Source organism: Dryobates pubescens, unplaced genomic scaffold (genome assembly GCF_014839835.1).
Source record: "Dryobates pubescens isolate bDryPub1 unplaced genomic scaffold, bDryPub1.pri scaffold_56_arrow_ctg1, whole genome shotgun sequence".
In the NCBI taxonomy this organism is placed as follows: Eukaryota; Metazoa; Chordata; class Aves; order Piciformes; family Picidae; genus Dryobates; species Dryobates pubescens.
Window position 1 is genome coordinate 106,777 of NW_026530778.1, and position 67,881 is coordinate 174,657.

General features: G+C 49.9%; 4 protein-coding genes across 4 annotated transcripts; 1 reads left to right on the forward strand and 3 right to left on the reverse strand.

The window, feature by feature from the left end:
• Positions 1 to 8,319: 8,319 nt before the first annotated feature.
• Positions 8,320 to 12,024, reverse strand: LOC128899755 (olfactory receptor 14J1-like; the record flags this gene model as incomplete). The annotated part of the gene is made up of 2 exons (XM_054179438.1): positions 8,320 to 8,337; positions 11,563 to 12,024. Coding segments are annotated over 2 exons (480 nt in total), but the record flags the coding sequence as incomplete, so codon positions are not given.
• Positions 12,025 to 26,338: 14,314 nt separating this feature from the next.
• On the reverse strand, positions 26,339 to 27,280 carry LOC128899767 (olfactory receptor 14A16-like). Its single transcript, XM_054179449.1, has one exon. It carries the CDS (start codon positions 27,269 to 27,271, stop codon positions 26,339 to 26,341), a length of 933 nt encoding a protein of 310 aa, XP_054035424.1. The 5' UTR covers positions 27,272 to 27,280.
• A 12,743-nt stretch (positions 27,281 to 40,023) lies between these two features.
• On the reverse strand, positions 40,024 to 40,865 carry LOC128899769 (olfactory receptor 14A16-like; the record flags this gene model as incomplete). Its single annotated transcript, XM_054179451.1, has 1 exon — positions 40,024 to 40,865. A coding segment is annotated over one exon (834 nt), but the record flags the coding sequence as incomplete, so codon positions are not given.
• Positions 40,866 to 59,169: 18,304 nt separating this feature from the next.
• LOC128899768 (olfactory receptor 14J1-like) lies at positions 59,170 to 60,087 on the forward strand (the record flags this gene model as incomplete). Its single annotated transcript, XM_054179450.1, has 1 exon — positions 59,170 to 60,087. A coding segment is annotated over exon 1 (918 nt), but the record flags the coding sequence as incomplete, so codon positions are not given.
• Positions 60,088 to 67,881: the final 7,794 nt, after the last annotated feature.

Consider the following 67,881-nt stretch of genomic DNA (forward strand, 5'->3'; position numbering starts at 1 on the left):
CAGAAAAGTTCCATCCTCTGAAACCACCCTTCAGCCATGTGCACACTGCTGTGGCAGTGCCCTGAGCCTCCATTCAGCAGGCTGAAGCAGCCCAGGTCCCTCAGCTTCTCCACAGAGATGTCAAACCCCATCCTGGCAGATCTCCAATGTAGTCTACCCAGTTCCTTCCTTCTCCATCGACTGCAGAGCTCCACACCCAGACACCAAGCATCCAGATGTGGCCATAGCAGTGCCGAGTCTGGGGGAGGACAACTGCTGTTCCTGGTTGGGCACACTGCTGCCACAGCCCAGCTGCAGTTGTCCTTCTTCCCTGTGTGCAGGGTTTGCTCCATCCCAGGGCATTGGGAATGTTTCCTCCCAGACTCTGTGGTATCTTTCTTACTTCGCATGTGAGGTGGTTTGGACCTGGCTAGGGGCTTAATGCCCACCAAAGCCACTCTATTACTGCCCTTCTTAGATGGACAGGGGAAAGGGGAAAGATAACAAAAGGCAGTGTAAGATAGAAGCAGTTTAACACTAAGGGTAGGCACAAGCAATAGACCACACAAGGGGAATCAGAGAGAGGAGTGAATCTCTACTGCCAAGCAGCACAGGGGGTTTGGTCTCAGGCAGCAGGGCTCTGGTCAGAGTGCTTCTTCTGGAGGACAAACTCATGGATCAATCTCCTTCCCACTTCACTCTTACAGCTGAGCTGACCACACATGGCATGGAGCACTCCTTTGACCACATTGGTTCAGCTGTCCTGGCTGTGTTCCCTCCCAAGATCTTGGCCTCCCCCCCCCACCCCAGGATACTCTTGGGGCAGGGAAATGTTGGAAAAGCACAGCCTGAGAGCTCAGCTGAGCAGCAGCCAAAACTCTGCTGTGTTACCAACACCCAGCCACAGCCCTGCAAAGCACAGCACTAGCAGGATGCTCAGAGGAGAATTAACTCCAGCTCAGCCCAAACCCAATACAATCTCCACCCCTTATTCCTACTCCAAAACCCCAGTGGCTGACCTCAGGTTTCACCTGATGTCTTCTGCCAGAGTCTCCAAGTGCTCCATGCTCCCTGGCTGCACTGTAGAGGATATTTTGCACCAGTGGTGCCATTCAGATAGGCCCAAGTGCCACTGCACAGCTCCCTCCTGTTTGATCTGCTCAAAGCCTTGTTGCTCACTGCCTCACTCACAATGATTCTGCTTTCAGGTCACTCGATAGAGAGGGCTCACAAGCTGACTGCAGCCTGGGACATGCATTCTGCAGAGCCCCACAAGGCCTAGGACAGACTGTGTCTCCTTCTTGTTGGATGGTGGAGACATGGTTGCTATCCTGCTGACCATGTCCATAGGTACATGACAGCATCCAGCCTGCCATTTTCTTGCCAGGAACTGAATTTCCTCTGCAGTTCCTTTGACCTTGCTTTTCCTCATGGCAAATTCAGCCTTCAGAGTATCTGAATAATTTTTTCTCCCTTCTCCAACACTTCTTCTGCCCTGTGGCCCCACACAATGATGTCATGGATATTCTGGAGATGTTCAGGGGCATCAGCCTTCCCAGTGCAGTCTGGATTAGTCCATGACAAATGGTGGAGCTCTGCTTCCACCGCTGGGGCAGTCAATTGCAGGTGCATTGCACACTCCTCCAGGTAACAGCAAATTGTGGCCTGCACTCTTCTGACAATGGAATTGAGAAGGCAGTATTGGCAATGTCAGTCATAGAGAACCTCTTGGCTGCCTTTGACTCCAGCTCATCCTGGATCTCCAGCATGTCTGGCACAGCAGCACTCAGTGGTGGTGTCACCTCATTCAGGCCTCAATAGTCCACTGTTAATCTCCACCCTCTGTCAGGTTTCTGTACTGCCCAGCTGGGACTGTTGAAAGTGCTGGTCACTCCCTGGATCTCCAGCTGGTGAATCAGTTCATGAATGGGATCCAGGCAGTCTTGGTTTGTGTGATATTGCTGCCTGTGCACAGTCCTGGTAGCAGCTGGCAGCTGTTGTGCTTCAACCTGCAGCAGTCCCACAAGGAAGGGATTCTCTGCAAGGCCAGGCAGGGCAGACAGCTCTCTGATCTTCTCTGTATTCACCATGGCCACACCAAAAGCCCATCAAGAGCCCTTTGGGCCCTTGAAGTAGCCTCTCTTGAGGTGATCTGTACCAAGAATGCAAGGGGCCTCTGGGGCGGGCACAATGGGATGTTTTTCCCAATTATTCCCTCTTTAGGCTCATATTAGCTTCTAGTACAGACAGCTGCTGGCAGCCTTCTGTCACTCCAGAAATCCAGATGGATCCAGTGCCTTTGTGCCCTGATGGCATCAATGTGCACTGTGCCCCTGTGTCTGCCAACATGCCTTTTGTTTCTGTGGCTTTGATGTGCCAGGCCATCAAACCCACACAGTGCAGCACACTCTGCCATCCCTTTCCTCCTCCGGGCCAAAGGCAGGGACCCTCTACTCCTTGTCTGCGTCAGAGTATTCACTGTCTGATCCTGGTGGGGCCTGGACAGGGGTCCCCTCCTCAGGATCAAGGGAGGTGACCTCAGTTCTTCTCTGCCTGGAAGATCCTTGATTACCCTCTTGGCTCTCTACAGCAGCGACCTTTGCTGCCTGCTTAGATGATCCCTTCCTAACCACCATCTTCCCTCTCAGTTCATGTACTCGAGTCTCCAGTTCAGAAGTGGCTTCACCATCCCACTTCCTCATGTCCTCCCCCTGGCCACGCAGAAAAAAAGAGTACTCCATGTGGTGTGCATCTGGGGCTCCCTTTCACTCCAACTTGGGCAGGAGGGGGTGGATTTCTTGGAGTACACCTGGTAAATGAGGCACTGGCTCGTGGGAATGAGTTGATACAGAGGTTATCCTCCAAATTCTGGAGCCAGGCTGACACTGTCTCCACAGACTGTGTGTCCTCATCCAAATAGTACATCAATGCTAGGCTGTTTGAATATCATGCTGGAGCACCTTGGATCACTTTCCTCCACATGGCCTGTGGACATCCTCTGGGTCTGTGGAGACACTTGGATCATCTAAATCACTATAGATAACTTCCAACACTACTAAGTATTGGATTCCTTCATCTGCAGTGTTTCACTTCCCTGGAGAACTCATAAGGGCCTCCTTGCATGGGTACCTGGCCCTCACACTTAGCAGGAGTCATCTCCAGAGGCTGCATATGCCTGTCTCTTTTGCAATGCCTTTCTCAATACCTCTGTTTCTAGCAATGGGTCCCAATTGTTTGGCCTCTTTCCCTTCCAGCAGTTGGCTGTCAGCCCCATTATCCCAGCACCAGAGCAGCCAAGCAGCAATCCGCTCTCCTGGCTGGTGACTATGATCCTTGCCTATGTCTCTCAGTTCTGCTGAGGTTAAGGACCAAGTAGTCTCTGCTTGTTTGATCTCACTCACTCCGTCTGATTTCCCACTTGATGGACCAGCCTCTTGATCATAATCTTCCTCATCCCTTACCAATTGAGCTGGCTGTGGCTCCATTCAGCACCACTCTCTGGGCTCAGCCCTCCAGCCAGTTCCTAACCCAGCTCAGAGAGCTGCTGTCCAAGCCACGAGCTGACAGCTTAGCCAGCAGTTTACTGTCGGGGACGGCGTCAAAGGCCTTGCTGAAGTCCAGGTAGACCACATCCACAGGCCTCCCCACGTCCACCAGACAGGTCACCTGATCACCGAAGGAGATCAGGTTGGAGAGGCAGGACCTGCCCTTCCTAACTCCATGCTGGCTGGACCTGAGCCCTTGGCCATCCTTCAGGTGCAGTTATTGCTGCCAGGATAATCTGTTCCATCACTTTCCCTGGCACTGAGGTCAGGCTGCCAGGCCTGGAGCTTCCAGGTTCCTCCATCCAACCCTTCTTGTGGATGGTGTGGAGAAGGCCCAGATACTGAATCTTGCCCCAGCATGTGGGCGAGCTCCCCCTCCCTCAGGAGGAAGACAAAAGCCAGGCTAGCACGCTGCTGGTGCATGCTGTGCTTGTGCATTCCCCAAATATGGAAGAATTCTAGCTTCATGCTTTCCCATAGGCTGAAGCCAGTTGTTTATGAGAATGCCCATTGGTCAAACCTAGTCTCGAGGGATTCTATAAGTATTACCCCAGTGAGTAAACAAGTGCCTTCCTCCTCCATTTCTGTCTCTGTGCTAGCTCGAGAGTTAAGTCCGAGCCGCTGCCTCTGCAATTGAGTTTATTGTTTATCTTCTGTTACATACATGCACGCATATCAAGGCATCTGCATGTGAGAAGCAACTGGAGGAATTATTTCCACAAGAGGAAGGACACCGCGCTGAGCTGAGGAGCCAGCGTTGCCACAGCCAGTCCCACTGACCGGGAGAGGACCCCCCCCCCCCCCCCCGTCACTACTGCATGGACTGGATCAACCCCCGAGGGTAAGATCTGCCTAATTATCGGGGAGAAGGGACTTGACCGTGCCAGGTCCCCAAGCAATTGCTTAACCCCACCATAGTGGAGAGAAGAGCGCCACGTGCCGCTCCAAACCCTGTTAACTCCAGGGATTACTCAGCAGCATTCGTGCTTACACTGCACTGAACTCCCCCCTGGACCGCTTCGGGTATCCTGCTGTTGCTTTGAGCCCAGCAGACAAGAAGCGAGAGAATTTGCCGAGCCGGGCCCGCCCCGCCGATATTCCTCGTTCCCGGGGCCGCCCCTGCAGATCTGCGTACCGCCGCGTCCCCCAGGCAAGTCCGCCAGCGATCGCCGTCCTGCCGTGTGGTGCGGATCAACTCTGAGGACCAGCTCGTCTCCGGACCAGCCCTACCAGCCCGTCCTCTCGTGCAAGCCAGCTCTGCGAGACCCCAGTCTCGAACCGGCGGCACACAGGACAGAGCTCCATCTGAGCTCGACCCAAAGCCGCGCACGGTCCCGGGAACCTGCCGCGCCGGGCCGACCCCAAGTCGGGCCCGCCCCTTTCATGCGAGCTGACTCCCGGGGCCGCCTCTACAGATCCACGTGCCGCTGCGTCCCCCGGGCACGCCTGCCGGCGGCCGTCGTCCCACCCTGTGGTACGGGTCGACTCTGAGGGCCAGCCCATCTCCGGACAAGCCCTGCCAGCTCGCCCTTTCCTGCGAGCCAACTCCGCAAGGGCCAAGCCTCGAACCGGCCCCGAACAGAACTGAGCTTTGCCATCAACTCGACCAGAAGCCGTCACATCCTGTCGAGTCGCCATCTAGTGGCCAAGCGGCGGAACTGCAACCTTCTTGCATATAAATATAGAAATAGCTTGTAATTAGCTCAAATAAATTCTAATCATAATACTAAGCCAGTTATGGGATATATTTCATGAACGTGCACTAGAACATGTATATAAGTTGGTGATTCATCGGTTATTGACAATTTTATAATAATAATAAAAAATTAATTTTCATAAATCGTAAGTCCTAAGTAATAAAGCAATAACCTCCCTCTTCACCACAAATGACCTTTCTGATGATGAGAAGAAATATGCTTTGTTCACAGACGGTTCCTGTTGTCTCGTTGGGAACAAGCAAAGGTGGAAGTCTGCAGTGTGGAGTCCAACACACCGAGTTGCAGAGGCGAAGGATGGAGAAGGAGAATCCAGTCAGTTTGCAGAGGTAAAAGCTGTCCAGCTAGCTCTCGACGTAGCTGAACGTGAGAGATGGCCAAAGCTTTATCTCTACACTGACTCATGGATGGTAGCCAATGCTCTATGGGGTTGGCTGAAGAACTGGAAAAAGAATGGCTGGCAGAGGAAAGGAAAACCCATCTGGGCAGCCGAACTGTGGCAAGACATTGCCGATCGAGTTGAGAGAATTCCAGTGAAGGTGAGACACATTGATGCTCACATTCCTAAGAGCAAAGCTACTGAGGAACAGCAGCAGAACCATCAGGCAGATCTAGCTGCAAGAGTTTCTCAAGTAGACAAGGACTCTGATCTTGATCTTGACTGGAAGCATCGAGGTGAGATATTCTTAGCTCGGTGGGCTCATGATTCGTCAGGACATCAAGGCAGAGATGCAACATACCAGTGGGCTTGTGACAGATCCATAGACATTTCTATGGATGCCATCACCCAAGTCATCCATGACTGTGACATTTGTGCTGCTATTAAGCAGGCAAAGCGAATTAAGCCCTTGTGGTATGGTGACAGATGGTCCAAGTACAGATATGGTGAAGCCTGGCAGATTGACTACATCACTCTACCACGTTCTCGTTCGGGTAAGCAATACGTGCTTACTATGGTAGAGGCGAACACTGGATGGCTGGAAACTTATGCAGTTCCACATGCAACTGCACGCAACACCATTCTCGGTCTGGAGAGACAGATCCTGTGGAGACACGGAACTCCAGAGAGGATTGAGTCAGACAATGGAACTCACTTCAAGAACAACCTTGTAAAGAGCTGGGCAAAAGAGCACGGTTTTGAGTGGATTTTCCACATTCCTTACTATGCACCAGCTGCAGGGAAGATTGAACGCTACAACGGTTTGTTGAAGACCACTCTCAAAGCCATGGGAGGTGGATCTTTAAAAAACTGGGAGAAACATTTAGCACAAGCAACCTGGCTGGTGAATAGTAGAGGTTCAGTGAACCGAGCTGGACCGGCACATTCAGATCTGATACAAAAAGTAGAAGGTGATAGAGTTCCTGTTGTTAGAGAAAAGAACCTGTTAGGTAAAACTGTTTGGGTATTTTTGCCCTCAGGAGAGGCTAAACCTGTCCGAGGGGTGGTTTCAGCAGAAGGTCCTGGTCACACTTATTGGGTAATGCAAGAGAATGGTGAGATCCAGTGTATTCCACAAAGAGATTTAACTTTAGCTGAAAGAGTTTAATTTCAGACTGTTGTACAGCTACAACGCGTCCAAAGGAAGAATCCCTGAGGGATCTACAGTGCGCGAACCCTGAGAACCCTGAGAGCCCTGAGTCAACTGAGAGTCCCTGTTTCCCTGTTTCCCTTTTCTTCGCTTCGTCTGCGGAGAGACAAACTGTTTTCCATTTTCTTGATTTTTGATTTTCTTGGACTTCTGAATCATCTACATCTGAGTATAGCCAGAATGGACTATGAACTTGACTTACAAACTGTAAATATTGTTCTGGATTGGATGGACAGTACGAACAGCCAATGAAATTGTTTAGAAAGGGGTGGACTGTGGTCGTTTGAGGCTGTGCCTTTAAGGACAAACAGTGCTGAGACACTGGCTAAATGTTTTCGGTACTAGAACCAAAACATTCTGATATTCTAAACGAATTTCATTGGTGGATGGATAAAATGCAACTTTAGATTGTGGAGCAGTTGGAATTTTTTTTTTTCCTCAGTTCAGTTTCATTTGGTAGTTGGGGGAGTGTGGGTATCAGCCTGTTCTCCCTGCCTGCTCTCTCTGTGAACTGCTGGAGATGGCCTTCAGATAAGCAAAAACTAATCCTGCATGGGCTTTTGAAGCTTACTAACAACTCTTTTCTTAGTAACTTGCCTTTCTCTCTCTCTAACCCCTTTTTGGGGAAAAAGGGAGGTAGGGGGGGAGAGAGGGGGTTCCAAGGAGGGGATCCCTCCCTCAGGGAGGGATTTTTGTTGTGTTATTTCTCTTTGCTGTGTATTTCTGTGTATATATTGTAAATACCTGTATATATTGTGTTATATGTAACCTGCTTTCCATATATGCTTGTAAATATATAGCTTGCTCTTCGATTGGGCTAGTTGTGGTTTCTTACTCTGTGGAGGAGGGAGAGCTAAGCCCTTTCTCAACCTACCACAAGCTGTACCCCTCCCGTGAGCCCAAGCAGCCCCGGCGGTCCTGGCAGCACCGACCACGGTGGCGGTCCCTATCACAGTGGCCCCCCCCATGCCGGTGGCCTTGGCAGCCATGCCCATGGTGGCAGCCCCGGCAGCAGCCATGGCAGCAGCCCTCACAATCCCAGTGGTACCCCCCCAGTAGTGCCCCTCCCCCCAGTGGCTAGAGCTGCACAACCCTCCCTGCCTCTTAGATCCCAGACATTATCAGTAGACAATATCACTGCGATGGAGGATACACTCGAATTCCATAGGGATGATAATGTAAGGGATCGGGAGTTGGGAGGACAGGGAACTGTTCTGCTGCACTGGTGGAAAGGGATTGTGAGAGATGCAGCAATAGATGGAGAATCTGTAAATTTTTTCTGGATGTGAATTTCCTGTGGTATTAGAAAGTCAACAACGAATATGGCAATCTCTGGATTGGAAAATGTTAAAAGAAGCTAAACAAGCCATAGCTACCTGTGGGTTAAAGTCAGGATACACAACTGCTGTAAGTGATCATTTCTTAACCCCATATGACATGTATGGTGACAAATACTCTATTAACACTACATCAGAGCTTGCAATTTCTAGGCTACAAGTGGTTAAGGCCCTAGTGCAGAAAAAATTGCAATTAGGGCATACCTTGCTAGCCAGCACCCTTCCTGCGCCCTCCCCACCTCTCTCCCTTTTCTGGTATGACTCTAGTCTACCAAAGCTCTGCTCTGATGTAAAGCAACAGTGCTAATTTCATCATTCCTGATTGTAATGTCTCTCAGAGATTTGTTATTTAGAGTTTTGCTAAGTTTTCCTACTAAGCATAATGAATAGTAAGTATTTGGTGTTTACAGGTACTCAGTACATAGTAGTTATAGTAAGGTATGCCTACTTAGTAATGAGTTCACATTGTAAGGTATTAATTTTAAAAGTATTCCTTAGCTAATTAATTTAAAAAGTATTCCTTAGCTAATATAACATCTTTCTATTTCCTTCTTTGACATTGACTAGAAAATATAAAAAATAAAAATACAAAAACATTTTTAAAAGTAAAAAAATTTGTAAAATAAAAACAATACAAAAAAGAAAAATAACTAAAACAGAAGAAAAAAAAATTAAGACATCAATATAATAATAATAAAAATTAAATTCAAATAAACATTAAAAAAAAATTAAAAATTGAAGTTATAGCTCAAAATACATATAATGAAAAAGAAATTAAAAAATACATGAAAAAGGTATAAAACCCCCCAAAACACACACACAAAAATTAAATAATTTTTTAAAATAATGTAAAATAACATTAAAAATTAAAAAATAAAAAGAAAATTAAAAATAAAAAATATAATAAAAAGAAAATAATATTTTAAAATTAAAATAATAAAATTAAATTATAAAAATAATAAAAAAAAGAAATTCAAAATAAAATACATTTTTTTAATTAAATAAAAAAACAAAAATAAAGAAAACTAAAATGAAAAATTAATTTTAAAAAAGAAAAATAATTGAAAAATAAACAAAAATTTAAAAATAATTAAAAAAATAATAAAAATTAAATTATATTAAAATAAAAATAAAAAATAACACAAATAAAATTATTTATTACAAATAGTTTAAATATATTTTTAAAAATTAAATTAAAAAGTAAAAAATTAAATTTAAAAAATATTTTAAAATGAAATACATAATTTAAAATAAAATTAAAAAATTTATAATAGATTAGAAAAAAGTGAAATAAAATAACAAAAAGATGAAAAAAATAAATTAAAGAAATTAGATTTAAAAATACAAAAAAAATTTTAAAATATATTAAATAATTACCAAAATAATTAAAATAAAAAATAAAAATAAAATCACAAAGTAAAAATAAAAACATAAAAATATTAATTCAAAGATATATATTAAAAAAACCAAGCAAAATAAAAATAAAAAATATGTCTATTTTATAGCGAAGGGTTTTAGTGATCCCAGCAAGAAATAACTACCCCATGTCAACTGCAATCACTGCAGTAAATAACAGCAGAAGAATCAAGACTATGAAAGAACAGCATTGCCCATGCAGTCAAACATCAATCACAGTAACTGTTATGATAATCTCAGATCAAAAGCATCAATCAGAAGAATGTACCAAAAAAACCCATCTGAATTGGGACTGACTGTTGTCATTGTTTGATTGTTGTGTGATTAGAGAAAATGTTCCTATGGATTTGTGTGTTATCTCACCAGTTTGCCATAATTTTACATAGTTAAAAGGAAAGTCAAAATTAATTATAGCACAACATACATTTTCATTTTAGGTAAAAAACAAACAAACAAAAAACACAAACAAAAAGAAACAAAAAAAGGGGGAATTTAGGTATGTCACATAAAAAAAGAATGGTTAAAGCATATTGTGTTCTGAAATTGTCATTTTCTATGCACCTTTCCTCAGCAAAAACAAAGCATCAAAAGATCAGTACCATTAGGATGAGCAAAAATGCATTATTATTGTCATAATAATAAGACTGTGCTGGGAGATGGCAATGGGATCCCATGTGGACCAGGATCAGGCCACAGCTGCACTGGGATCAGGATATCCACTTTGTGCTGTGCTGGGTGCAGCTGGGACAGCGAAGGGGTCCAAGGGATGCACTTTGTAGGGGCACAGGAAACTGTATGGGAGATGGCAAAGTGATGCACTTTGTCCTGGGATAAGACCTCATCTGAACTGGGAGGGGTTCAGGAGATGCAGTTTGTACTGAGATGTGACCAGGTCTGTACTAGGAAGGGGTTAAAAGGATCCCAAATTGTGGTGTGCAGGGCCCAGAATGTCCTAGACTGTGGTCAGGGAAAGCAGCTTGTACTGGGACAGCTCCCAGGCTGTACTGGGATGCATGTGGGGATCCAGATTTTATTGGGACAAGGCCTAGATTATGCTGGGAGAGCATGAGGGTGTGCAGTTTGTACTGGGATGGATACATTCAGTACTGGGAAGGGAGCCAGGGGATCCACTCTGTGCTGGGATGGAACCCAGGCTGCAGTGCTAGAGGACAGTAGGATCCAGTTTGTACTGGGATGAGGCCACATTGGTACTGGGAGGGGTTAAAGGAACCATGTTTGGACTGAGTCTATACTGGAAGGGAGTCAGGGTATCCAGGTTGAACTCTGAGTAGGTGCAGTCTGTAATGGGAGGGGGTTGGGGTGTGAAGGCATGAGGAGACCTCCTGTTCTGATGGCAGTGCTGCTCTGGAGCACAGCTCTGGCCCACAAGCAGCCCTGGACTCTCCCTGCCTGCAGTGCCAGCACTGCCACACAGCAGCACAGTGCCCAAGCTGCCAGAGCACTCAGGCCTTGCCCCAGCACAGAGGCTCAGCAGGAGAGGGTGGAAGGGAAGAAAGAGCAGCTGAGGACAGCCCAAGCTCTGGGTCTCCCTGGCACTGCTGCTGTGCTGGGACTCTGCCCCTCCACCTCTGCACACAGGCACTGCCCTGCAGCTCCACAGAAGCCTTGGAGGAAGAACTTCGACAAGTAACTCAGGAGGAAGGAAATCAGTACTTTATTGTTGAACACCCAGGGAGCACAGCTCCTCATGTCTGCAGCCTCTGGGTCACAGCAGACAGGACAACACTGAACTAGAAATGGTCTGAAGAAAGACATTTGTGTGGGAACAACATTCTCACAAGGGGAACAGCCCCAGCAGAAGCCAGAACTCCAGCAGCCAGGCTGGACCTGCACTGAGAGACATCAGAACTGCTCTGAGGGAGAAGAGAGTTTATTGCTTCACAAGGCATCCAGGGATCAGCTTGCTCAGGGCAGCCTTGAGCTCCTGGTTCCTCAGGCTGTAGATGAGAGGGTTCACTGCTGGAGGCACCACTGAGTACAGAACTGACACCACCAGGTCCAGGGATGGGGAGGAGATGGAGGAGGGCTTCAGGTGGGCAAACATTATGGTGCTGAGAAAGAGGGAGACCACAGCCAGGTGAGGGAGGCAGGTGGCAAAGGCTTTTTGGCGTCCCTGCTGAGAGGAGATCCTCAGCACTGCCCTGAAGATCTGCACATAGGACACCACAATCAACACAAAACAGACACATGACAAGAATGCAGTGACCACAAGAAGCCAAAGTTCCCTGAGGTAGGATGTGGAGCAGGAGAGCTTAAGGATCTGGGGGATTTCACAGAAGAACTGGTCCAGAGCATTGCCCTGGCAGAGGGGCAGGGAAAATGTATTGGCTGTGTGCAGCAGAGCATTGAGAAAGCCACAGCCCCAGGCAGCTGCTGCCAGGTGGAGACAAACTCTGCTGCCCAGGAGGGTCTCATAGTGCAGGGGTCTGCAGATGGCAACATAGCGATCGTAGGACATGGTGGTGAGGAGATAAAACTCTGCTCCAAGGAAGAAGAGAAAAGAAAACACTTGAGCAACACACCCTGCATAGGAGATGTCCCTCATGTCCCTGAAGGAACTGGTCATTGATCTGGGGACTGTGGTGGAAATGCAGCCAAGGTCAAGGAGAGAGAGGTTGAGGAGGAAGAAGTACATGGGGGTGTGGAGGTGATGGTCCCAGGCTATGGTGGTGATGATGAGGCCATTGCCCAGAAGGGCAGCCAGGTAGATGGCCAGGAAGAGGCAGAAGTGCAGGAGCTGCAGCTGCCTTGTGCCTGGGAATGGCAGGAGGAGGAAGTGGGTGATGGAGCTGCTGTTGGCCATCTGCTGCCTCTGGCCATGGAGACCTGTCCAAGGAGGGAAAGACAGTGACAAGTTAAGGCACACTTCTCTCAGCCTCTCAGCTCAATCCCATCACTACCAACCCATGGCAGAGTTCATCACAGCTTCAAATGCAGCAGGGACCCAGAATTGCCATGAAGATTCCTCTGATGTCAGAGCAGAAAGTGACCAACAGCCCAATCCCAGGGAACAAGAGTCCCATTGTGGTGGGTAGAAATTTCCCCCAGCATTAGCTTTGCCAGAGCAGCTCAGTTCGAAGCAAATGAAGCTGTATTGACAAGCAAGAGCTACACTCTGCAATGGAATGCAATGAACAGGTACAAAGCATCCAGGAGTGACAATATTAGACAGGTATTTACAATTAGCACACAATAAAAAATCCCCCTGGTCAGAAACCAGGGAAGCTCTTCCACTGCCCCTAACCCCTACATCCCTGTTCCAAGCGAGAAAGAAGCAGTGGAGGGAGAAAAAAAACAGTGGGTTAGACTTAGCCAAGGGCAGCCAAAGCAGCTGATCTCTCCCCAGCTAAGCAAAACAGCTGAGATCAGGAGAGAAGAGAGAGAATTGTTATGGTACAGCTCCTCTGATTCCAGATATTTATCCAATGAATTTGTTTAGAATAATCTTTCCTTTTCCTTTTCACACCCAAGAGTGATCTATTTATTTTGTTTCTACTTTTCTGCTCAAAATCTCTAACTAAATTTTAAAGGCATAGCCTAAAACCACCACAGCCATGGAGAGGTGGAGAAACAGGGAGCAGGCCTGCAGTGCTGCAGAGACAGTGAAGGGAAGAGAGAAAGGCAGAGGGGCTGGGGGTGAAGCCTTCTCCTTCCCCAGCTCTGCTCTCTGCTGCTCACAGGATGGAGCTGAAGGTCGTTGGTCCTCCTTCTGTGTGCACACTCCAGGAGCCTTCAGCTGAGCATCAGCAGCCGAGATGGAGATGCCTGCAGGAGCTACAGCTGCAGTGTCCTGCACCCACAGCCTCACTGTGTCAGTGACTGCAGTGACTTCTTCTTCAGTGAGCTCCCATCATCCTCCCAGTCCTGTCCACCTTGAAGCACTCTCTGCCTTTCTCATCTCCCTGAGATCCTCTGGCAGTGTCCTGAGCCCTGCTGTGCTGTGCAGAGGAGGTGATCCTGGCCAGAGCTGTCTCCTGCAGCAGTGCCTGCTTGCCAGCAGCTCCTTCCAGGAGTCCGGCCCAATAGGGCAGCAGAAGACCAGCCCAAGGTCTTTTAATAACTCCTCTGGTACCTTTTGGATCCTATAAACCTCAGAGACTGAGAAGCTGATGAAACCTCTCCAGAAGTCAAAATGAGACTCACACTCTGAAGTTTTTCTACTCTTAATGGGTCCCAGTGAAGCATACTGGGAAAGGGTCCCCAGGGTCTGGTTAGAGCAGAAGGAGACAGTGGATGCAAGGGAAGCATCACTGGAGGCACTGAAGCATCTCCAGGCTGTGGGGAGGGCAGAGAACTGAGGCAGTGCTGACAGGTCAGGACAAGCAGCTCAAGGTGGCTCTGCTGCTGAGGAAACCTGGAGGGGTTTCATTGATCCAAAGGGCCAAGCCCTGAGCCCCAGCCCCTGGCAAGGCAGATCCAGTCCCTCACCTGTGTCTCTGGGCTCTGCTGGGGGCAGTGGGGAGTGAAGATGGGCTGTGACTAGGGTAGGACCTTGGCAGGTTTTCCTGTGATTTGCTTGCAAAGAGACAACTCCTGCTGAAAAGGAATGAAATGTTTCTTTAAAAATACTTTGTGCAATAAAAACCTCTCCAATTAGCTGCAGAAACCTTGGCAAGAATTAGAGGTTCAGCAGTATTTAATGAGCCCCATGGAGTATTTGGGGCTGATTACATCATCCTTAGGGACTGCCAGGAGACTCTGCCAAGGTACTGCCAAGAAGCCTCTCAACAAGTCCAAGGCAGAAGCAAACTCCAAAGTACCTTGAAGCACTGATTGGCCTCACTGAGGCTTGTTACTGACAAAGGCTCCCCAGGGACTCATTAGAGCAGCTTGTTAGAGGCCAGGATTGCAGGGAGACAAAGGCAAAGTAGAGGGGAGAAAAACTTGCCTTTGGTCTAGGAAGCAGAAAGGCCAAGCCCTGACCACTGCTCTTGGACTAGAAGAACCTCAAAGCCTCAAAGCCAAGATTCTCCTCACAGGCCTTGGTGGCAGAGGCAACTGCCAGAGCCAAGGAGACAAAGACCTTGGTCCTGTTGGGCCTCTCAGCCTTGCCAGAGCCCTTGGCCATCCACACTGCAGCCTCTCCTCCACTGTCCCATACCTGCAGCTCTTTCTGTTCAGGCTGCTGACACCAATCTTGCTTCTCCATCCTGCTCTCCCCCTGCCATTTCCATCCCTTCCCTGAGCTGTCTCAGCTCTCCTTGCCATTTCCTGACACCTCTGGATGGCCTCATGCATAGCAGCTCTGCCCTTTGAGGGACATTTCTTTGGCCTGATCTCCACTCTGAATTTTCCAAGATGCACTGAATGGAGGTTTTGATCTCTTCCCACTCCCCAGAAGAGCTCCATCCTCTCCGAAACCACCATTCAGCCATGTGCACACTGCTCTGGCAGTGCTCTGAGCCTCCATTCAGCAGGCTGAAGCAGCCCAGGTCCCTCAGCCTCTCCACAGATATGTCAACCCCCATGCTGGAAGATCTCCTCTGCAGTCTCTGCAGTTCCTCTCCATTGCTTCAGACTGGACATTCCCAAAGCCAGACACCAAGCATCTTGATGTGGCCTCCTGGGTGGAGGACAAATCCTGTGTCTGGGTGGCCACACTCCTCTTGCCTCAGCCCAGCTGCTCTTGGCCTTCTGCACTGAGCAGGGTTTGCTCCAGTCCATGATATTTGGAACAGGGAAAAGAACCTCAGTGAAATATTGCTCAGTATTGCTCTATGAAATGCAGACAGGCCTTAGGCCTGGTCCTTGAAATGCTAGCTTAGGAAAAGACAGAGGCTTAGGGCCTGCTCTTGAAGGTGACATTTGCCCCAGCTCTTCCCAGAGATCTCCTTGCTCTCCCCTGTTCTGCTCCCTGAAGCAGACCAGCACTCACACATGCCCTGCACTCTAACAGCCATGCAAACAAAGGGGAACAAGCTCAGGGTTATTGCTCCAACCAACTTCTTGAGACTGAAGCCCAAGGCAGGAATCCACAACCATAGCCAGGCCAAGAGCTCTGAGCAGCCCCAGGTGGTGTCTTCCTTTTACTCTTCATGCAGAATCTGCTTGGTTCCCATATCTCACTGATCCTAGAATGGGCTGGGCTGGAAGGCACCTCCAAAGGTTATCTTATTCAACCTTCCCAGGGACAGCCTCAACTAGATCAGGTTGCCCAGAGCCTTGTCAAGCTCCATCTTGAATATCTCCAGGGATGGGACCCCAACCCCCTCCCTGGGCAACCTGTTCCAGTGTTCCACTACCCTCATGGTGCAGAACTTGTGCTGGTTCCTACTTCTTGCATAGTCCTGCTTTGTTCCCATCTCTCACCCATGTCTATGGATGTCCTTCCTCTCTGATCCATGGAAATACAGCAGCTTGTGTTCAGTGCTGTGCCCACTCCTCCTTCTGAAGCAAAGACCATGCCTGGAGCCATTCCCTCCTCAGCAGCTATTTCTGTAACCTGTTTCCCTCCTCCCTGGGAAGCTGATCCTGCACCTGCAGTCCTATTGCAGAGGACTGGGAGAGCAGAGATCGTCACCATGGCCATTCTGCTTCACTTTCTCCTGAGCAAGGCATAAACCCTCAGGCAAAGCTTTGCCAAGCAGAGGCCCTTTCCTATGCAGTCCCTGATCCACCAGGGCAACTATGATATAGTCGCCATCTCGGAAACTTGGTGGGACAACAGGCACGATTGGAGTGCTGTACTGGGGGGTTACAGGCTCTTTAGGAGGGATAGGAAAGGGAGAAGAGGAGGAGGGGTGGCTTTGTATATTAGGGAGTCACTTTCTGCCACACAACTTGAGGTGGAATATGAGGGAATTGAGAGCCTGTGGGTTAAAATCAGAGGGCAGCCCAACAAATCTGACATCCTTGTTGGAGTCTGTTACAGACCACCCAACCAGGATGAGGAGGCTGATGAATTGTTCTATAAACAACTGGAGGCTGTCTCAAAATCATCAGATCTTGTCCTTGTGGGGACTTCAACCTGCCAGATATCTGCTGGGACCTTAATTCAGCAGAGAGGAGGCAGCCCAGAAGATTCCTGGAGCGAATAGGGGACTGCTTCCTAACGCAGCTGTTAAGTGAGCCTGCCAGGGGACAGGCTCTGCTTGACTTGCTGCTCTCCAATAGGGAAGGGCTGGTGGGAGATGTGACCATGGGAGGCTGCCTAGGGTGCAGTGACCACGAGATAGTGAAGTTTTCAATCTGCAGGGAGATAGGGAGGAGCACCAACAGAACCTTCACCTTGGACTGCTGGAGGGCAAACTTCAGGCTCTTTAAGAAACTTATTTGTAAAGTTCCCTGGGTAGCAGCCCTCATGAACCGAGGGGTCCAGGAGGGTTGGAGCTGCTTCAAACAGGAGCTCTTGAAGGCACAGGAACTGGCGGTCCCCATGTGCCGAAAGATGAGCCGGCGGGGAAGGCGACCGGCCTGGATGGACAAGCAGCTCCTGGAGGATTTAAGGGGAAAAAAGAGGCTGTATCACCTTTGGAAGGAGGGGAAGGCTTCTCCAGGTATGTTCAAGGAAGTGGTTACATTATGTAGGAATAAAATGAGAGAGGCAAAGGCCCAGTTGGAACTGAAACTGAACACCTCTGTCAAAGACAATAAAAAGCATTTTTACAAATATATCAACGCTAAAAAGAAGGGCAAGAAGAACCTCCACTCCTTACTGGACCTGGAGGGGAACACAGTGACTGAAGATGAAGAAAAGGCTGAGGTCCTGAACACCTTCTTTGCCTCAATGTTTAACAGCAAGGTAGGAGTCCAGGATGACTGGCCTCCTGAGCTGGGCAATAGGGTCGGGGAGCAGTGTGATGCCTCAGAAATCCATGAGGAATTAGTTCAGGACCTGTTGAGCCACTTGGACACCCACAAGTCCATGGGACTGGATGGGATCCATCCTAGGGTGCTGAGAGAGCTGGCAGATGAGCTGCCAAGCTGCTCTCCATCATTTTCCTCCAGTCCTGGCTCACTGGAGAGGTCCCAGATGACTGAAACTGGCCAATGTGGTCCCCATCCACAAGAAGGGACAGATGGAGAAACCTGGAAACTCCAGGCCAGTCAGCCTGACCTCAGTGCCAGGGAAAGTGATGGAACAGATTATCCTGGCGGCAATAACTGCGCACCTGAAGGATAGTCAAGGGCTCAGGTCCAGCCAACATGGATTTAGGAAGGGCAGGTCCTGCCTCTCCAACCTGATCTCCTTCTATGATCAGGTGACCCGTCTGGTGGATGTGGGGAGGCCTGTGGATGTAGTCTACCTGGACTTCAGCAAAGCCTTTGACACCGTCCCCCACAGTAAACTGCTGGCTAAGCTGTCAGCTCGTGGTTTGGACCGCAACACTCTGTGCTGGGTTAGGAACTGGCTGGAGGGCCAAGCCCAGAGAGTGGTGGTGAATGGTGCCACATCTGGCTGGCAGCCAGTCACCAGTGGCGTCCCCCAGGGATCAGTGCTGGGCCTCATCCTCTTTAACATCTTCATTGATGATCTGGATGAGGGGGTTGAGTCAGTCATCAGCAAGTTTGCAGATGACACCAAGTTGGGAGCAGATGTTGCTCAGTTAGAGGGTGGAAAGGCTCTGCAGAGGGACCTCGACCGACTGGACAGATGGGCAGAGTCCAATGGGATGGCATTTAACAAGTCCAAGTGCCGGGTGCTGCACTTTGGCCACGGCAACCCCATGCAGAGCTACAGGCTGGGGTCAGAGTGGCTGGAGAGCTGCCAAACAGAGAGGGACCTGGGGGTGCTGATTGACAGCCGCCTAAACATGAGCCAGCAGTGTGCCCAGGTGGCCAAGAGGGCCAATGGCATCCTGGCCTGTATTAGGAATAGTGTGGCCAGCAGGAGCAGGGAGGTCATTGTGCCCCTGTACTCTGCATTGGTTAGGCCACACCTTGAGTCCTGTGTCCAGTTCTGGGCCCCTCAGTTTAAGAAGGACATTGAGAGACTTGAAGGTGTCCAGAGAAGGGCAACAAGGCTGGTGAGAGGCCTTGAGCACAAGCCCTATGAGGAGAGGCTGAGGGAGCTGGGATTGTTTAGCCTGGAGAAGAGAAGGCTCAGGGGTTACCTCATTGCCCTTTACAACTACCTGAAAGGTGGTTGTAGCCAGGAAGGGGTTGGTCTCTTCTCCGAGGCAACCAGCACCAGAACAAGGGGACACAGTCTCAAGCTGTGCCAGGGGAGGTTTAGACTCAAGGTGAGGAGAAAGTTCTTCACTGAGCAGGTTGTTCATCATTGGAATGGGCTGCCCAGGGAGGTGGTGGAGTCACCGTCCCTGGAGATGTTCAAGAGGAGATTGGACGTGGCACTTGGTGCCATGGTCTAGAAGGCATGAGGTCTGTGGTGACAGGTTGGACTCGATGATCCTTGGGGTCTCTTCCAACCTTAGTTATACTGTGATACTGTGTGATACTTTGGGAGACTAGAGTCTTACCCGAAAAGGGGCGGGGGGTGTGAGTGTGGTGGGAGGGGTGTGAGGATGGCTAGCAAGGTGTGCCCTAATTGTAATTGTTTCATCAGTGGGGTCTTAACAACTTGCAGCCTATCTTCTCTGAGCGACCACTGCTTCACCCATACTGGATTATCTGTTTTCCATTTTACTGTGAGGGTTGGTTGCTGACCAGTAGCCTCTACAGAAAAGGAACAGTAATGAGTTTTGCTCCTAGCTAACTTAATGCATCTCAGCCCAATAGAGCAACTGGAATGGTTAACACGTATGGTCTTATAGTGATTGATTTACCTCATTAAAAGCTAATTACACTGGTTCTTTGCTGACCCAGGTTGTTTGTATACCTTCTAAACCTATGACTCCAGAGTTTGCCATCAGCAATGGCTAGTGACCATTCCATTTATGTCAAGGTATAATAGTGACATCAGCTCCAGTATCCACAATCATTGAAAGTTGTATAGTTTATCCACAAGGGTGTCTGATAGTTACAATCTCTTCTGGTTTTCCCTTTTGGATTTCTAGGGCAAATAAGATATTAGGCATATAGGTGGAACCAAAGCCTCCTTGTCCTCGAAGCCTGTTAGAAGCCTTAGGCACTCTGGACTCAAATGGCATTAGCTCAGCAATTTTAGTCCCAACAGGAGTGCTAACAGGAGGGGTAATGGTATAGAGCATAACTTTATAACCCAGTCATGATCAGAATCTATTAAACTGGGAGCTATAAAGATGCCCTGTCTAGAGGTAGGCGATCTGCCAATTAACAGAGCACAGGGTAGAAGACCGTGCTGATCAGACTCAACAACAACATTTGTCACTCAAGAGTGACATCCACTGCAGTTGTGTATCCTGACTTTAACCCATAGGTAGCTATGGCTTGTTTAGCTTCTTTTAACATTTTCTAGTCCAGAGATTGCCATATTCTTTGTTGAACTTCTAATACCACAGGAGATGCATGTACAGGAAAATCTACAGATTCTCCATCTATTACAGTATCACAGTATAACTAAGGTTGGAAGAGACCCCAATGATCATCAAGTCCAACCTATCTCGACAGACCTCATGACTAGACCATGGCACCAAGTACCATGTCCAATCTCCCTTTGAACACCTCCAGGGACGGCGACTCCACCACCTCCCAGGGCAGCACATTCCAATGATGAATGACTCGCTCAGTGAAGAACCTTCTCCTCACATCGAGTCTAAACCTCCCCTGGTGTCCCCTTGTTCTGGTGCTGGTTGCCTGGGAGAAGAGACCAACCCCCTCCTGTCTACAATTACCTTTCAGGTAGTTGTAGAGGGCAATGAGGTCACCCCTCATCCTTCTCTTCTCCAGGCTAAACAATCCCAGCTCCCTCAGCCTTTCCTCATAGGGCTTATGCTCTATTACTGCATTTCTCACAATACCTTTCCACAAACTCAGCGCAGCAGTTCCCTGTCCCTCTGTGGTGAAGGCACATTATGCCCAGATACTGAATCTTGTCCCAGCATGTGGGCAAGCTTCCCCTCCTTCAGGAGGAAGACAAAAGTCAAGGCATTAGCCAGGCTAGCATGAATCTAGTGCATGCGGTGCTCGTGCTAATACCAAATATGGGAGAATTCTAGCTTCATGCTTTCCCATAGGCTGAAGCCAGTTGTTTATGAGAGTGCCCATTGGTCAAACCCAGCCTCGAGGGATTCTATAAGTATTACCCCAGTTAGTAAACAAGTTACCTCCTCTTCCATTCCGTCTCTGTGCTTGCTCGAGAGTGTAAGTCCGAGCCGCAGCCTCTGCAATTGTGAAAAGCCATTGGGAGATCATTTCCACAGAGGAAGGACACCACACTGAGCTAAGGAGCCAGCATCGCCATAGCCAGTCATATCGACCAGGAGAGACCCCCGTCGCCACCGTATGGACTGAACCAACCCCCGAGGGTAAGATCTGCCCAGTTGCCGGGGAGAAAGGACTTGACCAAGTCTGGTAGTCCGCGCAGTTGCTTAACCCCACCGTAGTGGGAGAGAAGAGCTCTGAGCCCTGTTAAAATCCAGGGACTACTTAAATATCGTTCATGCTTAAACTCCACTGAACCAGGGACCGCTGTCCCTTTAAGCTCAGTAAACGAGAGGAGCCGCCGCTTGTCGCAGCCGCATTCCTGTCTCCGAGGCTGTATTCCTCAGTCCTGGGAACCTGCCGTAGCAGGGTCAATCCCTGCCGGGCCCACCCCACCTGCTGTCCCTTTAAGCCCAGCGAACGAGAAGCCATCGCTAACGTACCGGCAACCGTCGGCCCCGCCCTTTTGTGCGAGCCGACTCCCGGGGGCCGCCTCTGCAGATTTGCCTGCCGCCGCGTTCCCCGAGCACGCCTGCCGGCAACCATTGCCCCACCCTGCCGTGCGAGTCGACTCTGGGAATCGATCCCATCCTAGGACCAGCCCTACCAGCCCCATGAGCTGGCTCAGCAAGAGCCGAGCCCGTGGCTCAGCCCCAAACAGGACCGCTGCCAGTCGTCTGGAGAGAATTTGCCGAGTCCTGTGAAGAGAACCTTGATTATTAGTTAAGCCCAGGTTCCATTTCCTCTCCACTGCCGCGGAGAGAGGAGCTGCCCGAGTCCCGCCAAGTCGCCATCTAGTGGCCAAGCAGCAGGACCTGCACCCTTCTTGTATATAAATACAGAAATAATTTGTAATTAGTTCAATTAAGTTCTAATCATAATACTAACCCATTTATGGGATCTATTTCATGAACGTGCACTACAACATGTATGTAAGTTGGTGATTCATCGGTTATTAATAATTTTATAATATTAATAAAAATAATATTTTCATAATTCATATTTCATAAATTAATAACCTCTTCACCACATCCTCCTTTAGTTCAAGCCATCACCCCTTGTCCTGTCACAAGAGGTCCTGCTTAAAATCTCTCCCTAGCTTTGTGATTGGCCTCTTTAAGCACTGAAAGGCCACCAGAAGATCTCCCTAGAGCCTTCTCCTCTCCAGGCTGAACAAGCCTGGCCTCATAGTAGAATGCTTCCAGCCCTTCCAGCATTTCTGTGGCCTTCTTAGGCCCCTGCTCCAACAGATCCATGTCTTTCCCACATCAAAACAGCTGAGCATGGGTGGCCTCATCACACATGAGTCAAGACCTCCAAGGCCCCAGACAACTGGACTCCTGAACTGGAGGAAAGAGACAGGAAACTGTGGTTAACTCCCCACTGAAGTGGCTCAGAGCAGTGAGCAGTAGGTCAGGGTTGGGAGGATTGCCAGGTGCTTACCCACCGACACTCCCCTAGATCAGTCTGACAGAGCCTCCCTCCTTTGGCTCCTCCAGTGCCTGGGGGGCTGATGCTAGCCATCAGACTGTCACTGCCTGCTTGATACAGAAGCATTTTTGTGCTTCCATTGACCACATTTTGTGCAGGGAGCAGTAGGATAGCTCAGACACAGGCTGGATTAAAGGAAGGACTGACATTCATTGCCTCTCTAGTCAAGGGCAGGACTGGGTTGGTCACTGTGTTTGCCACCAAGAAGAACTTCTTGCTCTGCTGTTGGCTGCAACCCAATAGGCATTGAGTGGTGGTAATATTTACTATGCCAGACCTTGCTATGAGATGGTTCAGGCTGGCTGCCAGTTGTTATGGCCTGTAATGGCTTTTGTCACAGTCATTAAAGCCATCCCTTGTACACAGTGTTATCAACAGGTCAGAACTGGGAGGAACAGACACTGTAGCTTCATCTATCACACCCACATTGACTCAGGCTGCTGTCAGAACCCTAAGGAGTGTACTGAACCAGGGCAGACCTATTGGATGGTCCAAACTCTGGGCATAGAAGGCATCAATAGAAGCCAGGCCTGCCCAAAAGGGGAACCCTGGATCTGCTGCAGTAAGCTAGGCCAGTGGGGTCTTAGTGACAATGGAGGGCTTCAGAGTCAGGCCAAAGAACAACTGGCACAGAATATGATCAAAGCCTTAAAGGCATTCGTGTCTAAACCATGACCTGGAAGTGAGGTGAGCACACTGCAGAGAGAGCTCAAGGAAAAGTTACCAAAGGAACTGGGACTCCCTTTTGTAGGCAAGAATTGATTTGTAGATCTAGCTGAGAAAGTGGCAGAGAATTTAAATGTAAATTCTCCTGGGTGGCCAGCACCAGAACAAGAGGACACAGTCTCAAGCTGTGCCAGGGGAGGTTTAGGCTGGAGGTTAGGAAGAAGTTCTTTGTAGAAAGAGTGGCTGAGCATTGAAATGGGCTGCCCAGGGAGGTGGTGGAGTCAAAGGTCTCTTCCAACCTGGTCTATTCTATTCTATTCTATTCTACTCTACTCTACTCTATTCTATTCTAATTGCTGTGTCTGTGCAGGTCTCCTGATGAGTGGAGAATGGCCATGCGAAGGAACCAGCTTAGATCCTTACAAAAGAAACAAATGGAATCACTCAATGATTCCAGGTAAAAATGGAAGACCTCAGGAATGGGCACTGCCATCAAACACTATGGGAGCAGAATGCCCAGAGCAAAAGGGGAGCTCTTTTGATAAATGGGTTGGAGAAACCCCCTGCAGACAGACATTAAGATACAATGGTACCCACTCTGCTTGGTAGCCTGAAGACCCTTTATGGGACTGGTCTAGGGAGAAGGCTAAAAATTATATGAACACCACTGACAATGACATATTCAATGGTTCAGGGACAAATCTATCTCAGGGAATATCAAGTACCTCAAAATTCTGGCAAAATATAGATATTGCATCTAACAATTGGTGGAAAGCCCCAGATGGATTATTTTGGCTTTGTGGACAAACAGCTTATCCAGAACTACCAGCACACTGCAGGGGGAGTTGCACATGAGGGATCATCCAGCTGGGATTTTTCTTGCTACCTCCTCAGTAAAGCAATGAATTGGGGATCCCCAGTTTTGAAGAGTTGGAGGGAGAGAAAAGATCTTTCAAAGCTGGAGGTGCTCAGGTGTGGGGTGATGATGAGTGGCTGCCCCAAAGAAGAAGAGAGACCTATGGACCTGCCACCTGGGCTCCAGATGGTAGTTGGGGACAAGGAACTCCAATCTATGCTGAACAGAATTTGATTACAGGCTGTGGTGGAACTCAACAGCAATGAGACTGCCTTGGGGGCCGAAGGGGAGGGGAGGGGAGAGGAGAGGAGAGGAGAGGAGAGGAGAGGAGAGGAGAGGAGAGGAGAGGAGAGGAGAGGAGAGGAGAGGAGAGGAGAGGAGAGGAGAGGAGAGGAGAGGAGAGGAGAGGAGAGGAGAGGAGAGGAGAGGAGAGGAGAGGAGAGGAGAGGGGAGGGGAGGGGAGGGGAGGGGAGGGGAGGGGAGGAGAGGAAGAGAATGGAATGGAATGGAATAGACCAGGTTGGAAGAGACCTTCAAGATCATCGTGTCCAACCTATCATCCAACACCACCTAATCAATTAAACCATGCAACCAAATACCCTGTCAAGTCTCTCCTAAACACCTCCAATGATGGTAACTCCACCACCTCCCCGGGCAGCCCATTCCAATGGGCAATCACTCTCTCTCTGTAGAATTTCTTCCTAACATCCAGCCTAAACCTCCCCTAGTGCAGCTTCAGACTGTGTCCCCTTGTTCTGGTGCTGGTTGCCTGGGAGAAGAGATCAACCTCTGCCTGTCTACAACCTCCCTTCAGGGAGTTGTAGAGAGCAATAAGGTCTCCTCTGAGCCTCCTCTTCTCCAGGCTAAGCAACCCCAGCTCCCTCAGCCTCTCTTCACAGGGCTGTGTTCCAAACCCTTCACCAACTTCATTGCCCTTCTCTGGACACATTCCAGCAAGTCAACCTCCTTCCTAAACTGAGGGGCCCAGAACTGGACACAGGACTGAAGGTGTGGCCTAACCAGTGCAGTGTACAGGGGCAGAATGACCTCCCTGCTCCTGCTGGCCACACGGTTCCTGATGCAGGCCAGGATGCCATTGGCCCTCTTGGCTACCTGGGCACACTGCAGGCTCATGTTCAGCCTACCATCGACCAGTACCCCCAGGTCCCTCTCTACCTGGCCGCTCTCCAGCCACTCTGACCCCAGCCTGTAGCACTGCATGGGGTTGTTGTGGCCAGTGTGCAGAACCCGGCACTTGGATGTATTCAGTCTCCTGCCCTTGGACTCTGCCCATCTGTCCAGCCTGTCGAGGTCCCTGTGCAGAGCCTCTCTACCCTCCAGCAGATCAACTCCTGCCCCCAGCTTGGTGTCGTCAGCAAATTTACTGATGATGGACTCAATGTCCTCGTCCAGATCATCAATAAAGATGTTAAAGAGCATGGGGCCCAGCACTGGTCCTTGGGGCACACCACTAGTGACTGGCTGCCAGCTGGATGTGGCACCGTTCACCACCACTCTCTGGGCTCAGCCTCCAGCCAGTTCCTAACCCAGCTCAGAGTGCTGTTGTCCAAGCCATGGGCTGATAGCTTGGCCAGGAGTTTGCTGTGGGGGACAGTGTCAAAGGCGTTGCTGGTGTCCAGGTAGACTATATCCACAGGTACTATTAGCCAAACACCAAACTCAAGTGTGAGAGGCAATGCACCAAAATGGACTCTCCAGACTGTCTATTAGCTGAGGAAGGAGGTGGATGTGGAAAGTTTAATACATCTGATTGGTGCCTAAAGGTTGAGGACAATGGGGAAGCAGCAATAAATACAGCCACCAACAGCAGGGAAATAGCTCCTGGACCAGTCCAAACCTGGCAAGGACTGGAATGGGACACATTGTCTTGGTTGCCTGGTGGCCATGGGTCAAATGAGAGTCATTCTTCTCTCTTTGTGCAACAGCAGCTCTAATCTTTCTGCCATGTCTGATACCCTGCTTTGTATGGCTTATCCATCCTGCAGCCAGGCAGGTGCAGGTTGTAGCCATATCAAGTGAGCCAGAAAAGGCTACAAAAAAGAGCAGTATGATGTATCTGCAAATAAGACCAACATTAGAAATGAGCCAAGAGGAAAGGATTAAGTTAATGGGGAATGAATTTTGTGAAGACAACTATTACATAAAGAAGAGGAGGGATTGGTGGGATCAAAAGGAGGGAGTGTCTTTACAAAGGAAGAATTGGCTAAGAGGCAGTTAGAAGAGAAAGGGAGGAACCAGGCAGTTCACCTTCTCTATGTGCATGCAAATCTCAAAGGGGCCTCTGCTAAGTCCCTTCCCTTGAACCTTGCTGTAAATCAGTAGGGGTCTGTCCAAAGACAGCAGACACTGAACACAGCCTGAACTGCTGAACTTTTAGGCCAGAGCACAACAGCAGTAGCCAAAAGAGAGAAACCAGACTGTGAGTGACATCAGATCTGCTCTGCAGGAGAAGACAAAGAGTTTATTGCTGCTGAAACCAGCCAGGGATCAGTTGGCTCAGGGCATCCTTGAGCTCCTGGTTCCTCAGGCTGTAGATGAGAGGGTTCACTGCTGGAGGCACCACTGAATACAGAACTGCAAGCACCAGATCCAGGGATGGGGAGGAGATAGAAGAGGGCTTCACGTAGGCAGGGATTACAGTGCTGACAAAGAGGGAGACCACAGCCAGGTGAGGCAGGCAGGTGGCAAAGGCTTTGTGGCGTCCCTGCTGAGAGGGGATCCTCAGCACTGCCCTGAAGATCTGCACATAGGACACCACAATCAACACAAAACAGACAAAGACTAAACAGACACTGGCCACAAGAAGCCAAAGTTCCCTGAGGTAGGATGTGGAGCAGGAGAGCTTGAGGATCTGGGGGACTTCACAGAAGAACTGGTCCACAGCATTGCCCTGGCAGAGGGGCAGGGAAAATGTATTGGCTGTGTGCAGCAGAGCATAGAGAAAGCCACAGGTCCAGGCAGCTGCTGCCAGGTGGAGACAAACTCTGCTGCCCAGGAGGGTCTCATAGTGCAGGGGTCTGCAGATGGCAACGTAGCGATCGTAGGACATGGTGGTGAGGAGAAAATACTCTGTAGCAATTAGGAATATATAAAAGAAGACCTGGAGAACACATCCTGTGTAGGAGATGGCCCTGGTGTCCCTCAGGGAATTGTCCATGGATTTGGGGACTGTGGTGGAGATGGCACCCAGGTCAAGGAGGGCAAGGTTGAGGAGGAAGAAGTACATGGGGGTGTGGAGGTGGTGGTCCCAGGCTATGGTGCTGATGATGAGGCCATTGCCCAGCAGGGCAGCCAGGTAGATGGCCAGGAAGAGGCTGAAGTGCAGGAGCTGCAGCTGCCTTGTGCCTGGGAGTGGCAGGAGGAGGAAGTGGGTGATGGAGCTGCTGTTGGACATTTGTGTCCTTTGTGCACAGTGCAGAAGCCAAAAGGCAAAGGCAGTCACAAGTCAATGGAGCACAACCAAAGCCATTTCTCAGCCCCGGATACAGAGACTGAAGTTTTCTTTTTGAGGAGACCTCCCTCCAGCTCTGTTGCTGGACTCTTGTGCTGACTGAGCCTACAGAGAAGAGCAGAGACTCTTCCTGCTTCCTGCTGCTGAGTCAGTCCTTCTCTGCAGCAGGGCAGTGCTGGAGGCAGCAGCAAGCTCTGCTGTCCACTTTCAGATGGAGGAGTCCCAAAGCAGAAAGACTTCTCAGCATCTGCCAGTGCTAAGGAGAGAGGGTAGAAAAAGGCAGTTCCTGAATGTTTTGGGCTTTTGTACTCCAGCTGCCCACATCTCACCCCCAGAGTGTTCATGGCTGTCACAAGTTCTCACACACAGCATTTCTGCCGCCCTCAGGGGGAGCAGAGAGAGCAGAAGCCTGCAAGGCAGGAGACTGCCTGTGGCTCAGAGCAGAGTGAGGGGAGCTGCTCTGGCCCTGCTGCTACTTCCCCACTTCTCTGGGCTTGTGCCCTGCTGAGCTGGAGGTGATCACACTCCCATGTGCCCCTGAAAAGCCACCAGACCCTGCTGAGAGCAGAGGGATCCCTCACAGACCACTCAGTGTCTCAGCCTCTCTGAAGGTCTCAGCACCACACTTGCAGCCCAGCACACTCAGGGCGCATTGCAACACCCAATGGCATTTCCTCTCCTGTGGCAGCTCTGCCTCTGCTGCAGCTCTGGCTGCAGAGGAGGTGCTTTACACCTTGGAGCCCATGGCCCTGAGGCTTTTCTCTGGGGAAGAGGAGTCCAAGGGCCTTGCTCAGAAGCAGGTTCTGCCCTGGAGGGGATCAGATGGAGATGTCTGAATGCTCCCTCCCACAACATTGCTGGGTTCAGTTTCTTCTCCTTCCCTGATCAGATCCCTGCTGCCTGGAGGTTGTCACCCTGGCAGGAGTGTGCTGTGTGATGGATTTGCCCTGTTCACAGAGCCTAGTCCAGCTCCTCTGCACTCACCTACAGAAACCTGCCTGTTTGCAGGGCACTGGCTGGGAGCATCCTGATGAGTCCAGACAGGGTGCTGCTGGTGCTGTCCACAGGCAGAGGAGTGGCTGAAGGCTCTTTAGGAGGCTCCCAGCGGACCTCCTGACCACTCCAAGATACACCTCCCCAGTTTCAAGGACTTGTTCCAACTTGAATGGTCCTTTGCTACCTCTCACTCCCCACTTTCCCTTGTCCTCAGAATAGGAAACTGCAAACACAGACTCAGGAACTCTTCTCTCTTTAGAGCAGACCCTGCTTGGACCTTGTCCTTGAAGCATCCCTTTGGAAGTTCCCTGGTGCTGAGCTGCAGCTGTGAGCAGCCCTGACCCACAGAATAGCCTCTCCAGAGCAGAAGGACCCTGCCCCACCCTGCCCTGCTCTGCACTGCCAGGGGTGGCTCCATCCACCCACAGTTTCTCCCCACAGCCAGCATCAGCTGTGGCTGTGCCAGCTTCAGAAGATTCCTCTTGGAACTGCACCTGAACCGCCCTGCACCCACAGCCTCACAGTGTCAGTGACTGCAGTGACTTCTCCTCCAGTGAGCTCTCAGCATCCTCCCAGTCCTGGCCACCTCGAAGCTCTCTCTGCCCCCTCATCTCTCTGAGATCCTCGGGCAGTATCCTCAGCCCTGCTGTGCTGTGCAGAGGAGCTGCTCCTGGCCAGAGATGTCTCTGCAGCTCTGCCTGCTTGCCAGTAGCAACCTTCCAGCCCAGGAGCCTGGCCTGGCTCAGCACAACAGAACAGCCCAAGGCATTTAAAGGAGCCCTCTGGTGGCTTTGGTGCCAAGTCCATGAACCGCAGGGACTGAGAGGAAGCTGATGAAACCTCTCCAGAAGTCAAAGTCAGATTCAAACTCTGAAGTTTCTTCTACTCTTAATGGGTCCCAGTGAACCATACTGGGAAAGGGTCCCCAAGGTCTGGTTAGAGCAGAAGGAGACAGTGGATGCAAGGGAAGCATCACTGGAGGCACTGAAGCATCTCCAGGCTGTGGGGAGAGCAGAGAACTGAGGCAGTGCTGACAGGTCAGGACAAGCAGCTAAAGGTGGCTCTGCTGCTGAAGAAACCTGGAGGGGTTTCATTGATCCAAAGGGCCAAGCCCTGACCCCCAGCCCCTGGCAAGGCAGATCCTGTCCCTCACCTGTGGCTCTGCTGGGGGCAGTGGCGAGTGAGGATGAGCAGTGAGCAGGGTAGGACCTTGTCAGGTTTTGCTATGATTTGCTGGTGAAAAGTAATGAACTGTACCTTTAAAAGTACTTTTTATCAGATGCTTTGTGCAATAAAACCCTCTCCAATTAGCTGCAGAAACCTTGGCAACAATTAGATGTTCAGCAGTATTTAATGAGCCCCATGGGGTATTTTGGGGCTGATTACATCATCCTTGGGTACTGCCAGGAGACTCTGCCAAGGTACTGCCAAGAAGCCTTTCAAGAAGTCCAAGTCAGAAGCAAACTCCAAAGTACCTTGAAGCACTGATTGGCCTCACTGAGGCTTGTTACTGACAAAGGCCCCCCAGGGACTCGTTAGAGCAGCTTGTTAGAGGCCAGGATTGCAGGGAGACAAAGGCAAAGTAGAGGGGATAAAAACTTGCCTTTAGTCTAGGAAGCAGAAAGGCCAAGCCCTGACCACTGCCCTTGGACTAGAAGAACCCCTAGAAGAAGCTTGAAAGAAATCTTTCTCCTCCCAGGCCTTGGTGGTAGAGGCAACTGCCAGAGCCAAGGGGACAAAGACCTTGTTCCTATTGGGCCTCAGCCTTGCCAGAGCCCTTGGCCCTCCCTACTGCAGCCTGTCCTACACTGTCCCACGCCTGCAGCTCTTTCCCTTCAGGCTGCTGACACCAATCTTGCTTCCCCCGCCAGATTTCCCCCTGCCATTTCCATCCCTTCCCTGAGCTGTCTCAGCTCTCCCTGCCACTTCCTGACACCTCTGGATGGCCTCATGCATAGCAGCTCTGCCCTTTGAGGGATATTTCTTTGGCCTCATCTCCACTCTGAATCTTCCAAGCTGCTCTTTGTGGAGGTTTTGGTCTCTTCCCACTCCCCAGAAGAGCTCTATTCTCTCTGAAATCAGCCTTCAGCCATGTGCACACTGCTATGGCAGTGCCCTGAGCCTCTGTGGTGGTGAAAGGAAGTTCAGTTCTCTCCCGCACACAAAGAGACCATGGCTAACTCAGTCAGATAAGCAAAATAGATAAGCTATATTTACAAGCAGGATGAATTGCAGATGAATATATACACAATATACAGTATTTACTATATATACAGAAATATACAGCAAAGAATGTAACACAGAAAAAAAACTTTCCCTCCTCCAGCCAGGAGGGTCTCCCTCTCCCCCTACCTCCCTTTTGTCCAAAAAAAGGGTTAGAAAGAGAGAAAGGTCATTATTAAGGAGGAAATTCTGTTAGCTCAAAGCCTATGCAAGAATTAGTTTCTTATCTGGTTAGTTGAAGATCAGCACCTGCCAGCACAGACCGAACACAGCTGTTGCTCAGAGAGACTGAAACAGACAGACTGAACTGAATGAGATTCAAACTGAACTAAAACTAAAAATTTAAAGTTGCATTCTACCAATCTACCAATGAAATTCTTTTAGGTTGATCTTTTTTTTTCATTCTTCCACCAAAACATTCAGCCAGAGTGTTCCAGGAACTGTCCCTTTCTTGAAGGCACAGCCTCAAATGGTCACAGTCCACCCCTTCTAAACAATCTCATTGGCTGTTCGTACTGTCCATCCAATCCAAAACAATATTTACAGTTCGGAAGAAAAGTTCGTAGTCCGTTCTGGCTATCCTCAGCTGTAGATGATTCAGAAGTCCAAGAAAATCAGGAAACAAGAAAAGAGAAAACAGTTTGTCTCTTCACAGATGAAGCAAAGAGAAGGGATCAGGGACTCTCAGTTGACTCAGGGCTCTCAGAGTTCTCAGGGTTCGTGCACTGTAGATTCCTCAGGGATTCTTCCTTTGGACGTGATGTATCTGTACAACAGTCTGAAATTAAACTCTCTCAGCTAAAGTTAAATTTCTTTGTGGAATACACTGAATTTCACCATTCTCTTGATTTACCCAATAAGTGTGACCAGGACCTTCTGCTGAAACCACCTCTCGGACAGGTTTAGCCTCTCCTGAGGGCGAAAATACCCAAACAGTTTTACCTAACAGGTTCTTTTCTCTAACAACAGGAACTCTATCACCTTCTACTTTCTGTAGCAGATCTGAACGTGCTGGTCCAGCTCGGTTCACTGAACCTCTATTATTCACCAGCCAGGTTGCTTGAGCTAAATGTTTCTCCCAGTTTTTCACAGATCCACCTCCCATGGCTTTGAGAGTGGTCTTCAGCAAACCGTTGTAGCGTTCAATCTTCCCTGCAGCTGGTACATAGTAAGTGTGATTGTTTGAGGCTGTGCCTTTAAGGAAGGGGCACACTGGCTAAATGCTTATAAAATATTTTGGTATCCTAAATGAATTTCATTGGCTGGTCTAGGGGGGAGGTGAGATTGGACCCAGCATGGCTGGGACTTTCTCTCAGTCTTCCTTCCTTCGCTGTCCCTTTCAGCTGGACTGCTTCTGGGCCTCTGGCCAACTAAGAGGTAAGAACTAACTCTCCTGTACCAGGCCTCTGGTTTTTTTCCCCTGTCCTGCTAACCGCCATGTCTCCTTTTCTACCTCTTTGGGGGGAGAAGGGAGGTAGGGGGGTGAAGGGGGCACAGGTGGAAGCCCCTCTGTGGGTGGTCTGGTTTCTGGTTGAGTTCATTTGCTGTATATTCCTGTATATATTGTAAAATCCCTGTATTTGTGGTGTTACATGTAATCTGCTTCCTATACATGCTTGTAAATACATAGTCTGCTTTTTTTCTAATTACTGAGTTAGCCACGGTTTCTTTCTCAGTGGGGGAGGGAAAGCAGAGCCTTTCCTTTCAACCCACCACATTCCTTTTTTTTTGGCTCACCGATGTGGGGCCTGGTAATTAAGTTGATTTATTGCTCGTCTCAGCCGGAGAAACGAAATGAAGGTGCTGTGGGTTTTAGAATGTTTTGTTGCCCATTCAGAATCTGATTCGTCAGTTGGAGAGTCAGAAAGTCATCAGCAAAACTCATTCACCTTTCAACAGTCCAGTGTGGCCTGTGCAAAAGCCGAATGGAGACTGGCGTCTGACAGTGGACTACCGAGCCCTGAATGAAGTAACTCCGCCTATGAGTGCAGCAGTACCAGACATGATGGAACTCCAGTATGAGCTGGAATCCAAAGAGGCCAAATGGTATGCTACCATAGACATTGCTAATGCCTTCTCTATTCCCATAGCAGAGGAATGCAGGCCTCAGTTTGCTTTCACCTGGAGAGGAATCCAGTACACTTTCAACAGACTGCCAATGGATCCACAGCTGGATCCACAGCTCAAGCATCTGTCATGCAGTGATCCATGATGCTCTGGAGGAAGGTGGTGCTCCAGAACACATCCAGTTCATCAATGAGTCTTCGAGAAAGGTAACAAAATCATGGATATTCTTCTGAATGCTGGTTTTGCCATCAAGAGAGACAAGGTGAAAGGTCCTACCACAGAGATCCAGTTTCTGGGAGTGCAGTGGCAGGATGGACGCAGACACATTCCAGTGGATGTGGTAAATAGAGTCTCTACCATGGCAAATCCCACCAAGCAAGAAACTCTACGTTTCTTGGGGATAGTGGGATTTTGGAGACTGCACATTCCTGGATGCAGTCAGATTGTGAAACCTCTGTATGATGTGACTCGAAAGAGAAACAGTTTCCACTGGGGACCTGAACAACAAGCAGCCTTTGACCAGATAAAGCAAGAAGTGGTACAAGCAGTGGGTCTGGGACCTGTGCGAGATGGTCCAGACATTAAGAACATTTTGTACATGGCTGCAGGTGACAATGGTCCAACCTGGTGCTTGTGGCAAAAAGCTCCAGGTGAGACACATGGACGACCTCTTGGTTTCTGGAGTCGAGGTTACAGAGGTTCAGAGGCTAATTATACTCCAACAGAAAAAGAGATTCTAGCTGCCTATGAAGGAGTAAAAGCAGCTTCTGAAGTAATTGGAACTGAATCACAACTTTTCTTATTTCCTGATTTTCTTGGACTTCTGAACCATCTACATCTGAGTATAGCCGGAATGGACTATGAACTTTACTTATGAACTGTAAATATTGTTCTAGATTGGATGGACAGTACGAACAGCCAATGAAATTGTTTAGAAGGGTGGACTGTGACCATTTGAGGCTGTGCCTTTAAGAAAGGGACAGTGCTGGGACACTCTGGCTGAATATTTTTGTAAATATTGATACTCTAAACAAATTTCATTGGTAGATTGGTAGAATGTAACTTTAAGTTTTAGTGCAGCTGGAAGTTTCCTCAGTTCAGTTCCTCTTCGCTCTCCCTTTCCAGCCTGTCTGCTTCTGGGCATCTGGCCAGAAGGGCCACAGATAACAGATAAGCATTAATCCAGCACTAATATTTCTTGCTACTAAAATTCTTCTTTTCTAATAATTGCCTCTCTGTGGTGGTTTGAAAGGAAAGGCTCTGCTTTCCCTCCCCCACTGAGAAAGAGACCACGGCTAAACCCAGTCGGAGAAATGAGATTATATTTTACAAGGAAACAGATTATATGTAACACAACAAATACAGGTATTGTACAATATATACAAGAATATACAGGGCCTGAACTCAACCAGAAACCAGACCCCCCACAGAGGGGGCTTCCCCCTGTGCCCCCTTCACCCCCCTACCTCCCTTCTCCCCCAAAAGAGGTAGAAAAGAGATGTGGACAGTTAACAGGGCAGGAAAGGAAGAAAGGCCTGGCACAGGAGTTCGTATCTTATCTTAGTTGGCCAGAATACCAGAAGCAGATCCAGCCGAGAGGGACAGCGAAGAAAGGAAGACTGAGAGAAAGTTCCCAGCTTCCCTGTGTCCAATCTCACCTCCCACCTCAACTTGGCTAATGAAATTCATTTAGAATACCAAAATATTTTATAAACACTTAGCCAGTGTGCCCCTTCCTTAAAGGCACAGCGTCAAATGGCCACACTCTCTAACCCTCTTTGGGAAAAAAGGGAGGCAGGGGGGAGAGAGAGGGAGTACAGCGGGGAACCCCCTCTGTCCAGAGGTTTTGTTCCTGTTATCCTTCTTGCCTGTATATTTCTGTATATATTGTAAATTCTGTATATTTTTGTACATAAATTCCCTGGGTCTCAAATAGCTTTGTAAATACAGCATTCCCTTTTGCTTCACTGGCTGAGTTAGCTGTGGGTTTTCCTTACTTCTTCTTAGTGGGGGAGGGAAAGCTGGACCTTCTCTCTCAACCCACCACAGCTGTCAGTTCGTGGCTTGGACCGCAACACTCTGTGCTGGGTTAGGAACTGGCTGGAGGGCCAAGCCCAGAGAGTGGTGGTGAATGGTGCCACAGCCAGCTGGCAGGCAGGCACTAGTGGTGTCCCCCAGGGATCAGGGCTGGGCCCCATCCTCTTTAATATCTTCATTGATGATATGGGTGAGGGGGTTGAGTTAGTCATCAGCAAATTTGCCTATGACACCAAGTTGGGAGCAGATGTTGATCAGTTAGAGGGCAGAAGGGCTCTGCAGAGGAACCTCTACCGTCTGGACAGATGGGCAGAGTCCAACAGGATGGCATTTAAAAAGTCCAAGTGCCAGGTGCTGCACTTTGGCCTTGGCAACCCCATGCAGAGCAACAGGCTGGGGTCAGCATGGCTGAGAGCTGCCAAACAGAGAGGGACCTGGGGGTGCTGATTGACAGCAGCCTAAACATGAGCCAGCAGTGTGCCCAGGTGGCCAAGAGGGCCAATGGCATCCTGGCCTGTATTAGGAATAGTATGGCCAGCAGGAGCAGGGAAGTCATTGTGCCCTTGTACTCTGCATTGGTTACGCCACACCTTGAGTACTGTGTCCAGTTCTGGGCCCCTCAGTTTAAGAAGGACATCGAGACACTTGAATGTGTCCAGAGAAGGGCAACAAGACTGGGGAGAGGCCTTGAGCACAAGCCCTATGAGGAGAGGCTGAGGGAGCGGGATTGTTTAGCCTGGAGAAGAGGAGGCTAAGGGGAGACCTCATTGCTCTCTACAACTACCTGGTGGTTGTATCCAGGAAGGGGTTGGTCTCTTCTCCCAGGCAAGCAGCACCAGAACAAGAGGACACAGTCTCAAGCTGTGCCAGGGGAAGTTTAGGCTGGAGGTGAGGAGAAAGCTCTTCACCTAGAGAGTCATTTGTCATTGGAATGGGCTGCCCAGGGAGGTGGTGGAGTCCCCATCCCTGGAGGTGTTCAAGAGGGGATTGGATGTGGCACTTGGTGATATGGTCTAGTCATGAGGTCTGTGATGACAGGTTGGACTTGATCTTTGAGGTCTCTTCCAACCTTAGTGATACTGGGATACGGTAGGTTTCCAGCCACCCTGTACTTGCCTCCACCAAGGTCAGTAGGTGCTGTTTGCCACTGTGAGACTGAGGCAGGGTGATGTAGTTGATCTGCCAGGCCTCTCTGTACTTCTATTTCTACCATCTCCCCCCATCCCACAGAGGCTTCATGCACTTGGCCTACTTGATGGCAGCACAGATGTCACACTCAGGGATAACCTGTGAGATGGCCTCCAGAGAGATCTCCACTGATCTGCCCCCAGCCCACCAGGATGTGGCATCTCTCCCTTGGTGGCCAGAAGTGTCCTGGGCCCAGTGAGCTAAGAACAGCTCACCCTTGTGTTCCCAGTCCAAGTCTATTCGGGAGATTTTAGCAGCCAGATCTGCTTGGTGCTTGTGCTTGTGCTCCTCTGTGACTCTGCTCTTGGGGATGTGTGCATCCGTGTGTTGCACCTTTATTGGCAGCCTGTCCGGCGGGCAGCAATGTCTTGCCGCAGCTGAGCAGCCCAAACAGGCTTCCCTTTCCTCTGCCACCTGTTCCTCCTCCATTCTTTCAGCCACCCCCACAAGGCATTGGCTACTATCCAGGAGTCAGTAGAGAGGTACAGCACAGGCCAGCTCTCTCATTCTGCTATATCCATGGCCAGCTGGACAGTTTTTCCCTGTGCTTGATGACTGGATCGACCTTTTCTATCCCTTGCTTCCGCCACTTGCTTTGTTGGGCTTCAGACAGCTGCCTTCCATCTCCACTTGCTGCCTACAAGTCGGCAGGACCCATCTGTAAATAGAGCACAGCCCTTCTCATTATCAGGGAGATCATTGTATGCGGGAGCCTCCTCAGCATGGCTCACTGTCTGCTCTAGTGGCATTCCCAAGTCAGCACCCTCTGGCCAGTTGCTGATCACTTCCATCATGCCAGGGTGTTTGAAACTTCCCATCCGAGCTCGCTGAGTTATCAGGGCCATCCACTTCCTGCAGGTGGCATCTGTGGCATGATATGGGGTTGAGCCTCTCCCTTTGAACATCCAGGTCAGGGCTGGAAGCCTTGGAGCTAGAAATAGAGGTGATTCAGTCCCAATGACCTCACAGGCAGCCTGCATTTCCTTCTCTGTTGCGCTGTAGTTGGCCTTGGAACCTTTGTAGCCCTTCCTCCAGAAACCTAGGGGCCTGCCCCTGGTTTCACCAGGAGCCTTCTGCCACAAGCTCCACGTAGGACCATTCTCACCGGCCGCAGTGTACAGCACATTCTTGATCTCTGGTCCAGTTCCAACAGGTCCCAGAGCCATAGCCTGGACCATGTCTCATTTGATCTGCTTTAATGCTACCTGCTGCTCAAGTCCCCACACTAAATCATTTTTCTTCCTTGTTACATGGAAGAGAGGTTTCACAATTTGGCTGTACCTGGGAATGTGCATTTTCCAGAAGCCCACAAGCCCCAAAAAAGACTGTGTCTCTTTCTTATTCGTGGGTTGCACCATAGTGGCTACCCTGTTCACCACCTCCTGAGGGATGTGGCAATGGCCATCTTGCCATCTAACACCCAGAAACTGGATCTCCTTGGCAGGCCCTTTCACCTTGCTTGTCTTTATGGCAAAGCCAGCTTCCAACAGGATATCAGTTATCCTTTTACCCTTCTGGTAAACTTCCTCTGCTGTCTCACCCCATACAATGATGTCATCAATGAACTGCAGATGCTCAGGGGCTCCTCCTTTCTCTAAGGCAGTCTGGATCACCTCATGGCAGATGGTTGAGCTATGGACCCAGCCCTGAGGCAACCCATTCCATTGGTACTATACTCCCCTCCAGGTGAAAGCAAAGTGTGGCCTGCATTCTTCTGCAATTGGAATGGAGCAAAAGGCATTAGCAATGTCACTTGTGGCATACCACTTGGCCACCTTCGATTCCAGCTCATACTGCAGCTCCAGCATGTCCAGCACGGCAGCGCTGATCGGAGGAGTCACTTCAGTCAGGCCACGGTAGTCTACAGACAGTCTTAATGCTGCTGTTCATCTATGAAAAACTTGTTTCAGATGTGGGCAGCTGGGACATTAGAAGAAAACTTGTCCACAAAAAGATAATGGGTATGGGAACCTGTTCCTCTCTGGCCCCTATGCATGGTATAGTAAGAATGAAACCTCACTAAACATGGCTGCTTTGGGTTTAATAACCCAAGACCACCTCCTCCCCAAGAAGTAATTCAGGAAACAGGGAGCAGAGTGCTGTGGGAGCATGCACACAGACACAAGTGCCTCCCCACAGCATCTTTCAGGCCTATGGGGTCACTTGCGAGCAAGAGCCAGGGGCAGCGCTGGAGTGGATGTCACCACAGACATTTCACTCACCATAACACATGAAAAGGTGCATAAAGGCACATGGACCTGTGGGACATGGGCTAAAGGCCTTACACTTAGGAAGATCTAGCACTACCTTACAAGGACTTTTTGTGCTCCCAGGGGTGATAGATTCTGATTGCCAAGGACAAATCTCTGCCATGTTGTGGACACCGTCCCCTCCAGTACCTATCCCTGCAGGGAGTCAAATAGTACAGTCAGGGCCTTTTACTGCACAGGTCCTGGCAGCTGAAGCCCAGGAAAGGGGAATGTGAGGTTTCAGTTCCACAGGGAAGCCTGAAGGCTTTTGAGCACTGACTATTTTGACTGCTCAGCCAACGATGACGTGTATGCTCAGAGCAGAGAGTGAACAGCCTAAAGAGGTGACAGTTAAGGGGTGATTGATACAGGTGAGGATGTTACAATCATATCCTCCATGCATTGGCCTTCGTCCTGGCTGACAATGTCCACAGCAGCTGCTGTGCCAGGAGTTGGGGACACAACCAGTCCACAAAGAGTGCTTCCTGTCCAGGTGGTAAGCCCTGAGGGGCAAGTGGCTACTGTTCATCCTCACATAGCTGCAGTGCCTTTGAATCCATGGGGTCAAGACATCTTAAGTATGTGGAGGGTGAATATCACTACCAACGCCCAGGATTTTTAGTAGGGGCCACTATAATTAAGGGCACATGTAGGCCTACTATCCCATTATGGTGGCTAACATTGACCCTTGTGTGGATGGATCAGTGGCCTCTACCCAACGAAAAACACAGAGCCATCAAAGACCTGCTAAAGGAACTGCTGCAGCAAATCCATTTCGAATCATCTCAGAGCCCATGGAATACCCTGGTCTTGTAATTAAGAAGAAAATCAGGGACGTGGAGGCTGCTTCAGGACTTCAGACAAGTGAATAATGTACTGGAAAGTATAGGTTCTTCACAGCCTGGAATGCCCTCACCAGCAATGATGCCTGAGAAATGGAATATCTGTATTATTGATTTGAAAGCTTGTTTCTTTATCATCCCACTGAATCCTGATGATGCTCCAAAATTTGCCTTCACAGTCCCTGTGACTAATAATAGTGAACCCAGTCAGAGGTATCAGTGGACTGTGTTGCCTCAAGGCATGAAAAACAGCCCCACAATTTGTCAATGGTATGTAGCACAGGCATTATCACATGTCAGAGCACAATATCACACCATGTAGTGCTACCACTATATGGATGCTGTGTGAATTGTTACACAGACAGAGGATATGTTGAGTGCAGTTGTGCCTAATGTGACAGAAGTGTTGAGGAAATATGGGTTAGAAATAGCCCCAGAGAAGGTGCAGCACCAAGCACCTTGCAAATAATTGGGACTAAAAAACTTAGATGAAGCAATGCAGCCACAAATGATACAAATACAGCAATCTGTGACCAGCCTTAATGATTTGCAGAAATTACTGGGAACCATAAGCTGGGTAAGCTAGGTCTTAGCACAACCCTGCTAGCTCCCTTATTTGACTTAGTGAAAGGAGACCTTGACCTTTTGTCTCCTCGATGCTTGACTGCAAAAGCACAACCTGCACTGAAGCAAGTGGAGCTCTCCATTGCCATGGGAACAAGCCCATCGGGTAGCAGAAGCAGCACCTGTCAGCATTTATGTGCTTTTCTCCCAAGGTCATCCTCTAGCTCTCATAGCACAATGGAATGGACACAGGACACATCCTTTGCATTTTCTGGAAGGGGTCTTTTTATCATTTTGCCCAAAGAAAACAGTGAGTAGTCAAATTGAACACACAGGGAGCACAGCTCCTCATGTCTGCAGCCTCTGGGTCACAGCAGACAGGACAACACTGAACCAGAAAGGGTCTGAAGAAAGACATTTGTGTGGGAACAGCATTCTCACAAGGGGAACAGCCCCAGCAGCAGCCAGAACTCCAGCAGCCAGGCTGGGCCTGCACTGAGTGACATCAAAACTGCTCTGCAGGAGAAGACAAAGAGTTTATTGCTTCTGAAAGCATCCAGGGATCAGTTGGCTCAGGGCAACCTTCAGCTCCTGGTTCCTCAGGCTGTAGATGAGAGGGTTCACTGCTGGAGGCACCACTGAGTACAGAACAGACACCACCAGGTCCAGGGATGGGGAGGAGATGGAGGAGGGCTTCAGGTAGGCAAAGATTACAGTGCTGACAAACAGGGAGACCACAGCCAGGTGAGGGAGGCAGGTGGCAAAGGCTTTGTGGCGTCCCTGCTGAGAGGGGATCCTCAGCACTGCCCTGAAGATCTGCACATAGGACACCACAATCAACACAAAACAGACAAACACTAAACAGGAACCGACCAAAATTACCCAAAGTTCTCTGAGGTAGGATGTGGAGCAGGAGAGCTTGAGAATCTGGGGGATTTCACAGAAGAACTGGTCCACAGCATTGCCCTGGCAAAAGGCCAGTGAAAATGTATTGGCTGTGTGCAGCAGAGCATAGAGACAGCCACAGACCCAGACAGCTGCTGCCAGGTGGAGACAAACTCTGCTGCCCAGGAGGGTCTCATAGTGCAGGGGTCTGCAGATGGCAACATAGCGATCGTAGGACATGGTGGTGAGGAGAAAATACTCTGCTGAAAGCAAAAAGACTGAGAGAAAGACCTGAATAATACATCCTGCATAGGAGATGTCCCTGGTGTCCCTCAGGAAATTGTCCATTGATTTGGGCACAGTGGTGGAGATGGCACCCAGGTCAAGGAGGGCAAGGTTGAGGAGGAAGAAGTACATGGGGGTGTGGAGGTGGTGGTCCCAGGCTATGGTGGTGATGATGAGGCCATTGCCCAGCAGGGCAGCCAGGTAGATGGCCAGGAAGAGGCAGAAGTGCAGGAGCTGCAGCTGCCTTGTGCCTGGGAATGGCAGGAGGAGGAAGTGGGTGATGGAGCTGCTGTTGGCCATCTGCTGCTTCTGGCCATGAGGCACGTCAGTAGAGAAGGAGACAGGGACAAGTGAGAGGAGACTTCTCTCAGCCCAATCAAAACCACTCCCCACAGACCCTCCCCTGTCACACAGACACCTGCTGCTCTTTATTCTCAGGGACCTTCCTTCAGCTCCAAGGCTGGAGCACTGCTTGGTCCTGGCTTAGGGTAAAAGGCAAGAGTGGGAGAGCTCCCCTTGGACTCTCTGTCGCCCTGCTCTGCACCTCAGCTGGAGGGTGACCATGCTCCCATGTCACCCTGAGCAGCCACCAGACATTGCTCAGAGCAGAGGGATCCACCACACACCACTCAGTGTCTCAGGGTCTCAGCATCCCACCTCTAGTCCAGGAGACACTTGGCTCAGTGTCCCCTGGAAGGCAGCACAGCCTGGATGGACACCTCAAGGACACAGCCAAGGCATGACCATGACAGCTCCTGCAGTCAGCTCACTGCCAGCCTCACAGCCTGCACTCCCCAGAGCTTCCCAGGCTGGAGGACATCTGGGACACCTCATTGCTGTGGCTCCACCTGCACAGGAGATCTCCCAGTGTCTGTGCCTGACTCTGCAGCTGAGGCTTCCATGCCCAGAGAGCCATCAGCAACACAAAGAGCATCTGAGACAGGCAAGGAGAGGGACAGACAGACACTCAGGAAGGGCCTCAGTTGAGGAGTGTAGGCACTTGGTGAGGTTCCCAGTAAAGCTCTGTGTGATGGTTTAAGAGGCTCAGCCCCTGCTCTAAAGGCACAACTGAGTTTTCCTCCTCACCAGCCAGGCCAGAGACAGTGGAAGCAAAGATTCAGGAGACCAGAGCCTGGGTCAGGACCCCCTGGCCTGAACATAGTCATGAAAAGTCCCCCTGAAAATGTACTTGAATTGAGCTGGAGCTGAGAGCAGCCCTGAGCCACACAGTAGAATCTCCACAGAAGGAACCTACCCTGCACTGACCTGCCTTGCCCTGTCAAGGGTGGCTCCTTCCAACCACAGCTTCTCCCCAAAGCATCATGAAGAACTCCCTGGGCTGCTTGAGAGCTGAACCTGACAGGCAGCAGAGTCCCTGCCCCAGCACACAGCCCCAGATTTAGGAGATGCCTCCAGGAACTGCAGCTGCACTGCCCTGCAACCATAGACTCACCCTGTCAGCAACTGCAGTGACTTCTCCTCCAGTGAGCTCTCAGCATCCTCCCAGTCCTGGCCACCTTGAAGCTCTTTTTGCCTTCCTCATCTCCCTGAGATCCCCTGGCAGTTCCCTCAGCCCTGCTGTGTGGTGCAGAGGAGCTGCTCCCGGACAGGCCTCCATCATGCCAAGGAGCCTGGCCCAGCTCAGCAGCTCAGGACCAGCCCAAAGAATTTAAAGGAGCCCTCTGGTGGCTTTGGTGCCAAGTCCATGAACCTCAGAGACTGAGAAGCTGATGAAACCTCTCCAGAAGTCAAAGTCAGATTCAAACTCTGAAGTTTCTTATACTGTTAATGGGTCCCAGTGAACCATACTGGGAAAGAGTCCCCAGGGTCTGGTTAGAGCAGAAGGAGACAGTGGATGCAAGGGAAGCATCACTGGAGGCACTGAAGCATCTCCAGACTGTGGTGAGAGCAGAGAAGTGAGGCAGTGCTGACAGGTCAGGACAAGCAGCTCAAGGTGGCTCTGCTGCTGAGGAAACCTGGAGGGGTTTCATTGATGCAAAGGGCCAAGCCCTGACCCCCAGCCCCTGGCAAGGCAGATCCTGTCCCTCACCTGTGGCTCTGGGCTCTGCTGGGGGCAGTGGGGAGTGAGGGTGAGCAGTGACCAGGGTAGGACCTTTTGACAGGTCTTGCTGTGGTTTGCTGCTGAAAAGGAATGAACTGTACCTTTAAAAGTAGTTACATAGAATATACATAGAATACATAGAATAAACCAGGTTGGAAGAGACCTTCAAGATCATCGCGTCCAACCCATCAACCAATCCAACACCGCCCAAGCAACTAACCCACAGCACCAAGTACCCCGTCAAGTCATCTCCTAAAAACCTCCAGTGATGGCGACTCCACCACCTCCCCAGGCAGCCCATTCCAATGTGCAATCACTCTTTCTGTATAGAACTTTATTCTAACATCCAGCCTGAACCTCCCCTGGCGCAGCCTGAGACTGTGTCCTCTTGTTCTGGTACTGCTTGCCTGGGAGAAGAGACCAACATCCGTCTGTCTACAACCTCCCTTCAGGTAGTTGTAGAGAGTAATAAGGTCACCCCTGAGTCTCCTCTTCTCCAGGATAAGCAACCCCAGCTCCCTCAGCCTCTCCTCGTAGGGCTTATGTTCCAAACCCCTCACCAACTTTGTTGCTCTTCTCTGGACTCGTTCCAGCAAGTCAACCTCCTTCCTAAACTGAGGGGCCCAGAACTGGACACAGTACTCAAGGTGCGGCCTAACCAGTGCAGTGTACAGGGGCAGAATGACCTCCCTGCTCCTGCTGGCCACACTGTTCCTGATGCAGGCCAGGATGCCATTGGCCCTCTTAGCTGCCTGGGCACACTGCAGGCTCATGTTCAGCCTACCATCAACCAGCACCCCCAGGTCCCTCTCAGCCTGACTGCTCTCCAGCCACTCTGACCCCAGCCTGTAGCTCTGCATGGGGTTGCTGTGGCCAATGTGCAGAACCTGGCACTTGGATGTGTTAAATCTCATGCCGTTGGACTCTGCCCATCTGCCCAGCCTGTCGAGGTCCCTCTGCAGAGCCTCTCTACCCTCCAGCAGATCAACTCCTGCGCCCAGCTTGGTGTCGTCAGCAAATTTACTGATGATGGACTCAATGCCCTCGTCCAGATCATCAATAAAGATGTTAAAGAGCATGGGGCCCAGTACTGATCCCTGGGGCACACCACTGGTGACTGGCTGCCAGCTGGATGTGGCACCATTCACTACCACTCTCTGGGCTCGGCCCTCCAGCCAGTTCCTAACCCATCGCAGTGTGCTCCCATCCAAGCCATGGGCTGACAGCTTGGCCAGGAGTTTGCTATGGGGAACGGTGTCAAAGGCCTTGCTGAGGTCCAGGTAGACTACATCCACAGGCCTCCCCACATCCACCAGGCAGGTCACCTGATCATAGAAGGAGATCAGGTTGGTCAGGCAGGACCTGTCCTTCCTAAACCCATGCTGGCTGGGCCTGATCCCTTGGCCATCCTCTAAGTGTTGCTTGATTGCACTCAGGATGACCTGCTCCATAATCTTTCCTGGCACTGAGGTCAGGCTGACAGGCCTGTAATTCCCTGGCTCATCCAACCTGCCCTTCTTGTGGATGGGTACCATGTTGGCCAGCTTCCAGTCAGCTGGGATCTCTCCAGTGAGCCAGGACTGATGAAAAATAATGGAGAGTGGCTTGGCCAGCTCATCTGCCAGCTCTCTCAGCACCCTAGGATGGATCCCATCTGGTCCCATGGACTTGTGGGGGTCCAAGCTGCTGAGGAGAGCTCCTATCACTTGCTCATGGAACACAGGGAAACCATGCAGCTCCCTGGCTCCCTCTGCCAGTTCTGCAGGCCAGCTGTCTGGTAGACGTTCTTTCCAGCTAGTAAAAACTGAGGTAAAGAAGGTGTTAAGTACCTCTGCCTTTTCCTCATCCTGTGTTACAACATTTCCTTCCATGTCAACCAAGGAGTGGAGGTTGTCCCTGCCCTTCCTCTTGCTATTAATATATTTATAGAAGGACTTTTTGTTGTCCTTCACATCAGAGGCCAGTTTAAGTTCCAAATATGCTTTTGCCTCCCTAATTTTCCTCCTACATGCCCTAGCAACCTCTTTAAACATTCCATGGGTTGCCTCACCTTTCTTCCAAAGAAGATACACCCTCTTTTTTTCCCTTAGTTCTATTAAAAGTTCATTACACAGCCAGGCTGGCCGTCTGCCCCGGCGGCTCCTCTTCCGGCACACTGGCACAGCCTGCTCCTGAGCCTTCATCAGCTCTTTCTTGAAGCAGGTCCAGCCCTCCTGGACCCCTTTATTTTTAAGGGCTTTCTCCCAAGGAACCCTCTGAATTATTTCCTTGAGCAACCTGAAGTCCGCCCTCCGGAAGTCCAGAGTGGAGGTCTTCTTGCTGCCCCTCTTAGTTTGACCAAATACCGAAAATTCTATTATTTCATGGTCACTGGCCCCTAAACAGCCTCCGACCACCACATCACCCACCAGCCCTTCCCTGTTGGTGAAGAGGAGGTCAAGCAAAGCCTTGCCCCTCGTAGGCTCACGCAGCACCTGGGATAAGAAGCTGTCCTCCATGCAGTCTAAGAACCTCCTAGACTGTCTCCTCTCTGCTGTGTTGAGATCCCAGCAGATGTCAGGCAGGTTGAAGTCGCCCATAAGGACAAGGTCAGGAGATCTTGAGACAGCCTTAAGCTGTCTATAGAATGCTTCGTCGACATCATCCTCCTGGTTGGGTGGTCTATAACAGACTCCAACCAGGATGTCTGCCCTACCGGTCTTCCCTCTAATTCTTGCCCACAAGCATTCAACCTGATTGTCCCTAATCTCTAGCTCAATGGCATCTAGTGCCTCCCTGATGTACATGGCCACCCCTCCACCCCTTCTTCCTTGTCTATCTCTCCTGAAAAGCCTGTAGCCATCAATTGCAGTGCTCCAGTCATGTGAGCTATCCCACCACGTCTCTGTGATGGCAACTACGTCATAACTTTCCTGCTGTAACAAGGCTTCCAGCTCCTCTTGTTTGTTTCCCATGCTTCGTGCATTAGTGTACATGCACCTCAGCTGGGCTGCTGGTTTGGCCTCTGACCCTAGCTTACTGCCCCCAGACTCTTGCCTGAGGGGACTAGTTTCAGCCCCTCCCCCCTTCGAAACTAGTTTAAAGCCCTGTCGATGAGAGCTGCCAGTTCCCTCCCCAGAATCTTTTTACCTTTGGGGGACAGGCCATTCTCATATACTGTGACCTTTCCCCTTCTTTGTGCAATAAAAACCTCTCCAATTAGCTGCAGAAACCTTGGCAATAATGAGAGGTTCAGCAGTATTTAATGAGCCCCATGGAGTATTTGGGGCTGATTACATCATCCTTAGGTACTGCCACGGGACTCTGCCAAGGTACTGCCAAGAAGCCTCTCAAGAAATCCAAGGCAGAAGCAAACTCCAAAGTACCTTGAAGCACTGATTGGCCTCACTGAGGCTTGTTACTAACAAGGGCTCCCCAGGGACTTGTTAGAGCAGCTTGTTAGAGGCCAGGATTGCAGGCAGACAAAGGCAAAGTGCAGGGGAGAAAAACTTGCCTTTGGTCTAGGAAGCAGAAAGGCCAAGCCCTGACCACTGCCCTTGGACTAGAAGAACCTCAGATCCTCAAAGCCAAGGCCATGGTGGCACAGGCAACTGCCAGAGCCAAGGGGACAAAGACCTTGATAGTGCTGGTCCTCTCAGCCTTGCCAGAGCCCTTGGCCATCCCTACTGCAGCCTCTCCTACACTGTCCCATGCCTGCAGGTGTTTCCCTTCAGGCTGCTGACACCAATCTTGCTTCCCCAGCCAGCTCTCCCCCTGCCATTTCCATCCCTTCCCTGAGCTGTCTTAGCTCTCTCTGCCGTTTCCTGACACCTCTGGATGGCCTCATGCATAGCAGCTCTGCCCATTGAGGGACATTTCTATGGCCTCATCTCCACTCTGAACCTTCCAAGCTGCTGGTGATGGAGAATGGAGTCAATATGAACAACCAATATGATCCAGTATTGTTGTAGTATTGTTCATTTATTAAGGAAACCTCTACTGCTTCTCTAGACTCAGAGAGCATCGTTGGCATAGCTTCATTGGTTCCCCACGAGTGACCACACATCGTGCTGTTATAGATTATTGGTGAAACTACTAATAACACGCAGGGTTGTTGATGCAGGTGTTCGTCCTGTTATTCCCAGATAACTCTCTGTGTGACTAGAATAGAATAGAATAGAATAGAATAGAATAAACCAGTTTGGAAGAGACCTTCAAGATCATTGTGTCCAACCTATCAATTAATCCAACACCACCTAATCAACTAAACCATGGCACCAAGCACCCCATCAAGTCTCCTCCTAAACACCTCCAATGATGGTGACTCCACCACCTCCTCAGGCAGCCCATTCCAATGGGCTTCCTAACCTCCAGCCTAAACCTCGCCTGGCACAGCTTGAGACTGTGTCCTCTTGTTCTGGTGCTACTTGCCTGGGAGAAGAGAACAACATCTGCCTGTCTACAACCTCCCTTAAGGTAGTTGTAGAGAGCTATAAGGTCTCCTCTGAGTCTCCTCTTCTCCAGGCTAAGCAACCCCAGCTCCCTCAGCCTCTCCTCATAGGGCTTGTGTTCCAAACCCCTCACCAACTTCATTGCCCTTCTCTGGACACGCTCCAGCAAGTCAACATCCTTAGCTACTGTGGTGGTGACAGAAAGCTCAGTTCTGCCCCCCACACAAAGAACCATGGCTAACTCAGTCGGAGAAGCAGAAATGGATACTTACAAGTAGGATGAAATGCAGTGAATGTATACACAATATGCAATATTTACAATATGTACAGAAATATATAGCAAAGAACATAATACAGAACAAAACTCCCTCCTCCAGCCAGGAGGGTCCCCCCCGTACCTCCTCTCTCCCCCTACCTCCCTTTTTTCCTAAAAAGGGTTAGAGAGAGAGAAAAAGGTAATTATTAAGGAGGGAATTCTGTTAGCTCAAAGTGTATGCAAGAATTAGTTTCTTATCTGTTAGTTCAAGGTTAACTCCATCCCACACAGCTGTTGCTCAGACAGCTCAGACTTAAACAGACAGCCTGAAAAAGACAGACAGACTGAACTGAGATTCAAACTGAATGAAAAATTAAAGTTGCATTCTACCAATCTACCAATGAAATTCGTTTAGAATATTTTTGTTTTCAAAACATTCAGCCAGAGTGTTCAAGCAACTGTCCCTTTCTTAAAGGCACAGCCTAAAACGGTCACAGCTACCAGTGCCCTGCTTTAGTTACATGCTCCAGGCACAGCACTTTCACAAGAAGGGGTCGCCAACGATCAATATGATCCACGAAATCCAACTTTATTGAGCATCAGACACTTCTTATATACAGTAGCCTAGCTGCCAGCCCCACCTTCTGCGGTTAAACATCCTGCTTTCCCATCCTGATGAGATAATCACAAGAATTCTGTTTCACATTCTTCTTTACTTGTTATCGCCTGTAAGGGCGCAGTGACCTTGCTTTGGTGTCCTGTTATCCTTTGCAGGCAGCTGCAAGCACAGCTACAAGGCCATGGCGGCCTGGCTGCATCAACACACGAGCTTACTGTGAGCAGTAAACAACAAGATGGAGTCTGGCCTACATACTCTGCTCAAACTGTTGTTCCATAGAACCATGTCTTTGCAAGCCATTCCTCAACAATTCCCCCGTTTTTACAAATAAGGCCTTAAGGGTATTCCTTGAACGTCTTACATATACAATCAGGCTTAACAATAATCAAAATTAATACAGTAACACCTAAAAAAAACCATTAAAACCTCTTTATCAATTATCTCATCCATTGTCTGTCATGTTACATTTTTACTTTCTCTAGGATGATCAAAAATCACGAAGTGTTTAATGGCAGCAAGATTTCTTAAAAAAAACCCTGTAAAGGTAGATCTGGCCAGGCTCTAGCTTCACAGTTAGAAATCTGCAGATAAACAGCAAGAACAAAAAGAGCTTCATTGCTTTGCCCAATATAAAGCTACTCAAAACACCGTGTTTTTTGCTCATCCTAGTAACTCTCATAATGCATTCAGTTTACATTTTCCAAATTTACAGGTGTGCTGGGTTGAGGCAGCCCCCTCTCCCCACCACGGGCAGGAATAAAACACTCAGACAAACGGATTGCAAAAGTGATGAAAGTTTAAATAGAAAGCAGTGAATGTTACAGAAAACCCAAAGCGCAGTGACAAAGAAAGATCCCAAAGCAAACCCAGAGGCATCCCATCCCCACCTGAGGGTACACCCGAGACCCTCAGGGCTCCTTCTTCCCCCTCCCTCTGCTGGGCTAGTCTCAGCTGGCCAGGCCTGAGACTGCCCATCCCCCTGTGGCCTTGGGCCTAGCCAGGCCCAACGCCAACAGACATCTCCCCCAGTTACCGGCTGACGGAGGAGGAAGAAAAGAGAAAGTGCTAGGCCCCGCACTGGATCTTATAGTGGTGCAAAGAATCATGGTAGGAAATACACACAATTTCCTGTGTCCATCCCTCTGGGCTGGACTTCTGGACACAGGAAGTGAACACACCAGGGGGGCACCCAGCTCAAACTGCAACAACAGGTACAGGTTGTAATATCCTTTTATTAACCTCCCTTGGTGATAGATCAATTACATCCACTGTGTTCTATGGCATTCCAAGTCCTTAGCAAAAGAGACAATTCAGTCATTCAGACCCTTTTCTTTCTTCCATTCTTCTACAATATCTACATTTCCTTTAATAACTATAAAAGATTCAATAGTACAATTAATATGTTTCATAATACAACCAACAATTATACGGGCAGCTATAACAATTATAATACCAATAAGCAAAAAGCGTACAATTTCTTTAACTAAAGGTCCTAACCAGCTAAACCAACTACCAAACATAGAGCGTAGCCAAGAGTCAATCACACTATCATCTTCTTGGATCTTGACCGAGTGTTTTTCCAGCCAATCCAATTTTACGTGGACCGATTCGCCATGATCAGACAGATTGAAGCAACACATTCCATCCACATCTTCACAACCATGTGATATTGATACGATCGACGATGTGGTGTAGTACTTCACAGGTTAATACTCTCAGGCTGATTATCATCACAACCCATGTTATCCTCGGTTCCATCTTCTGGATTCTGTGCATTGAGTGGCGCTGGTTTCGTCCACCGGCTGGGCACCCAGTATGGTCCTTCAGGGGTAGAAACGCAGATACAACCACGACCTACAAAGATGACATCGACAGGCCCTAACCATTGGCCAGTTTTTATATCACGACAGAACACTTTCATCTGAGTTTCTCGATTAGTTTGATTGTTTTGATGTTTCATTATGGGTGGCATGTCATCAGATCCAAAAATACATAAGTGGTTTAACACAAACAATACCCTACTTAACCTTTCCTTAGGTTCTCCCTCCTTATGTTTTTCCAAGTATATTTTAAGGTTTGATTTGCTCTCTCTACAACAGCCTGACCAGTTGGGGAATGTGGTATGCCAGTTATATGTTTAATATCCCATTGTATGCACAGCTGTTGCATCCCTTTGCTTATATAAGCTGGTCCGTTGTCTGTCTTCAAAGTCTGAGGTACCCCCATCACTGCAAAACAAGCCATTAAATGCTTCCTAACATCTTTCATTTTTTCTCCCAATTGAGCTGTGGCCCAGATCATATGGCTGTAAGTATCTATAGAGAGGTGCACATACTTCAATCGACCAAAGCTTGGCACATGAGTGACACCCATTTGCCAAATCTGATTGCTAGCAAGGCCTCGAGGGTTGACTCCCAACCCTAGTCCTTGCCTTTGTTATGGAAGCTACACGTTGGACATGCTTGTACTATTGCTCTGGCTTCTGCATAAGGAATACCAAAACTTCTCACCAGTCCTTTTACATTTTGATGAAATTGTAAGTGTGACTCTCTTGCATTGGCAAATGCTGATACAGGAGCAGCCAATGACACTAGTTTATCTGCCCTCGCGTTGCCTTCTCCTAGGCCTTGACCAAATTTATGACTGCGAACATGAATGATTGCATATTCGGCAGACCTAAGCTTGACAGCCCTCGTGAGCTGTAACAACAATTCCCACAAGCTATTGTTGGTAACCTTTTTAATCATAGCGTCCTCAATCCTCTTAACTATGCCAACAACATACAGAGAATCTGATACAATGTTCAAGGGTATATGAAGCCATGTCTGCAAAGCCCACACTATGGCCCACAGCTCCAGGGTTTGCAGTGATTCTCCTGTTTCTGCCTCTAACATATGATGTTTCCTGTCTTTGCCATCTTGCCACACAACTACAGCCTTCATTGATTTCTTTCCTGCGTCAGTAAAGACTGTCAAAGCTTTAGGTAAAGGCTGCTCCCTAAACTTTGGTTTTTCGAGCCAATCATAGTTTGTCATCCAGCTCAACACCTTATCTGCTAAAGGTGCTGCCCGAATTGACACACCATCATCAAGACATGCACTTGCTAACTCCATACAGTTTATCAAGAACCAATCCAGATCAGGTTGCTTTATTGGCACATAAATAGTGCCAGGTGCACAACCTGCAATACTACTAAGTCGTAGTCGACATGTCTTAATCAAGTCTGCCAAAATCAAAATTTTTTGTTGAATTGTTCTTTTTGGTTGTAATGGAGGAAATATCCATTCTAAAACTATAGTACGGACAGCCTCCCCCGTTTTCTTAACACCCTGAGTTAACGCCCCGACTAGGTGTTGTTTACCCATGACAATTGTTATATCAATAGGCAAATCCAAAACCCTCCGTGATACCACGCCTTGTAAAACTTGTACTATTACATCAATGGCTTCTGCCTGGTCTGTCAAGACTGACACTGGGATTGTTGGATCTGATCCTTTTAACAAGGGTCTTAATGGTTCTAACATATCATTAGTAATGCCTACAACAGGCCTTAACCATTGAATGTCTCCCATAAACTTCTGTACATCATTTAAAGTCTGCATCTCAGTGTTCAGTGGTAACTTTTGTGGACTGATTTGCTGTTCCGTGATGGTCCACCCAAGATACGGGATTGGGATTTCACATTGAATCTTTTCGGTTGCAACTCTTAATCTCATAGATTCCATTTCCTGTTGAATCTCAGCTAGTTGTTCTTCAAATGGCTGTTGCTGGCAAAACAGAGTATCATCCATATAATGATATATAAACACATGCTGCCACTTTTGGCGCAGTGGTTGTAATGCTACTGCAATGTACAACTGGCAGAGCGACGGAGAATTCTTCATGCCTTGTGGTAATACAGTCCATTCAAAGCGCTGCGCTGGCTCTTGTCGATTAATAGAAGGTAAAGTGAATGCAAATCGACAAGTGTCTTGTTCGTGTAACTTGATGGTGAAGAAACAGTCTTTCAAATCTATTACCAACAGGTGCCATGATTCTGGGAGCATAGAGGCACTAGGCAATCCCGGTTGTAAAGCCCCCATAGACTGCATTTGATCATTGACTGCTCTTAAGTCATGCAGCAGTCTATACTTTCCTGATTTCTTCTTAATCACAAATATTGGTGTATTCCAAGGGCTAGTTGATGGTTTTAAGTGTCCTTGTTGAAACTGTTCCTGTACTAATTGATGAGCTGCTTTGAGACTTTCCTCTTTCAGCGGCCACTGCTCGATCCAAACGACCTCATTTGTTGTCCACTGTAGTTGAAACAGGAAAGTCCATGCAATGACCGCTACTAGATGTTTTTTCTTGTCAACACAGCTCCCATCTGCTGCGATACATCTCTTCCAATCAACATTTGGACAGGGTTAGGTAACGGTAGCAAAGAACATGCTATTGTCCTTGTCTTTCCATCACAAGTGACTCTGACTGGTGGTGATGTCTCTGCAACCGTGATACCACCCACTCCCGACAGCGAGGCCGTTGCAGTGGTCGATGGCCAGGATTTAGGACAACAGTGCTTTGAGATCACTGTCACATCTGCTCCGGTATCTAGAAGAGCGGTGAGCTTTCTGATTTGTCCTTGATATTCCACCGTGACCTCCATCTGTGGCCGTTTCTCCATTGAGGCCGTCAACAGTGCCAAAAGAGCTGTGGAGGATCCAAAGCCCCCATCTCCTCAGTCCAAGCGATTACAAGGCTGCAATCCTGCCTGTCAATTGTGGCAAGGGTATCAAGTTGCGCTATTTTACTTTGTGATGGAATAACAAGAGGTGGAAACAAAGTCTGTACCATTATCTGAATCTCTCCTGTATAGTCTGCATCTATCAGTCCTGCTAACACTTGTATTCCAGACATCGATGCAGATGATCTACCAATCAATAGACAACCATCCGCCTGTCCATTAATTCTTATAGGTCCATATACATTTGTTCTGATCCTTTGTGGCTTTTTGTCAATCAGGGTGACTTCTATTGCTGTTGCCAGGTCCAATCCGAGGCTGCCGGCAGTTGCTGGTCTGAGACCTGATCGCTGTTGAGGCCGGTCACTATTTGTGTCATCACGCGGTGACCTCTCGTGTTCTGTGTCATGTTTCCCGAATCACAGCAAGCAGCAGCATTGTGCGTGTTAGATTTGCATTTCTGGCACCATACATTCTGGGCCCGACAATTTCTGCGCATATGTCCTGTATTTCCACAGCAATAGCATTTGCAGCCTGCTTGCTGGCGGATCATTGGACCATTGCTGCCTTCTTTGAGATGTACGCAAAGGCACTGAAGCAGCCATTACTTGCTGATTCGACTGCGCTACCCCTTTCACTTGTTCCTCTAATCCTACCTTTAGATCTTTTACTGCCTCTACTAACATTGCCACAGGACCATCTGGAAGATTCAGTGCCTTTTCCAACAATTCTGCTACTTTCCAGGCAGGTCCTAGTGTACTAATCACTTGCCTTGTCTGCACATTACCATTCTGAATTAAACACTGTTTCAAAATTGGCTCATGAATATGATCCCCAACCTGCACTGCCTTTCACGTGGTCACTAGCTTGTCAACAAAGCTTTCTACAGGTTTGTTTTTTCCTTGCTTAATTGACATATAATGAGGAGACTGATTATTATCCCTTGTAATCTAACCGGATCAATACGAGCTTGCAATTCCATTTGTTCATACCTACCCTGTCCCAATAATTCATCCAGAGTTTTTATACCTTTGTTATATTTTGTATGTTTAAACTTTTTCTTTGCACTTGTTACCTTTTTTACCATTTTAAAATTTCTTGTTGCATTTGTTACCTTTTTTGTTCACCCCCTCTTTTTTTTTCTTTTTTTTTCTTTTTTTTTCTTTTTTTGTATTTTTTGTACTCTATGTCTAAGAAGGAAATCTAAAGACGTTACGTTAGCTAAAGAATACCGTTGAAAATTAATACCTATTCACTACAAACCTTAACATTATTGCAATATTACATGGACCTCCTTTGAAATGCCGAGGCAGACACAAAAAACAAAGACAAGAAGGTTCAAACCAAAAGAAAATCTCACAAGGTGAACTCATCACTAAGTACTCACACCTCAGTACAACCACTATGCATTAATTACCCACAAGTACTAAATGCATACCATTCATCATTCTTAGCAAAACTCTAAATAACAAATCTCTGAAAGACATTACAACCAGAAATGAGAAAATTAGCACTGTTGCTTTAAATCAGAGCAGAGTTGTGGCTAAAGCAGCTGGGAAGGGGGGTCGCTGGTGAGAGCCTCTGTGGGGGAAAGGGGCAGGGGCCAGGCAAGCGGCTGCCGCTGGGCTGCTGCCACTGTCAGTGCTGCCGGTATCAGTGGTGCGTCAGTCGGTACTGCCTTGGTCGGAGCCGTTGGTATCCGCGGGGGCCGGCAGGGCTGGCGGGCAGGGTGCAGTGGTAAGAACGCCATCACCGCGAGCCCCCAAGCACTTCGCTGTTTCTCAGAGGGGCCGTAAAGCAAAGTCGGCCCTGTTTGAATTCCTCGCTGCCGGTGTTGTGGTCCTCTGAGAGCTGCCTTTTCTCAGCTTTTTCCCCGCTGGGTGCAGACGGCAGTGGTGGTGGCTGGTAAAACACGATGTGGCCACCGCAAGATGTATCGGGGGCGGCCCTGGTCGATCGGTCGATACTTTGAAATACATCGTCTGGCTGCAACTCATCCTGACAACTTTGCTGTAACTGCAGCAGCCATTCGCTGTTCTAGTTTATATTTTTTAGTACAGTTTATGCATTCTCGCCACGGCTTTTGCAGCTTGATAGTGACCCAGTCCCACAGTCTGTTCCCATAGTCTCTCCAAACAAGTTTCATCAAAATAACTATCTCCGCTAGGGAAATCCCCTAAAGCGGATCCATGGGCCAGAAGCCCAGGAATTACTTTGGGCGATATCTGCGCCTTACGCTTTTCTAAAAAGCATTGCAATACGGAGAGCGCTGCCTCTGGCTCCATATTCACCGACGGCCGCGAACTTCACTGCCGCGATCCGTTACCCGCCGGTGTCCGCTGCTCCTTTCCTCAGGCCCACCAATGCCAGCCCGCCCAAGTTTGCCGTCGGCCTGCCGACTCTGCCCCTTGCTCCTCTTCCCCATTTGGTTGTAATTTTTGCCGTGCCTGAATAGCAGCTTTTTGTTCTGCAGCATGCTGATCGAGTGTTACCATAACCGCTCTCCATGGCTTACTATTCTTCTTAGCAGCCTTATCATCATCTATACTTTTCATCCATAAATCTTGTCCTAATTCCTTCCACAGTGTTCTATCAAAAACATCGTTGGGATCTTTAAAATATCCCAACTTCTCAGCATATTCTAACAAAGGCTCTAATTCTTTCTTTAAATCAATGCCTTTAATATTTCGCTTTTCTAAAAAGCACTTGAGTAATACGCTGCCTGCCTGCCTGCCCATATTAACGTTGATACCTGTGCGCACAGTCTCTATCAGCAGTTCCAGGTCTACAGCGTCTTCAGCTCCCAGGCTGTCCTCCTTCTCTTTGTCCGAGTGATCAGCCTCTGGTACTGCTATCCCGGGCCGGCTTCTTGCCTCCGCGCTCATGAACGTACACTTAGTCCTCGAGGAACCTTCAGACTTCTCTGTGAGTCTATGACCCTCTCTGTGGGGTTGAACCCTCTCTGTAGGGTCCCTTGTTCAGGCGCCACTTGTCGCAAGAAGGGGTCGACAACGATCAATATGATCCATGAAATCCAACTTTATTGAGCATCAGACACTTCTTATATACAGTAGCCTAGCTGCTGACCCCACCTTCTGCAGTTAAACATCCTGCTTTCCCATCCTGATGAGATAATCACAAGAATTCTGTTTTACATTCTTCTTTACTTGTTATCATCTGTATAAGGGCGCAGTGACCTTGTTTTGGTATCCTGTTATCCTTTGCAGGCAGCTGCAAGCACAGCTACAAGGTCATGGCGGCCTGGCTGCATCAACACCCTAGCTTACTGTGAGCAGTAAATAACAAGGTGGAGTCCGGCCTACACACTCTGTTCAAACCATTGTTCCATAGAACCATGTCTTTGCAAGCCATTCCGCAACAAGCTGCAGCTGCCTTGTGCCTGAAAATGGCAGGAGGAGGAAGTGGGTGATGGAGCTGCTGTTGGACATTCCCTGCCTCTGGCCAGGAGGCACTGTCAGAAGAGAAGGAGACAGTGACAAGTCAGAAGAGAATTCTCTCAGCACAGCCAAAACCACTCCCCACAGACCCTCCCCTGTCACACAGACACCTGCTGCTGCTTCTTCTCAGGGACCTTCCTTCAGCTCCAAGGCTGGAGCACTGCTTGGTCCTGCCTTAGGCTAAAAGGCAAGAGTGGGAGAGCTCCCCAGGGACTCTAAGTCACCCTGCTCTGCACCTCAGCTGGAGGGTGACCATGCCTCAATGTCACCCTGCACAGCCACCAGACACTGCTGAGAGCAGAGGGATCCACCACACACCACTCAGGGTCTCATGGTCTCAGCATCCCAATTCTAGTCCAGGAGAAACTTGGCTCAGTGTCCCCTGGAAGGCAGCACAGACTGGATGGATACCTCAAGGACACAGCCAAGGCATGACCATGGCAGCTCCTGCAGTCAGCTCATTGCCAGCCTCACAGCCTGCACTGCCCAGAGCTTCCCAGGCTGGAGGACAGCTGGGACACCTCATTGCTGTGGCTCCACCTGCACAGAAGATCTCACAGTGTCTGTGCCTGACTCTGCAGCTGAGGCTTCCATGCCCAGAGAGCCATAAACAACACAAAGAGCATCTGAGACAGGCAAGGAGACTGACAGACAGACACTCAGGAAAGCCCTCAGGTGAGGAGTGTAGGCACTTGGTGAGGTTCCCAGTAAAGCTCTGTGTGATGGTTTAAGAGGCTCAGCCCCTGCTCTAAAGGCACTGCTGAGTTTTCCTCCTCACCAGCCAGGCCAGAGACTGTGGAAGCAAAGATTCAGGAGAGCAGAGTCATGGAAAATGCCACTGGAAATTATCTGGGCATGAGCTGGACCTGAGAGCAGCCCTGACCCACACAGCAGCATCTCCACAGGGAAGGTTTTGGGTTGGGGGGAAATGTTGTGGGGTTTGGTTTGGGATGGAAATGGCAGGGGGAGAGCTGGCTGGGGAAGCAAGATTGGTGTCAGCAGCCTGAAGGGAAAGAACTGCAGGCATGGGAGAGTGTAGGAGAGGCTGCAGGAGGGATGGCCAAGGGCTCTGGCAAGGCTGAGAAGACCAACAGGACCAAGGTCTTTGTCCCCTTGGCTCTGGCACTTGCCTCTGCCACCAAGGCCTGGGAGGAGAAACTTGGCTTTGAGGGTTTGAGGTTCTTTTATTGCAAGGGCAGTGGTCAGGGCTTGGCCTTTCTGCTTCCTAGACCAAAGGCAAGTTTTTCTCCTCTGTACTTTGCCTTTGTCTCCCTGCAATCCTGGCCTCTACCAAGCTGCTCTAACGAGTCCCTGGGGAGCCTTTGTCAGTAACAAGCCTCAGTGAAGCCAATCAGTGCTTCAAGGTACTTTGGAGTTTGCTTCTGCCTTGGACTTGTTGAGAGGCTTCTTGGCAGTACCTTGGCAGAGTCTCCTGGCAGTACCTAAGGATGATGTAATCAGCCCCAAATACTCCATGGGGCTCATTAAATACTGCTGAACCTCTAATTCTTGCCAAGGTTTCTGCAGATAATTGGAGAGGTTTTAATTGCACAAAGCATCTGATAAAAATTATTTTTAAAGGTACATTTCATTACTTCTCAGCAGTAAACCACAGCAAAACCAATCAAGATCCTACCCTGGTCACTGCTCACCTTCACTCCCCACTGCTCCCAGCAGAGCCCTGAGCCACAGGTGAGGGACAGGATCTGCCTTGCCAGGGGCTGGGGTTCAGGCCTTGGCACTTTGGATCAATGAAACCCCTCCAGGTTTCCTCAGCAGCAGATCCACCTTTAGCTGCTTGTCCTGACATGTCAGTTCTCTGCTCTCACCACAGCCTGAGGACAGTTTCCCTGTAGTGTCCCCAAGTGGAACCTATTAACACTACAAGAAACTTCAGAGATTGACTCAAACTTTGACTTCTGCAGAGGTTTCATCAGCCTCCTCTTGGTCCCTGAGGTTTACCTGGCACCAAAGCCACCAGAGGGCTCCTTTAAATGCCCTGGGCTGATCATCTGCTGCTGAACTGGGCCAGGCTCCTGGGCTGCATGGAGCTCTGGCCAGAAGCAGCTTTTCTGCACAGCACAGCAGGGCTGAGGGCACTGCCAGGGCATCTCAAGGAGATGAGGAATGAACAAAGAGCTTCAAGGCAGCCAGGACTGGGAGGATGCTGAGAGCTCACTGAAGGAGAAGTCACTGCGGTTGTTGACAGGGTGAGTCTCAGGTGCTCTTGAGCCTTTCCTGGCAGGGACAGCTCCAGGCAGGAGAGATATGGGATGGGGATGAGGGGAAGCTGCCAAGAAGCCCTGGGGGAGGCTGTGTTCAGGCTGCTCTCTCAGTACTTCTTTGCAGATGTCTCTGGGTGCTGTCTGCTGGGCAATGACTCTTTAGAACATCTCATCTCCAGCATCCCTGACTGCTCTGCCCATCCTGCTGGGCTTGGAGCTGCCCCCAGGAAGGCCCAGATCTGCCAGAGGGTACTGGGCAGTGCTGAGCCTTTCCTTGGGGGATCAGCACTCTGCTCCCAGAGTCCTTTGATTCTCCTCAGGAGAGGCTGTGTCCTGCTCTGTCTCTCACAGCTACACTTCTGGGCTGGGACAGAGAAGAGTTCACAGAGCTGTCCTTTGAAGAAGTGTTCCCCTGCTCTCCTCAGAGCACAGAGAGCTGGGAGGGTTCTGAAGGCTTATTTGGACATAGCATCTACAAGGCAGCACAGGGGAAAGTGCAGGGCAGAGGGAACAGCCTGATGGGCACAGTAGCTCCACTGTAGCAGAGCCCAGATGAGTCCTTGGCAGCACATGGCCTGAGCTGCTGCTCCTCACAGCAGCCTCAGCCAGAACAAAGCAGACAGCAAATCCATTTCAGCTGGGGGATTGCTGTGACCCCTGGAGTGCTTCTTCTCAGAGGAGTCTGTCATCAACTTTTGCTTTCTTTTCTTTCTTAGGCATTCCCACAGGCAGCAGATGTCCAACAGCAGCTCCATCACCCACTTCCTCCTCCTGCCATTACCAGGCACAAGGCTGCTGCAGCTCCTGCACTTCTGGCTTTTCCTGGCCATCTACCTGGCTGCCCTGCTGGGCAATGGCCTCATCATCAGCACCATAGCCTGGGACCACCACCTCCACACCCCCATGTACTTCTTCCTCCTCAACCTCGCCCTCCTTGACCTGGGTGCCATTTCCACCACTGTCCCCAAATCCATGGCCAATTCCCTGTGGGACACCAGGGACATCTCCTATGCAGGATGTGTTCTCCAACTGTTCTTTTTCATATTCCTAATGTCAGCAGAATATTTTCTCCTCACCATCATGTCCTACGATCGCTATGTTGCCATCTGCAGACCCCTGCACTATGAGACCCTCCTGGGCAGCAGAGTTTGTCTCCACCTGGCAGCAGCTGTCTGGGCCTGTGGCTTTCTCCATGCTCTGCTACACACAGCCAATACATTTTCCCTGCCTCTCTGCCAGGGCAATGTTGTGGAGCAGTTCTTCTGTGAAATCCCCCAGATCCTCAAGCTCTCCTGCTCCACATCCTACCTCAGGGAACTTTGGCTTCTTTTGGCCAGTGACTGTTTATCATTTGTCTGTTTCATGTTCATTGTGGTGTCCTATGTGCAGATCTTCAGGGCAGTGCTGAGGATCCCCTCTCAGCAGGGACGCCACAAAGCCTTTGCCACCTGCCTCCCTCACCTGGCTGTGGTCTCCCTCTTTCTCAGCACTGCCTTCTTTGCCTACCTGAAACCCTCCTCCATCTCCTCCCCATCCCTGGACCTGGTGGTGTCAGTTCTGTACTCAGTGGTGCCTCCAGCAGTGAACCCTCTCACCTACAGCCTGAGGAACCAGGAGCTGAAGGCTGCCCTCAGCAAACTGATCCCTGGATGCTTTCAGAAGCAATAAACTCTTCTGCAGAGCAGTTCTGATGTCACTCAGTGCAGGCCCAGCCTGGCTTCTGTACTTTGTGGTGGTGGTGTTTTACTCTTTATCAAACGGTCATCCCTTTTCTAACACATTCTCTGCTCTGCTGACCAAGAGTTTGTGCAGCAGGACCTCTGTGCTTTGATTAAAAATTTAAAGAACCTTTCATCAACTTTTTCCTTCCTGAGATCCTTCCCCGAGGACTTCTCTGGAGCTTCAGGTCCTGTGTAGATTGGGAGGAGGAAGGAGTCCAAGCACTGCCAGGGAACACCAGCATCTGAATTTCCAGGGCTGTTCTCTTTCTACTTCCAGCCTCTCCTGGACAAGGCCTGAGTGCTGTGGCTGTTTGGTCAGGTTTCTCCTGTTTGGCAGTCCTATGACCACAGGCAGGGACAGGCCATGGGAACTACTCTGACTGAGCTGGCCCCAAGAGCAGTTCCACAAAGACAGATGATCTGCTCAGGGCAGAGTCTGAAGGCTTAGGGCTTCATCCAAAGTTTCTCTCCAGAGCAGGCCCAAGAAAGTGTCCCAGGGATGCAAACAGCAGGGAACAGCTCAAGTGTGAGTGTGCAGGGCTGGGGCACACAGCAGTGTGCTGATACAGAGAGGCCTCCTGCCAGAGGCCTGAAGGAGCAGCAGAGCAGGCTCTGATCTGTGTCTCTGTTCACTGCACAGCCTGGGGAAGCTGTCCCAGGGTAATCATCCTGCTCTAGCCACTCACCACCACCATTTCCACCATTGGTCTCTCACCATAGCTTGCAAAGTTTCTTTGTCCCCCAGTTGCAGGTCACAGGCTCAGGAGGTCAGCAGTGACTGCTGGCATTGCACAGATGAGATGCAAGCATGGCCATGGTGTGTGGGGTGAGAGGAACCTGAGTGAGCACAAACACCATCAGCTGCTGCTGGGTTGCCAAGGCACTGGAGGTGTGAGGAGCCTCCCAGCCTCTGGCAGGGGCAGCAGGAGGCCAGGGACACTCTGCCTGCTGCAGTGCAGAGCGTGTGTGAGGGATGGGGAAAGACTCTGTCTGAACATCCTGAGCTGCAGAAGCAGTTCATGAGGCCAGCTCAGGTGTGGACACCTGACTGAGCTCTGACATTTCTGTTTGGGACTGCAGCACAAACCTCCCTGCCCCAGGGAGATTCCTCTCAGGTGTCCTGCACAGGCTCATTGCAAATGTTGCTCACATCAGCCTTCCTGGGCTGTGCCCTGAAATGTGCACAGAGCCATCAGAGAGGTTCTGGCTCCTTGGAAAAGGCATCTTCAGGAAGGCCAAGAAGGAGGCTGGGGCAAACCGCAGGTTGGTCACCCTCAGCACAGTCATGATGCTGGGTCAAAAGTGATTGGTCAGACTCTCCTGCAGCCATCTGCAGGCCCTTGCAGGACAAGAGAGAGATCATCCAACCTCTCTGGGTAGGGGCAAGAAGGAGATGTTTGGTACCTGGATCTTAGCCAGGCCTTTGTCATGGTCTCCCATGGTGTCTCTAGAGCCAGACTGGTGACAGCAGGATTGAAAGATGAGGTGTTGGGTGGGAGGGTGAGTGGTGGATTAAGCCCAAATGTCACCAGGGTAGAGTCCTCCTGGCAGCCACTTCCCAGTGGCATCCCTCAGGGCAAGCCCTTGGGCCAGCACTGTGCAATCTCTTCATCATCTCCCTGCACCTTCTGACCCAGGGCCTCTGCAGCTCCTTTGGGGTTGAGGCCAAACTGGGCACAGGCCTTGAGCGCTCAACCTTCCCCACAGCTGGTGCATGGTATGGGATGTGGTAAATCCACTCAATCCCATGTTGCTTTGCCCAGTCCCTTAGGAGATGGTTCCTGAAGTGGCTTTCATTGTGTGATTCAATCCTCCCAGGGGTGCCGTGTCTCCACAGGACATGTCTCTCTAGGCCCAGGATGGTGTTGTGAGCAGTGGCATGAGGTACTGGGTAGGTCTCCAGCCACCCTGGACTTGCCTCCACCATGGTCAGTAGGTGCTGCTTGCCACTGTGAGACTGAGGATGTAGTCAATCTGCCAGGCCTCTCTGTATTTCTACTTTGACCATCTCCCCCCATTCCACAGAGGCTTCATGCGCTTGGCCTGCTTGATGGCAGCACAGATGTCACACTCATGGATAACCTGTGAGATGGCCTCCAGAGAGATGTCCACGGATCTGTCCCCAGCCCACCGGGATGTGGCATCTTTCCCTTGGTGGCCAGAAGTGTCCTGGGCCCAGCGAGCTAAGAACAGCTCACCCTTGTGTTCCCAGGCCAAGTCTGTTTGGGAGATTTTAGCAGCCAGATCTGCTTGGTGGTTGTGCTTGTGCTCTCCTGTGGCTCTGCTCTTGGGGATGTGTGCAGCCATGTGCCGTACCTTTGTTGGCAGCCTGTCCAGGCGGGCAGCAATGTCTTGCCACAGGTCAGCGGCACAAACAGGCTTCCCTTTTCTCTGCCACCTGTTCCTCCTCCATTCCTTCAGCCACCCTCACAAGGCATTGGCTACCATCCAGGAGTTAGTAGAGAGGTACAGCACTGGCCAGTTCTTTTGTTCCACTATATCCAGGGCCAGCTGGACAGCTTTTCCTTCTGCGTACTGACTGGATTCGCCTTCTCCATCCCTTGCTTCTGCCACTTGCCTTGTCGGGCTCCAGACAGCTGCCTTCCATCTCCGCTTGCTGCCTACAAGCCGGCAGGACCCATCTGTAAATAGAGCATAGCCCTTCTCATTGTCAGGGAGATCATTGTATGGGGGAGCCTCCTCAGCATGGCTCACTCTCTGCTCTGGTGGCATTCACAAGCCAGCACCCTCTGGGCAGTTGGGGATCACTTCCACTCTGCCAGGGCATTTGAAGCTCACCATCCGAGCTCGCTGAGTTATCAGGGCCATCCACTTTCTCCAGGTAGCATCTGTGGCATGATGTGGGGTTGAGCCTCTTCCTTTGAACATCCAGGTCAGGACTGGAAGCCTTGGAGCTAGAAATAGAGGTGACTCAGTCCCAATGACCTCAGAGGCAGCCTGGACACCCTCATAGGCAGCTAGGATTTCCTTCTCTGTCGCGGTGTAGTTGGCCTTGAAGCCTTTGTAGCCCTTCCTCCAGAAACCTAGGGGCCTGCCCCTGGCTTCACCAGGAGCCTTCTGCCACAAGCTCCACGTAGGACCATTCTCACCGGCCACAGTGTACAGCACATTCTTGATCTCTGGTCCAGTTCAAACAGGTCCCAGAGCCATAGCCTGGACCACCTCTCATTTGATCTGGTCGAATGCCACCTGCTGCTCAGGTCCCCACACAAAATCATTTTTCTTCCTTGTTACATGGAAGAGAGGTTTCACAATTTGGCTGTACCCAGGAATGTGCATTTTCCAGAAGCCCACAAGGCCCAAAAAGGACTGTGTCTCTTTCTTGTTCGTAGGCTGCACCAGAGTGGCTACCCTGTTCACCACCTCCTGAGGGATGTGGCAACAGCCATCTTGCCATCGAACACACAGGAACTGGATCTCCCTGGCAGAACCTTTCACCTTGCTTCTCTTGATGGCAAAGCCAGTCTCCAGCAGGATACTGATTATCCTCTTACCCTTCTGGTAAACTTCCTCTGCTGTCTCACCCCATACAATGATGTCATCAATGAACTGCAGGTGCTCAGGGGCTTCACCTTTCTCTAAGGCAGTCTGGATCACCTCATGGCAGATGGTTGAGCTATAGACCCAGCCCTGAGGCAACCCATTCCATTGGTACTGTCCTCCCCTCCAGGTGAAAGCAAACTGTGGCCTGCATTCTTCTGCAATGGGAATGGAGAGAAAGGCATTAGCAATGTCACTTGTGGCATATCACTTGGCCGCCTTTGATTCCAGCTCGTACTGCAGTTCCAGCATGTCCGGCACGGCAGCGCTGATCGGAGGAGTCACTTCATTCAGGCCACGGTAGTCCACGGTCAGTCTCCATTCCCTACTTGCCTTCCAGCCTTCCACACTGGCCATATCGGGCTGTTGAAGGGGGAGTGAGCCTTGCTGATTACCTTCTGGCTCTGCAGGCGTCAAATCAGTTGGTGTATGGGGTGCAGAGAGTCTCTGTTGGTCCTGGATTGCCTGCCATGTACTATGCCAGAGGCAAGAGGGAACTTCAAATCCTGCCTCTTGTGGCTGCCCACTACGGAGGGCTCATCTGACAGCTCAGGCATGGTGGACAGCTGTTCTTTGCCTGCAGTCTCTACAGCTGACACCCCAAATGCTCACTTGTGCCCCCTAGGCTCCTTGAAGCATCCCTCCCACAGAAAGTCAATGCCAAGAATGCAAGGTGCATCTGGACCAGTCCCTAGGTTGTGCTTTCCCCATTCATTCCTGGTCAGGCTTCTCTCAGCCTGCAGTACAGTCAGGTCTTGTGAGCCCCCTGTGACTCTCTGAATGCTCATGGGCACTGCCCCTTTGTACCTCGATGATATCAGGGTGCATTGGGCTCCTGTGTCCACCAGAGCTGGGTACTTCAGGGCTTCTGAAGTGCCAGGCCATTTCACAGAGACATCCCAGGACACTCTGTTGTCCCTGGCCTCCACCTGGCTGGAGGTAGGGCACCTCTAATGCTGGCAGAGATGCCCACACTTGTCACAGGGTCCTGTGTTGCTAGGGGAAGGGTCTCTTGAGTGAGAGGGACCCCTGCGGGAAACTGGGGCAGCCCTTCTCCTGGGTGAGTTATCCCCAGTGTGGCCACCTTGCAGTTCCTGCACTCTGTCCCAGAGGGCAGAGGTGGGTTGGCCATGCCAGGTGTCCATGTCCTCTCCATGGTCACAGAGGAACCTCCACAGAGACCCCCTTGACATGCTCCGATTGGCTTGGGCTGATCTCCTAGGAGAAGGTCACCTATTCCTGATGGCTGAAACCTGGACCCGTTCTGAAGAAGGGGAAAGGAGGCATCGCTCCCCTTTTTCAGTTCAGACATGGAGGTCTTGATCTCTTTGACAATGTCTTTAGCCATAGTTTCTATGGCTGAGATCAGGGGTTTCTGATTTGCACTGTCCTCATATTCCCTTAAATCATTGGCAAACTCACAGACAGTTTTAGCACTTCCATCCTGTCCAGTCAGGAGTATCCCTCCTAATGTGGGAGCATGTTTGTGAGGGGCACCCTGGGTGAGTTTCTTTATCAAGGGCCGTCTCATGGGTACCTCATCTGGGTCCCAGGGGAGCTGGCCATCCCCATAAATTTTTTCCAGCACAGCCATCTGTCTCAGATACCCAATGCCCTGTTCCATAGCTGTCCATCTAACTGGGGCCCAGGGCAGGACCCCTCTTGAGCAGTACAGGCTCTTGATGGCACTGAGGATCCGGGCCCAGAGAGAGCAAGTCCCTCCCCCACCCTTCACAGTCCCCTGGCAGCGGTGATCCTGCACACAACTGCTCTGTCCAGCTGGGCCTGCACCACAATATTTGTCACAGTTCTGGAACACCACCACAGCAATCAGATCAGTTTCTGTCTGTGTGATGTCTCTGTAATCATTGGCTGTGATTGGAAATTCTCTGTGCCAATAACTCCTCCCCAGGATGTGTCTTTGCTCACATGTTGTATGGTTAGCTACAGCCTACACCCACTGGAAAGAATTTCACTGCAATCCAACAACTCCTCCAGCACCCTGATTTCATCAGCCTGCTGCAACAACCAGGAGAAGCAGGACAAAAGACTCTGCCCAGAGTCCACCATGACACTGAAGAAATCCATTGAGTGCTAACAGTAATCAAGAGGAGTGGAGAGCACTGCTGGTGGGAAGTGCTGGTTGGATGGTGTCCAGCAGCAGCTGGGACACTGCCCCTGGTGGCACAGCCACTGTGATTTTCCTGCCTGCTCTGCTCTCTGCTTGCTGTTCCACATTGGTTTGCAGTTAGAGTTAGGAGGATGGCCAAGCAAGTCACACTGCTGCAGACATTTCCCATCATCAATGTTTCCTGTGTGCTTTGTGTCACTGAATGGCATTGCAGAAGACTTTGGAGGCTAAGGAACCACCAAATTTCCTTCCCATTCTGATTGGATGATGACATTCTCTGTTCAGAAGCACAGAGACAAGAGACAACCACACAGCCACTCTCTGGCTGAGAGAAATGCACTCAAGTCACCGAGCAGATTGTGGTGGCACAGTCCCCCTGTCACTGGAAACCTCCTCAAGACCTGATGGGATTCCCCCTCCCCCCTTTCCTAGGCCATGAACTAGCCCAGGGTAAGCCAGGTATGAATCAGGACAGAGAGAAACAGAGCCCTGAGAGGTGTCCTTGATGTGCTGCACCCTCCTGCAAGTGCAGATGTCCTGGTGAGACAGCCTGGGTCAGTGTCCCTTGGGGAATTATCATCTCTGCTCTGAACTGAAAGCTAACAGAATATTCTACCTTTGACATGAAATAAATAATAAAGGAGCTTTGTGAGGAGCACTTTGAAACCTTGAAGAAAACTACAGAGACACAAATAGCTCTTAGGGCACTTGGGGATCATTGCCTGAGCCTCACACACTGAGAGGAGACTGAAGGAATCTGCTCAAGAAGTCAGAAGCATAACAAAAATTCCTTCAAGTATTAATTGGCCTCACTGAGGGCCATTAGCAAGAAAGCCTCCCAGGGGTGGTTAGAAAAGCTCCATGAAGGCCATGATTGAAGGCAGAGAAAGGCAAAGTGCAGCTGAACAAATCCTGGCCTTGGTTTAGGAAAGAGAAAGGCCAAGCTCTGACCCTCAGGCCTTGGAAAGGCAAATCCTGAGAGCCTCCAACTAAAACTTCATCTCAGCAGCCATGGTGGCAGAAGCTGCTGCCAGAAGGAAGAGGTTCAAGACCTTGTCCCTGCTGAGCCTTTCAGCCCTGCCAGAGACCTTGGCCATCCCTCCTGCAGGCTGTGCTACACTGTCCCATGCCTGCAGCTCTTTCCCTTCAGGCTGTTGACATCCATCTGGCTTCCCAGCCAGCTCTCCCCCTGACATTTCCACACCTTCACTCAGGCCTCTCCACTCTTCCTGCCTGTTCCTTGACACACAAAGGCAGACATGGGCTGTCCAGACTCCTCCTGGGTCACTTCTTGCACCACAGCTCTACACTTTGAGTGACATTTCTTTGTCCTGACCTCCAGTCTGAACCTTTAAGTTGCACTTTCTGAAGGCTTCCCTCTGTGTCCACAAGCAAGAAAAGCTCCATCACCTGACACCCCCCTTCAAGCAGGTGCACATCACCCCTGAGCCTTCACTTCACCAGGCCACAGAAGCTCAGCAGCTTCAGGTTCTAGATAGAGACTCCAAACTCCATCCAGGCAGATCTCCTGTAGAGCTTCTCCAGTGCCTCTCCATTCCTCCAGACTAAGGAACTCCACAGACAGACATCAATATTGCAGATGTGGTCACAGCAGTGCTGAGTGCAGGGGAGGACAACCTCTGTGTCTGGTGGCCACACTCCTCCTCCCACAGCCCAGCTGCACTTGGCCTTCTGCACTCTGCTCAGCCTCTGCTCCATCCCAGGCCTTTCTGCCTGGGAACTGAGCAGAGCCTCCAGCTCCAAAGCAACACCCAAGGCACGTCCCTGCTGCTGCCTCTCAGCATGGCAGGTACAAGGATGGCACAGTCCCCAGCCCAGCCCTGGGCCTGCTGCTGGCCAATGACACAAAGGGATTGGAGTTTGCAGTGAGCTCACACTCACCTCCTGGCCATGTGGCTCCTCCTGCCCTAGGAGCTTCTCAGCCATCCCTGATGTCCCAATGCTGGCCCAAGGCCTCAGCCTGCTTATGGCCTAGCAGCTAAGCAGGCACAAGAAACCTCACCAGAGCCTTCC

What these genes read in the sequence shown, in the direction of transcription:
- LOC128899767 (XM_054179449.1), bottom strand. Translation starts at nt 27,271, where the DNA reads ATGTCCAACAGCAGCTCCATCACCCACTTCCTCCTCCTGCCACTCCCA.